At 43.0% G+C, this 72089-nt stretch overlaps 1 protein-coding gene across 1 annotated transcript; it reads left to right on the plus strand.

Moving 5' to 3' along the window:
- Positions 1–13923: 13923 nt before the first annotated feature.
- On the plus strand, positions 13924–43553 carry GRPR (gastrin releasing peptide receptor; the record flags this gene model as incomplete). The annotated part of the gene is made up of 3 exons (XM_079728298.1): positions 13924–14336; positions 41393–41744; positions 43164–43553. The coding sequence occupies 3 exons, from the start codon at positions 13924–13926 to the stop codon at positions 43551–43553; spliced, it is 1155 nt and encodes a 384-aa protein (XP_079584424.1).
- Positions 43554–72089: the final 28536 nt, after the last annotated feature.

Here is a 72089-nt window from a genome sequence, read left to right on the forward strand (position 1 = left end):
CTCTCTGTGGTTTTCTTCCACTAGTTTTTCAGCTCCCTAATTATCCCTAATTTCTACTTCCTTGTGTTTCAGCATTTCCCCTCTTTCCTACTTATCTGTTTCACCTCCCAGGAGAACTATGAGGCATGACTGTCTCTCTGCTGCTACCCTTTGTCCCCTGAGAGGTGTGTGGTCTAGTGGTTAAGCACCCGGTTACCGGAACACCCTTATTAACTGTGTAAATTTAGGCCAGTTGGTTCCCCTCCCTATACCTCATTTCCTCATCTGTAAAAGGGATGCTAATAGTCCTATATATAGGGTGGCTGTAAGGACTCCATGAGGGAACACGTATAAAACATCTGGAATCAATGTTAGTTCTTTCTATTATTTTATCCTTTGTCCTCTCCCCTTCCCATAGATCCTGTACTATTCATTATCTGGCAATTTACAAGAAAAGGATGAGAAAACTTGCTAAGAGAAATAGAAAGGTAAATGCTGGTAGTAGATTTCAAGCAGGGGGAAAATGGAGCGTTTAGTTGCCACTGAAGTATAAGAAGCCCCTTTGGGGGCCTTCTAACTTTTCTAGATTTGACCATACTTTCCTTCACACTCTAACCGCTCAAGGTTCAACCTGGTTTATAGCACTTGCCTTTTCTGGTATTTCTTTTCTGTTTTATTTTGTCTTTTTGGTGGTTCCCCCCGCCCTTCATCCATTCTACTTACCAGGTGTTCCACATCTATCACTGCATAACAAATTACCATAAAGCAGTGGATTAAAACCAAAAACATTTATTAACTCACAGTCTCTGTTGGTGAGAAATTCGAGAGTGCTTTGACTGGATGGTTCTGGCCTAGAGTATCTCTTGAGATTGTGGTCAAGATGTTGGCTGGGGCTGCAGTCATCTGAAGGCTTGACTGGGGCTGGAGGATCCATTTCCAAGATGACTTACTCACAGAGCTGTGGACAGGAGGCCTCAGTTCCTCAGCCTGTGGATCTGTCCTTAGGGTCACTTGAGTGTCCTCACAATATGGGGGCTGACTTCCTTCAGAGCAAGTAATCTAAGAGACAGTGCATGGAGGGAGCTGCAATGTCCTTTGTCATCTAATCTTGGAAGTTACACACTATCACTGATGCTTCATTCTGTTTGTTGGAAGCCAGTCACTGAGTGCAGCTCATATCCAAGGGGAGGAAAATTTATCTCCACCTCTTGAAGGAAAGAGTACCAAGAACTGGTGGAATATGTTAAAACCGCCATACGAGGTGTTCTGTCAGCCTTGGGTCTGACTGAGAGTCTGGTCTTCCACTCCAGGCCTTCTCTGGGCATTGACCTGCCCTTCTGCAGCTTTGTGTGGCACAAAATGAAACTTGACTCTTTCTTTCAGGAGACTCCCTGCATCTCTCCTGAGTTTCCAAGCACCATGAAAAGTCACAGAATGTTAAGAAAAAAGAAGGGAACTTGAAGTGATCCCAGCATTACAGGATCTGGATACAGTCATCCATCTCTTTTGTTCCTGCTGCAGCACTAAAATTTGACATCTCTGATTCTTCTCAAGCAAGGGTTGCTGCAATCTTTTCAGCAGCTTCTCCATGGTGCTGCCACAAATGTTATTGCAATCATGTTTGGTACCCACTGATTTTCAGCACATGACCTTTTCCTCAAAGCCTAACTTCACTTGATTCTTGGTGATTTCTCTGTACAGTTAAACTATTGTCATTCATCATCCTGGTTCCCAGCCAGTCCTCTTAATTATTTACCTCTCTGCCTCCAGACTTCAGCTGTCATTTCCGTTGACTTCCTTCCTTTCCCTTGTTCATATAGTGAACTCGATATGCCTGAAACCAGATTCAGCATTTCCCTCCAGAGTGGCTTCCCTCTTGTTCTTGCTGTTTATACTGAGTCACAAGCCTAAAAAAATTTCACCATCTTGGGCTTCTCCATTGCCTGTATTCCCTACATTTGTAATGGGATTCTGGCCTCTGTCTTGTGGCAAAAACAGCTTGCCTGCCATGCAGTCCAGGACAACTCCCAGCCATTGTCAGGGGGATATCAAAAACCCCAAATGAGGGATTCTTCACTCAGCTTCCAGTTGGTCCAGTTGCTGGTTTCATTCTGAGCTTGAGATTCCAGTTTCCTATCTGTTCCCAGTTCCTGCCCTGGTTTCTTAACCTTTTCTGCCAGAGCTCCCTAACGCCTAGAGCAGTACTTTTCAAACTTTAACGTGCACATGAATCCCTGGGGAGCTTGTTAAAATGCAAATTATGATTAAGGAGATCTGGGGTGGTGCCTGAGTTTCTGCATTTCTCACAAGCTCTGCGGTGATACCCAAGCTGCTGGCTCAAGGACCACACTTTGGGTATCAAGGGCCCATAGCAACAATCTCCTATTGTGCTTCCTTGTTCACCCTCTCCCTCCACAGAGGGCAGGCACAAGGACTGTAATGTTGCCGTGATCTCTGGGTCACACACTGCCTGCATCATTGGTCCCCAGCATAGCAGAGGGCTGGAATCCCTTCAGGACCTCATGAAAAATAGTGATTCTTGGGTTCCATCCCTGGAGATCTCATTCAATAGGTCTGAGGTATGGCCTCAGAATCTGTATGTTTAAGAAGCACTCCAGGCAATCTTGAGTTTTTTTGAAGAACCAGTGTTTTATAGACTGAAGTCCAACCAGAAACCTTAAATGTAGAGTCTTTCCCAGCAGATCCAATCTCCTTTTTCTCATTTATTACTCCCCTCTACAGCTTTGTTCCAGACTATCTCACAGACAGACCCAAAGCATCCCCTTCTCTTTACTCTGGTTCCACCTACAAATTCTACCCACTTATAATTAATTTATCTTTTCTGTGTATGTTCATTGTCAGTCTACCAAGAATGCCAGCTGCTGGAAGACACAGTGCCATGCACGTAGCTGGTGGGCAGAGACTTTGTCTTTACTCTCTTTGGTCCTGTTGAGTCTACCCATCCTCCCAAATTCTACCAAATGACTGTGCACTGCCCCCATATTAAAAAAAAAATCCAATTTTCTAGAAGAATGGATAATGTGACTCTCTTGACTGAAATAGATGTGACGCTCCTGCCCCAACACATAAGAAAGGATGCTGAGTCACACTCCAATTCTATTCAGAAACTGGAGTCCCTGAGGACGGGGACTTTGTATTATGTTTGTTCTATGTCATTTTCGTAAGTCAAAGGCATCTCATGCTCACCATTAAATAAAAAGCTAAGCAAATGTCTAAGTATGTTTGGTGATCTGCTGGAAGGAGACGCATAGTGGTAGGGATGGAAAGAGTCATTATAGCTAATTAGTTGAAATGACATCAAAATTCTCTAATTAGCTTTTAAAACATCCTTGCTCCCAGAAAATATTAGGTGTTGAACCTCAATATATCCTCACTCCTAAAATGCCATCAGAACAGTCTATAGTGTTGTGGGACACCTAACACCAGCAACAGCCATGAGGAATCACTGCTAATTCTCAGCATCAGTGTAACTTACAAGGGAAGAAACACTAACAGCCCAGTTGGATTTAAGAGGTGTGGTTGACTCAGCACACGGGGGTGTCTAAAGAAATCAAGGGAAACAACAAAACAACATCTGGGAGTCCTCTTTGTGAACCAAAAACATGCCCTTCAGACCAAACTTCTTAACAAGAATACAAGATCCATCACAATTTCACCCAAACCTGCCTCAGGCTTCATTTCACACTGCTCTTTCCCTGCCCCCCCCCCCCTTCCAATCTGGCTGCCCTTTCCGGGCTTGAAGCTGTCCCCTGCTCAATGCCATGCTCTTTCCTTTAAGCCTCCATCCTAGGTGCATACTATTTTCTCTGTTCAAAGGGTTCTGCCAAATAGCCTTTAAGGTCAAATGTCGGGACTTCCCTGGTGGTCCAGTGGTGAAGAGTCCACCTTGCAATTCAGGGAACATGAGTTCGATCCCTGGTCAGGGATCTCAGATCCCACATGCCGCAGGGCAACTGGGCCCGTGTGCTGCGGCTGCTGAGTTCGCGCGCCTCAACTAGAGCCCGCGTGCCACAGACTACAGAGCCCACGCGCTCTGGAGCCTGCACGCCACAACTAGAGAGAAGCTCGCGTGCCTCAGCGAAGATCCCGCGTGCAGCAACTAAGACCTGATGCAGCGAAAAATAAATAAAATAAATAAATAAATCTTTTTTAAAAAAAGATCAAATGTCACCTTCTCTGGAGAAAAGGGAGGGGATGGGGTCTAAATGCTGCAACTTTTTTTTTTTTTTTTTTTTTAAAGAAGCCAGAGTTTATTTCTATTTAAACAATACTCAAGGAACTTTCAGAAGGTTACAAGGCCCAAAGATGCCCGGGTTTCATATAATAATATAGCCAGGTTCTGGCTTTTGCTACCTCTGTTTCGAAATGCTCAGGACTACCCTGGGCAGTTCAATGCCTCACTAATTCTTCTACTCCAAGAGTGGTAAATTTCTCTGAGTTTTGGCATAATTCCTACAAGGCTGTCCCTCTGGTAATGACAACAAAAACAATGCCAGAAGCAATGATTGTCATTGAGAGGAAGAAAGGTAAATGATCAGAGAAGAAAGCCACCACAGCAATTTCAAGAAGCAGAATTATGAATACGGTATAGAACGAACAGAAGCATTTGCAGAATCTTCTTGAAAACCCTTCTTGGCATTATTCTTTGAAACCAGGTCCTCTGACTCTACGCTTGAGTAGTTGGGATCATGATGGGTCTTATAATAACATGTATCTTCGTGTTATTTTTCTCAGGCTCTTACACAGTGCCTGGAAACTGGCAGGTGTTTGATAAATGTCTTTCAAGTAAATGGAGGACTGGCTGCTATGATAGAACTTTTAGCCTATTGATCTGAGGTCAGTCGCTCTTCTGACTTTACTGGGCTTTTCCAAAACAAAATCACAAAAATAGTCTCTTTCAATCACAACAATAATAATAGGTTTAATAATAGCAGCTGATTATTACTTGAGCACTTACTATGTGCCAAATACTATGAAGTCTTAACACGGGTAATTTCATTTAACTTCACGAATTATCCCCACTTTACAGATGAGGATGAGGCTTAAGACACCAAGTAACTTGCCAAGGTAATGAATGAGGGAGCCAGGACTTAAGCACGGAGTCCATGTACAGCATTATTAAGCTCTACTGCCAGTAACTCATCAACACCACTAGGCTTGTGGTTACTGACTCATTACTGGTGCTACTCATCACCACTGAGAAGCTCTTCCCCCTCTGGGCATGTAACATTAAACTCTACTGCTGGCTGAGAGGAGCACAAGCCCTTGGGTTTGTGGAAGAAGCATGGCAGCCGCCTCAGTGTTGTAAGCTGCCACTGGAAATTTCCATGGCAACACACTTGGTGGGCCCTGGCATGGTGATGAGTGCAAGCTTCTTTATTCCTTATGAATCCTGAAAAACCAAACTTTCAGTGGCAGCGCCCGCTAGTAACTGGCTTCCTGCAATGTATCTGGAAGAGCTTGAAGAGCTTCACGTAACCCTTGTAATGTATTTATACATTTTTGCTAAAGGTCTAAGCTTAAATCTAATAGTACCTCCTCAGTAAAGCCTTTCCTGGCACCTGCCAACTCTAAGTTACTCTTTCCACTCCCCAATTCCTCGATATTCTATCTGTGACTCCTTTACAGTTCATTTCCCACTCAGAGCTTACGAGGAAATTTGCTATAAAATGCAGCAAACATTAATTAAAAATTGCAAATAGGGCTTCCCTGGTGGCGCAGTGGTTGAGAGTCTGCCTGCCGATGCAGGGGACACGGGTTCGTGCCCCGGTCCAGGAAGATCCCACATGCTGCGGAGCGGCTGGGCCCGTGAGCCATGGCTGCTGAGCCTGCGCGCCCGGAGCCTGTGCTCCATCCGCAGCGGGAGAGGCCACATCAGTGAGAGGCCCACATACCAAAAAAAAAAAAAAAAAAAAAAAAAAAATTGCAAATAGCTGCACCAGAATGCCAATTCATGTACCTTTTATTTTTTTTTTATTTTTTTATTTTTTTATTTTTATTTTTTTTATTTTTTGCTTTATCACAAATTTAATCAGTTATATGTATACATATGTTCCCATATCCCCTCCCTTTTGCGTCTCCCTCCCACCCTCCCTATCCCACCCCTCCAGGCGGTCACAAAGCACCGAGCTGATCTCCCTGTGCTATGCGGCTGCTTCCCACTAGCTATCTACCTTACGTTTGGTAGTGTATATATGTCCATGCCGCTCTTTCACTTTGTCACAGCTTACCCTTCCCCCTCCCCATATCCTCAAGTCCATTCTCTAGTAGGTCTGTGTCTTTATTCCTGTCTTACCCCTATGTTCTTCATGACCTTTTTTTTTCTTAAATTCCATATATATGTGTCAGCATACAGTATTTGTCTTTCTCTTTCTGACTTACTTCACTCTGTATGACAGACTCTAGGTCCATCCACCTCATTACAAATAGTTCAATTTCATTTCTTTTTATGGCTGAGTAATATTCCATTGTATGTATGTGCCACATCTTCTTTACCCATTCATCCGATGATGGACACTTAGGTTGTTTCCATCTCCGGGCTATTGTAAATAGGGCTGCTATGAACATTTTGGTACATGTCGCTTTTTGAATTATGGTTTTCTCAGGGTATATGCCCAGTAGTGGGATTGCAGGGTCATATGGTAGTTCTATTTGTAGTTTTTTAAGGAACCTCCATACCGTTCTCCATAGTGGCTGTACCAATTCACATTCCCACCAGCAGTGCAAGAGTGTTCCCTTTTTTCCACACCCTCTCCAGCATTTATTGTTTCTAGATTTTTTGATGATGGCCATTCTGACTGGTGTGAGATGATATCTCATTGTAGTTTTGATTTGCATTTCTCTAATTAGTAAAGATGTTGAGCATCCTTTCATGTGTTTGTTGGCAGTCTGTATATCTTCTGTGGAGAAATGTCTATTTAGGTCTTCTGCCCATTTTTGGATTGGGTTGTTTGTTTTTTTGTTATTGAGCTGCATGAGCTGCTTATAAATTTTGGAGATTAATCCTTTGTCAGTTGCTTCATTTGCAAATATTTTCTCCCATTCTGAGGGTTGTCTTTTGGTCTTGTTTATGGTTTCCTTTGCTGTGCAAAAGCTTTTAAGTTTCATTAGGTCCCATGTGTTTATTTTTGTCTTTATTTCCATTTCTCTAGGAGGTGGGTCAAAAAGGATCTTGCTGTGATTTATGTCATAGAGTGTTCTGCCTATGTTGTCCTCTAAGAGTTTGATAGTGTCTGGCCTTACATTTAGGTCTTTAATCCATTTTGAGCTTATTTTTGTGTATGGTGTTAGGGAGTGATCGAATCTCATACTTTTACAAGTCCCTGTCCAGTTTTCCCAACACCACTTATTGAAGAGACTGTCCTTTCTCCACTGTACATTCCTGCCTCCTTTATCAAAGATAAGGTGACCATATGTCCGTGGGTTTATCTCTGGGCTTTCTATCCTGTTCCATTGATCTATCTTTCTGTTTCTGTGCCAGTACCATACTGTCTTGATTACTGCAGCTTTGTAGTATAGTCTGAAGTCAGGGAGCCTGATTCCTCCAGCTCCATTTTTCGTTCTCAAGATTGCTTTGGCTATTCGTGGTCTTTTGTGTTTCCATACAAATTGTGAAATTTTTTGTTCTAGTTCTGTGAAAAATGCCAGTGGTATTTTGATAGGGATTGCATTGAATCTGTAGATTGCTTTGGGTAGTAGAGTCATTTTCACAATGTTGATTCTTCCAATCCAAGAACATGGTACATCTCTCCATCTATTTGTATCATCTTTAATTTCTTTCATCAGTGTCTTATAATTTTCTGCATACAGGTCTTTTGTCTCCTTAGGTAGGTTTATTCCTAGATATTTTATTCTTTTTGTTGCAGTGGTAAATGGGAGTGTTTCCTTGATTTCACTTTCAGATTTTTCATCATTAGTATATAGGAATGCCAGAGATTTCTGTGCATTAATTTTGTATCCTGCAACTTTACCAAATTCATTGATTAGCTCTAGTAGTTTTCTGGTAGCATCTTTAGGATTCTCTATGTATAGTATCATGTCATCTGCAAACAGTGACAGCTTTACTTCTTCTTTTCCAATTTGGATTCCTTTTATTTGCTTTTCTTCTCTGATTGCTGTGGCTAAAACTTCCAAAACTATGTTGAATAAGAGTGGTGAGAGTGGGCAACCTTGTCTTGTTCCTGATCTTAGTGGAAATGGTTTCAGTTTTTCACCATTGAGGACGATGCTGGCTGTGGGTTTGTCATATATGGCCTTTATTATGTTGAGGAAAGTTCCCTCTATGCCTACTTTCTGCAGGGTTTTTATCATGAATGGGTGTTGAATTTTGTCGAAAGCTTTCTCTGCATCTATTGAGATGATCATATGGTTTTTCTCCTTCAATTTGTTAATATGGTGTATCACGTTGATTGATTTGCGTATATTGAAGAATCCTTGCATTCCTGGGATAAACCCCACTTGATCATGGTGTATGATCCTTTTAATGTGCTGTTGGATTCTGTTTGCTAGTATTTTGTTGAGGATTTTTGCATCTATGTTCATCAGTGATATTGGCCTGTAGTTTTCTTTCTTTGTGACATCCTTGTCTGGTTTTGGTATCAAGGTGATGGTGGCCTCGTAGAATGAGTTTGGGAGTGTTCCTCCCTCTGCTATATTTTGGAAGAGTTTGAGAAGGATAGGCGTTAGCTCTTCTCTAAATGCTTGATAGAATTCGCCTGTGAAGCCATCTGGTCCTGGGCTTTTGTTTGTTGGAAGATTTTTTATCACAGTTTCAATTTCAGTGCTTGTGATTGGTCTGTTCATATGTTCTATTTCTTCCTGATTCAGTCTTGGCAGGTTGTGCATTTCTAAGAATTTGTCCATTTCTTCCAGGTTGTCCATTTTATTGGCATAGAGTTGCTTGTAATAATCTCTCATGATCTTTTGTATTTCTGCAGTGTCAGTTGTTACTTCTCCTTTTTCATTTCTAATTCTATTGATTTGAGTCTTCTCCCTTTTTTTCTTGATGAGTCTGGCTAATGGTTTATCAATTTTGTTTATCTTCTCAAAGAACCAGCTTTTAGTTTTATTGATCTTTGCTATTGTTTCCTTCATTTCTTTTTCATTTATTTCTGATCTGATTTTTATGATTTCTTTCCTTCTGCTAACTTTGGGATGTTTTTGTTCTTCTTTCTCTAATTGCTTTAGGTGCAAGGTTAGGTTGTTTAGTCGAGATATTTCCTGTTTCTTAAGGTGGGATTGTATTGCTATAAACTTCCCTCTTAGAACTGCTTTTGCTGCATCCCATAGGTTTTGGGTCGTCGTGTCTCCATTGTCATTTGTTTCTAGGTATTTTTTTATTTCCTCTTTGATTTCTTCAGTGATCACTTCGTTATTAAGTAATGTATTGTTTAGCCTCCATGTGTTTGTATTTTTTATAGCTCTTTTCCTGTAATTGATATCTAGTCTCATAGCATTGTGGTCGGAAAAGATACTTGATACAATTTCAATTTTCTTAAATTTACCAAGGCTTGATTTGTGACCCAAGATATGATCTATCCTGGAGAATGTTCCATGAGCACTTGAGAAAAATGTGTATTCTGTTGTTTTTGGATGGAATGTCCTATAAATATCAATTAAGTCCATCTTGTTTAATGTATCATTTAAAGCTTGTGTTTCCTTATTTATTTTCATTTTGGATGATCTGTCCATTGGTGAAAGTGGGGTGTTAAAGTCCCCTACTATGATTGTGTTACTGTCGATTTCTCCTTTTATGGCTGTTAGTGTTTGCCTTATGTATTGAGGTGCTCCTATGTTGGGTGCATAAATATTTACAATTGTTATATCTTCTTCTTGGATCGATCCCTTGATCATTATGTAGTGTCCTTCTTTGTCTCTTCTAGTAGTCTTTATTTTAAAGTCTATTTTGTCTGATATGAGAATTGCTACTCCAGCTTTCTTTTGGTTTCCATTTGCATGGAATATCTTTTTCCATCCCCTTACTTTCAGTCTGTATGTGTCTCTAGGTCTGAAGTGGGTCTCTTGTAGACAGCATATATATGGGTCTTGTTTTTGTATCCATTCAGCCAATCTGTGTCTTTTGGTGGGAGCGTTTAGTCCATTTACATTTAAGGTAATTATCGATATGTATGTTCCTATTCCCATTTTCTTAATTGTTTTGGGTTCGTTATTGTAGGTCTTTTCCTTCTGTTGTGTTTCTTGCCTAGAGAAGTTCCTTTAGCATTTGTTGTAAAGCTGGTTTGGTGGTGCTGAACTCTCTCAGCTTTTGCTTGTCTGTAAACGTTTTAATTTCTCCATCAAATCTGAATGAGATCCTTGCTGGGTAGAGTAATCTTGGTTGCAGGTTTCTCTCCTTCATCACTTTAATTATGTCCTGCCACTCCCTTCTGGCTTGTAGAGTTTCTGCTGAGAGATCAGCTGTTATCCTGATGGGGATTCCCTTGTGTGTTATTTGTTGTTTTTGCCTTGCTGCTTTTAATATGATTTCTTTGTGTTTAATTTTTGACAGTTTGATTAATATGTGTCTTGGCGTATTTCTCCTTGGATTTATTCTGTATGGGACTCTCTGTGCTTCTTGGACTTGATTAACTATTTCCTTTCCCATATTAGGGAAGTTTTCAACTATAATCTCTTCAAATATTTTCTCAGTCCCTTTCTTTTTCTCTTCTTCTTCTGGAACCCCTATAATTCGAATGTTGGTGCGTTTAATGTTGTCCCAGAGGTCTCTGATATTGTCCTCTGTTCTTTTCATTCTTTTCTCTTTATTTTGCTCTGCATTAGTTATTTCCACTATTTTATCTTCCACCTCACTTATCCGTTCTTCTGCCTCAGTTATTCTGCTATTGATCCCATCTAGAGTATTTTTCATTTCATTTATTGTGTTTTTAATCGATGCTTGATTCATCTTTAGTTCTACTAGGTCCTTGTTAACTGTTTCTTGCATTTTGTCTATTCTATTTCCAAGATTTTGGATCATCTTTACTATCATTATTCTGAATTCTTTTTCAGATAGACTGCCTATTACCTCTTCATTTGTTAGGTCTGGTGGGTTTTTATCTTGCTCCTTCTCCTGCTGTGTGTTTTTCTGTCTTCTCATTTTGCTTATGTTACTGTGTTTGGGGTCTCCTTTTTGCCGGCTGCAGGTTCGTAGTTCCTGTTGTTTTTGGTGTCTGTCCCCAGTGGCTAAGGTTGGTTTAGTGGGTTGTGTAGGTTTCCTGGTCGAGGGGACTAGTGCCTGTGTTCTGGTGGATGAGGCTGGATCTTGTCTTTCTGGTGGGCAGGTCCACGTCTGGTGGTGTGTTTTGGGGTGTCTGCAGACTTTTTATGATTTTAGGCCACCTCTCTGCTAATGGGTGGCGTTGTGTTCCTGTCTTGCTAGTTGTTTGGCATAGGGTGTCCAGCACTGTAGCTTGCTGGTCGTTGAGTGAAGCTGGGTGCTGGTGTTGAGATGGAGATCTCTGGAAGATTTTCGCCGTTTGATATTATGTGGAGCTGGGAGGTCTCTTGTGGACCAGTGTCCTGAAGTTGGCTCTCCCACCTCAGAGGCACAGTACTGACTCCTGGCTCCTCAATTTGGGATGATTTGTTGTCTATTCATGTATTCCACAGATGCAGGGTACATCAAGTTGATTGTGGAGCTTTAATCCGCTGCTTCTGAGGCTGCTGGGAGAGGTTTCCCTTTCTCTTCTTTGTTCTCACAGCTCCCGGGTCTCAGCTTTGGATTTGGCCCCGCCTCTGCGTGTAGGTCGCCGGAGGGCGTCTGTTCTTCGCTCAGACAGGAAAGGGTTAAAGGAGCAGCCTCTTCGGGAACTCTGGCTCACTCAGGCCGGGCGGGAGGGAGGGGCACGGAGTGCGGGGCGAGCCTGCAGCGGCAGAGGTCGGCGTGACGTTGCACCAGCCCGAGGCGCGCCGTGCGTTCTCCCAGGGAAGCCGCCCCTGGATCCCGGGACCCCGGCAGTGGCGGGCTGCTCAGGCTCCCGGAAGGGCGGTGTGGACAGTGACCTGCGCTCGCACACGGGCTTCTTGGCGGCGGCAGCAGCAGCCCCAGCGTCCCACGCCCGTCACTGGGCTCCGCGCTTTCAGTCGCGACTCGCGCCCGTCTGTGGAGCCCCTTTAAGCAGCGCTCTTAATCCCCTCTCCTCGCGCAGCAGGAAACCAAGAGGGAAGAACAAGTCTCTTGCCTCTTCGGCAGCTCCAGAGTTTTCCCGGACTCCCTCCCGGCTAGCTGTGGCACATTAGCCCCCTTCAGGCTGAGTTCTCGCCGCCAGCCCCAGTCCTCTCCCTGCGCTCTGACCGAAGCCCGAGCCTCAGCTTCCAGCGCCGCCCGCCCCGGCGGGCGAGCAGACAAGCCTCTCGGGCTGGTGAGTGCCGCTCGGCACCGATCCTCTGTGCGGGAATCTCTCCGCTTTGCCCTACCCAGGTATGTGGGGAGTTTCTTGCCTTTTGGGAGGTCTGGGGTCTTCTGCCAGCGTTCAGTAGGTGTTCTGTAGGAGTTGTTCCACGTGTAGCTGTATTTCTGGTGTATCCGTGAGGAGGGAGGTGATCTCCGCGTCTTACTCTTCCGCCATCTTACCCGGAAGTCCATGTACCTTTTAGATCCAATGAGAAAATTCTTCTGGAAAAGACTACTTATCTGTGAGAGTTAGAACACAGCTGGCTTCTTTTTTTTTTTTTTTTTTTTTTTTTTTTTTTGCGGTATGCGGGCCTCTCACTGTTGTGGCCTCTCCCATTGCGGAGCACAGGTTCTGGACGCGCAGGCTCAGCGGCCATGGCTCACGGGCCCAGCCGCTCCGCGGCATGTGGGATCCTCCCGGACCAGGGCACGAACCCGTGTTCCCTGCATCGGCAGGCGGACTCTCAACCACTGCGCCACCAGGGAAGCCCATGGCTTCTGATTATGTTTCTCTCTGGTAAAGGGAAAAAGAATGGCCTGGCAGATCTACAGGACAGAGCGTGTGTGCGTTCTGCTTTCTGCTCTTCCCAGATGTCAGGTGCTGAAGGTTTAAGGCAGGAGTCCTGTGCCTAGTTGCCCTCAGTAGCAGTCCCTGTTCAAACAGGCAGTGGGAAGGCTGAGTGGGGCCGCTCACATGTGTCCGTCTTGCTCATCTGTGTGCAGTTTAATTCAGGGACAGACCTCATTTTATAGCAACTTTAGCATGTCATCCTAATGTATTGGAAAAGATGAGAAAATGGGATGTGAGTCTGGATTTGGAGCCTAGTATCAGAAAGATTTCCAGTGCTTTGCAGAGTGCTGCATCTGAAAAAGAGAAGCCCAAATTATCTGCTAGGACCCGCAGATTGCTGGGCGAGTCTCATCTGGGCAGAGCAGGTGGCCGGGCAGTGACTGAAGTGTCCAGCAGGGGGCTGGCATTCTCTGCCTATAAGTAGCCCTGTTCCTCTTCAGAGCCTCAGCTCAGCAGAGCTGCCGTTTGCTGGTGAAGCCGGTGACGTGCAAAGCATTCCTGCCTATAGCATTTCAGGCTTTCTCGGTACAGTTTTTTTCTACCCTGTTTAAACCTTCAGGTTCTAAATATCAGGAAAGATGGGAAATGCCGTGTGAAAATAGCAGGCCAAAAGTTCTTAGTAAACTGCAGCCAGGGAGACTCAGGCTAGAATGGAGGTAGAAGGAGCTGGTACAGAGTGGGTTTGATTCTAAGCCCTTTGGGAGCTGAGTTTTTGTGGGTGTTTTGTTGTTAACTTACTGAATTTAGAGATGTATTACATTGGTCACGTAAAGACCAGAGCAGCACCAGCATCAGAATAGTGACAATTTTGAATGCCATAGTCTCTATGTACTCAGAGTATTTTTATTAAAGAAGATAAAGAGCCCAGCATAGATTTTATCATCATCTTCACCAAACTACAAAGTCAAAAGTTAAGCAACAGCATCTAAGGGCACTTTTTAGGTGGGAAAGAACCTAGAGGATGGCTCTGAATGACTGTTTGCTTCTAAACTTGGAAGTGGACCATTTCGTACACTGCAACATCTCTAATCACAGTGTGGATCGCCCCATGAACGACGACTGGTTCCACCCGGGGGTCCTGTATGTCATCCCTGCAGTTTATGGGGTCATCATTCTGATAGGCCTCGTTGGCAACATCACCCTGATCAAGATCTTCTGTACCGTGAAGTCCATGCGAAATGTACCGAACCTCTTCATCTCCAGCCTGGCTTTGGGAGACCTGCTTCTCCTGGTAACCTGTGCACCCGTAGATGCCAGCAGGTACCTGGCCGACAGATGGCTGTTTGGCAGGATTGGCTGCAAACTGATCCCTTTTATCCAGCTTACCTCAGTAGGGGTGTCTGTCTTCACACTCACAGCTCTCTCAGCAGACAGGTAAGTCCTGGAGGACAGCGACCTTCTCTCTGAGGGTGGTAGATGCCTCGGTAAATGAGCTACCACATCGGGACAAACAGGGCTGTTTGTGCGCAGGGAAGTTTCACTCAAACTCCATTCCCTTCCAGGCATGTTTCTGTTCTAGGGACTACTTCTTGAGTTTGACATTTTGGTTTCAGAAAGAAAAGTCAGTGGATGGGGGGGGTGGGGGAGTGGGGGGGTGGGGGGGAGTGGGGGGGTGGCTGAGAAAAAAGATCTCTGAGTATAAAATTGAGGTGCATTTTCTGGAGACAGCTGATTTAGCCTTGCCTCTTCCTAACTTCTCACTCCCTGCAAAATTAATTGACTGGTGAGAAAAAAAAAAATTCACACCTAATAGAGTTTAAACCCCAGGTAAATGTTTCTTGGAAGCAATTCAAAGTCTTCAGAGAACAGAAAAGTCCCACTGCATTTCTTCTTCAAATATTCTTTCAGAAATAACCAAGAAGAGAAAATAAGCAGCATTTCCTTGAAATCCATTCTCTTCAGACAGTTTAACTTTTCTCACAGCTGATGTTGTATTTGGTTCTCTGGAACTGAACAGTTTGTGTGCTGGTTTTTCTAAGTATCTCTTAGGTGAAATCAAGCATTATTTGGATTTTTTCTTTCCTTGAGAAAGCTCCATTCAAGGTTGATTTCAAATTTTAGTATCTTTATTGATGTACTTCCATATACAATACTTTTAGGGTTTTTGTTTTTTGGGTGGGGGGAGGGAGTCCAGTACAGTGTTTTATTCTGGGAAATATACATATTTGTGAACTGCATTTCTTGTGTGAACATATTGCTTAAAAATTCACATTTATTCATTCTTAAACATTCATATTAATTCTTTGAGCATTTATCAGGTGTCTATCACGTAAAAAACACTTGCTTGAAATAACCAGTCAGGAGATACCTGCAGATTGTTCACATAAATTGCTGAGCATGTCTTATGTACTTCTGGGCAATAGAACTGGACACAGTAAGGAATAGGCTTCAGACACATTGTCGACCATATGGTCAAATTAAGAAAAACTGGTGCAAGGAACCAGAGACTATCAATTTTTATTTTAAAATCAACTGTACGTTATGGAGTTAAAGATACAAAGGGATTTGAGAGTGTACTGAGGAAGGCATAGAAGCAGCTCTTGAAAATTTATACTCTGAAGAAAATGTCCCACATTTTAATACATACGGTGCTGGATTCTCACTTTGTAGAGGAACAAACAGTCCCCAGGTGATCTGGGTTTGTGGAGTAACGGACAAATAAAGATAGTGTTATCAGTATTTGTAGACATGTGTTTATGCTTAGCTGCCTGAGTACACTGCTCAGCACACACAACTTTTTCAGACTGAAAAATAATAGCCCAGGAACGAGGTTTGCACATGGCGCCCACTAGGCAGGGTTTCTCGGCTCCTGCCACTCACCCCCAGCTCGCTCTAACCCTGAACATATGCCCACCAAGGCCTGATGACCACAGGCAGTCTCACTGTTGAGCCAGGGCAGGCAAACTGTGGAGCTGGCAGCAAGTTTGTGGCTGGTTACCAGTGGCCAAGGGCACCTCAGGATGACAGTCATTTTCTTGATGGGATAATGAGATTTTGGTTTCCGGGTTGGTGAGTGCAGTGGTACAGATGGCGTTTCCTGTCTTCCTGGGATGGGGTGGGGAGTGGGGGAGGAGGGAGTGAGGGAGAGGAAAGTGAGGGAGTGCAATGGAAAGATACAGCTGCAGGGAACTCTTCTCCGGGGTTTCAAAGCAGACCAAATTCCCCATCAGCAGAAAGGTTCTCTCAAAAGCCAGGCTGCACCATTTGGCCGCTCTGGTGTGTTCTCAGTAAGTTTATAGCTACCGCACGTCTTTCCCAAGTTCAGAAATTACTGTAAGCTTCCATATAACTAACTTTTTGTGTTTTGTTAAGGCTTAAAAAAGCTGACCAATTACCTGAATCACAAGTAGTGCCTCTAACCAATTTCAACAAGAATAGGTATTGAGCTAGTTAAAATATATAAGACTGTACTTATCTATGTGTCTCATCTTTAAAAGCTATTGGAGTTCTATAACAACCTCATGAGGTTGGCAGGGCAAATACACACACATGCACACCACACACACACAATATCTGTATTTTTTCTTTTCAACAAGGTATAATTATATACAGTAAACTGAACAAGTGTACAGCTCAATATATTTTCACATATTCTGTATAACAACATAACCACCACCCAGATAGAGATATAGAACAGTTCCAGCACCCCAGGATTTTCCTTTATGTCCTTTTCCAGTTAATACCCAACCCCATAGAGAGGCAATCACTATTCTGAGTTGAATTACCATGTATTATTTTTGCCAGTTCTTTAATCTCTTATACATGGAATCATACTTCTTATGCTTATCCTTATGTCTGGGAGAGTCATCCACGTTGGTGCACATAGCAATGGTTTATTCTTTTTCATTGTTGTGTAGTGTTCCACTGTATGAATATACCTCAGTTTATTTATCCATTTTAATACTGATGGACATTGGATTTTTTCCAGTTTGGGGCTGATCATAACCTGCTCTGGGTATTCTTATTCATGCCTGTTGGGGGAACAAAAGTTTTTCTCTTGGGTATATGCCTGGGAGAGGAATTGCTGGATCATAGGGGCAGGTATTTAGTAAATATTGTCAAAGAGTTTTCCAAAGTGGTAGTCTGTATCTGATGGATTGGTCAAAGGGTGAACCAGAAGACCCTCAAAACTGGATGATCATCGCAATCATTGGGGAGCTTAAAAATATGCAAATTCTTAGCCCCCATACTAAATCTATTGACTCAGGATGGATGGTAGTCATCCATCCCTGCCCCCTATAGATTGACCAACAATGCAAGTACTCATCCCAGCCTCCCTTCTGCAGCTTTCTCTCCCCCAGGTGAACTTGAGTCTTTGCTAATATGAAAAGAATAACATTTTTCTAGAAAAGTTTATACTGGGGCACTAAAGGGAGACTTCAAGGCAGTCCCAGAAACCAGAATTCTGTGTTTCACGAAACTGACCAATTGCAGATTTGCATTCAAACCCCTTCACTATTGGTCCCAGCCTCCCCCTCACCCCATGCTATCTTCCCCTCCTTACACACATTGAGATCCTCATACACGGTTGTTACACCAACAAGTTCGTGGCTCTGCTTCCTTGCTTATGCTGAGTCACATCCACTCTCCAGAATCCTTTCTCCTTTCCTAAATAGAAGACTCTTCTCACCAACCCATGTGATGTATGGAAGTGGAATGGATATCAACAGCCCTGCATTTTAGGCTTCTTTTTTTTCTGCCATTACTACCCATACAATGGAGTCAGACCAAGTCTCTTACCTCTCTGACCTTAGTTGAATCATCTGTAAAATAATAGACTCAAGCTAGATTATTTCTAAGGTCCTTCCAAATTTTAAACTCATGATTTTTATCTGTCATCTTGCCCATCACTCAGATTCTGGCTCAAACCTCCTCCTTAAAGCCCTAAGTTGGACCATTCTAGTCCAGATTTTCTGGCCCTCTTCTAAACATGAGGCTTATTATCTGATACATGAATTATCTCGTGACATCTTTCATCTTGCTGTTTTGAAGTATTTCATTCATTTCTCTTTTTTTAGTCTCTCATATATTCATTGCTTTGACTTTTCAAGTAGATTATTAAGAATGTAGAAGGCAGAGATTTCTTATATATTATATCTTACAGTGCCTCACATGGTTTCTTGTACCTAATGGGTGATCAAAAAATATTGATTAGGGCTTCCGTGAGGGTGCAGTGGTTAAGAATCTGCCTGCTAATGCAGGGGACATGGGTTCGAGCCCTGGTCCAGGAAGATCCCACATGCCGTGGAGCAACTAAGCCTGTGCACCACAACTACTGAGCCTGCACTCTAGAGCCTGCTCACCATAACTAGAGAGAGCCCACGCGCAGCAACGAGGACCCAAAGCAGCCAAAACTAAATAAATAAAATAAATAAATTTATTTTAAAAAAATATTTATATTGATTAGGGGCTTCCCTGGTGGCGCAGTGGTTAAGAATCCTCCTGCCAATGCGGGGGACACGGGTTCGATCCCTGGTCTGGGAAGATCCCACATGCTGTGGAGCAACTAAGCCCATGCGCCACAACTACTGAGCCGCGTGCCACAGCTACTGAAGCCCACGCTCTAGAGCCCGTGCTCCACGACAAGAGAAGCCACCGCAATGAGAAGCCCACACACCACAACGAAGAGTAGCCCCCGCTCGCCGCAACTGGAGAAAGCCTGTGTGTAGCAATGAAGACCCAACGCAGCCAAAAATAAAATTTTAAAAAATTTAAAAATAAAGTTAAAAAAATATATTGATTAATTAAAAGTATGGTTAATCATCTGAAAGCATACTCTTAAAAAATATATCACACAGGGGTTTCCCTGGTGGCGCAGTGGTTGGGAGTCCGCCTGCCGATGCAGGGGACATGGGTTCATGCCCTGGTCCGGGAAGATCCCACATGCCACGGAGCAGCTGGGCCTGTGAGCCATGGCTGCTGAGCCTGCGCATCCGGAGCCTGTGCTCCGCAAGGGGAGAGGCCACAACAGTGAGAGGCCTGTGTACCGCAAAAAAAAAAAAAAAAAAAAAATATATATATATATATATATATATATATCACACAGTCACCTGCTTCTTCTCTATTCCTCTCTATTAAGCTCTCATTATTTGGGCAAATGAGAGAAAATCTGTTCTTTGTGAGTCAGTAAGTAGATTTGGGGGATGAGATGGGTTGATGGATGGATAGATGGAAACAGGTGGATGGATAGGAGGATAGATGGTTGGATGAGTGGATGGGCAGATGGATGGAGAGATAGTGAATGTTTGGGATGGATGTATTTATTTTTTACATACTGGTCTTTGCTACTAGATGCCCATCTCTATACTAGGTGCCTCAGTATTATATAAGTGGAATTTAAGACCTAACAGGAAAAGGGTAAAGGGAGTTTGCGTTTTCTTTTCCAGTATAAAAGCAAAGAATAAAGCTGGATTTAATGTTAATAGCATTTATATTACATGCCCAAGTTATATTGTGTCTGCTTCAGTATTATTACTCAGCTTTATTTCTGCTAGAATGGGGCTGACAGAATAAATCCTATAGCCAGATGTGCTCCACTGTAAAGTGATCCTTCTTTGGTTCCATAGAAAAGACTTTTCCTAAGTTTTCCCCTCCCTTGTGATTTGGAATGTGTAAAGAAATAGGAAAGTATTACATTAATGCAACCTTCTTGAAGTACAGATTCTTTGAGTTCACTGCAAGGAATTTATGAGATAATGTAGTTTTCAGCCTTTCCTGACATCTAGAGCTGCATGGTCCAACATGGGAGCCACTAACCACATGTGGTTATTTAAATTTAGATTTAATTTATTATTATTATTATTATTTTGTCTGTGCCACACGGCTTGTGGGATCTCAGTTCCCTGACCAGGGATTGAACCTGGGCCACAGCAGTGAAAGCCCGGAATCCTAACCACTAGGCCACCAGGAAACTCCCAAGATTTAATTTAAATACAACTAAAAATTCAGTTCCTTAGTCAAACCAGCCACATATCAAGTGCTCAGTGCCACATGTGATTCTACTGGACAGCACAGACACAAAACATTTCCATAATTGCAGAAAGTTCTGTTGGACAATGCAGAAGAGAGTTTGTTCTGTGCCTTGGGGTCCAAATCTCTTTCCCAGGATCCATGTTAGCTGCTTTCTTTCATTGAGGGTATCAGGAATTCCTCAGGCAAATATCGAATGCCTCCCAGCTGCATGGGCTCTTCCTGTCTGTAAAATATCTTCTATTGGAAGATGCTCAAAGATGAAGAGAGAAGAATACAGGCAACCCAATACAATCACCAGTCACAGGCTTGGGGAATTTAGGCATCCCATTGATGAGGTTTTGAGACTTTCTGAAGAATACCTATGGGGTTCACTTTCCAGTCTGTGCTATGAACTTCGGTGTGATCCTTCCATTCTCTTTTGCCTGGCCCTCTTCCATCTGCCAGTCTATCTTTTTACCTTCTTATCTCAAAATTCACCAGAGCAAACACTGCTCTAGCTAAACTCTTATCGCCTCCCATACATGCTCCCTGACTCCTCCCCTCTTTTACTTCACTTCCCCCTCCCTGATGACTGGGCTGTTCCCTCCATCTATCCAAATGCTACCAGTCTTTCAAGGCACAGTTCAAGCCCTTCTCTTCCATGAAGATTCCCCTACACTTTGGCTTTCATTGATATTTTCCCCTTTCCTAAGATGCTTTTGCCTGTACTGTTCTTTAAATATCAAATTTATCCTACCTTGTATTACTAGGTCCTTTTTATAGATGTGTTTTCTACTTCCTTCATTATATGAGACGCTTCATGGGGTCTGTGCCTGCTACAACGCCCAGGCCCACCTTATATCTAGTAAGAGGACAATAACTACAGCTTGGTTGATGTTTAAGCAGTGACAAAATGATAAAGTGTAGGTGCTACAAGTAGAAGTCATCCTCAAGTTCATACCCTTATAAATGGTGTTCTGAGACTCAATTTCCAACATTGGGGGAAGGGGTTCCCCACACATCCAACAAGCAATTCTCAGAACACCAGCTAGGTGTCTGAGAATTCAACTCAATTCTGACACTATCAACCCAGAGATAGCGTCGGATTTCACAGGTTGAGGGCTCAGTCCTACGAGACTGCACCACCCGCCACTCCCACTTCAGATGCCAGTCACAAACCTGTGCTTCTGACCATCTGGCTAAAAATCAGGGGTCCCCATGACCCCCTGTCCTCAGGTTCCATTAATTTGCTAGAGTGACTCACAGAACTCAGGAGAGCATGTTGCTTATTAAATCACTGGTTTATTGTAAAAGGGTACAATACTTTTATCCTCAGGAACAGCCAGGTGGAAGAGATGCATAGAGCAAGATATGAGGAAAGGGAGCTTCCCGGCCCTCTCCAGGTGCCACTCTCCCTGCATCTCCATGTGTTCACCAACCCAGAAGCTCTCCGAACCTTGTCCTTTTGGGTTTTTATGGAGGCTTCCTTACGAAGTCATGATTGATTAAACCATTGGCCACTGACAACTGATTCAACCTCCAGCCACATCCCCCTCCCCAGAGGTCTGGGGCTGGGACTGAAAGTTCCAGCCCTCTAATCACGAGTTGAATCACTTGGTGACCAGCCCCCATCCTTAACTGCTTTCCCAAAGTCATTAACATAACAAAAGACACCTTTATCACTCTCTACACACTTAGGAAATTCCAAGGGTTTTAAGAGTGTGAGCCAGGGACTGGAAGAAGACCAAATGTATATGAGAAATATGTATTTGGTCATCTGAATGACCAAACATATATTTCTTATAAATCACAATATCTCACCTTGTTTGACACAGAGACCAAAAGAGGTGATGGAATTTGGCCTCGTCACAACAAATTCATAGTAGAGTCACACTAGAACCCTGCTTTCCTCATTCCAAGTCCCAATTCCTTCAGGGAAACTGAAAACTTTTCTTCAGAAACCATCAAAACAAAGTCTGATTCCATTTCCCTTCTCTGGGCAGTGGGAGCTACTGATCCTGAACTCTACTGTTCTGTGGGAAGATACCCTGAGCGATTCCAAGTTAGCCCTCTTCTGATGGGATCACCCCAGTGATTCCAAAGCTCCTCTACTGTTCTAGAGCTCAGCTTCACCGATCCCAAGGAGACTGGCCATTTCTCACAAGGGAGGACAATTTAATCTCTCATAAAGCAACTTTCCCAGGAAGTCTCTCTGTTGAAGGAGTTTACATGAATCACCAGTCCATAACTTCTCTAGGGTATGATTTTTCTGAAGCATATGCTGCCTCTCCAGAAGGAAACTCAACTCCTGTCTCCCCATGGGGAGGGATCTGTCACAGCTGCTGGCAGGCTCTGGGAGTACTGAGAGGGCAGGTGCAATGGAAGGGGGAGTTCCCAACAAGACTCTTTGAGTTGGAGTGCTATGGAGATAAGGGCAGCAAAGAAGTCTGACCTTGTCTCTCACGCATTATCTTTTAAAGTGGTAGACTTTTATGTGATTAATTATCATTTTTGACAACTTAAAATGCATGGAGGCGAGACAGGTCACATGCTTAATCATGAAACATAGAGCATAGACTGAAAGGGCTCCCTGGTGAGGTTTTTTTGAACCGTGCTTGTCAATACCATCCTTTGAAAATAGACTAAATTTGCATTTTTGCACTTGTAAATCCTCCTAGTGTGTGGGGTTTGCATAAATTCTCTCAATTAAAACACATATTTTGCAGAATAAAAGAAAAAATTTTTCTTCATTCCTTTTTCTACTTCCCTGTAATAGATCAAGGGATCTTTTTTATTACAGTCATCTTTGAAATTCTGGTTATTAAGTATTGGATTAGTATCTGATATTTGCTGCTACATGAAATGATTTGATTTGCCTAGGAACCCCTAAGAGGCTGCAGGTTCATTTTACACATTAAATGTCACCTTCTGTAGGAGGTCTTCATTGGCCACTCAGACTAAAGGAATGACCAATGCTATTCTATCATCCAGTTTCTTCTTTCAGGTTGATTGAGGTGTAACTCACACAGTAAACTTTTAGTCGTGCATTTCTATGAATTTCGACAATCCATTACACACTAAGTTGTTCTTACAGAAAATAAAGCTCCTAGAAAAAGTAAAAGAAAAAAAAAGAAAGAAAGAAAGAAAGAAAAAAGAAAGAAAATAAATCTCCTGGCAGCCACTGATCTTTTCCAAAATATATGAATGACATCATACAGTGTGTAGTTGTTTGAGTCTGGCTTCTTTCAACTCATGTTGTTGCATGTATCAGTAGTCCATTCCTTTCTATTGCTGAGTCCATTGCATGGCTAGGCTACGGATTGTTCATCTGTTCTTCAGTTAATGGGTATTAGGGTTGTTTTCAGTTTTGGATGAAGATGAATCAAGCTGTCATAAACATTCACATACAGTTTTTGTATGGATGTATGTCTCCATTTCTCTTGGGTAAATATCATCCACTATAATCGTTTTGAGAATTATTTTGTTCATTTGTTTGTTTACTTGCTTACTCTCTGTCTCCTACCACTAGAATATAAGCTCAAAAAAAAAAAAAAAAAGAGAGAGAGAAGCTATGGCATTCATTAGCGTGTTCACTGACACTAGGACAGTCCCTAACCTGTAGTAGGTGCTTGATAAGTGTTTGTTGAATACATGAATGATGGATACATGAAGGAAGGAATAAAAGAATGAATGAATTCTGGTAGGTTCTACTATCTGTGTTGCTGCAAATGGCAAAATCTCACTTTTTTATGGCTGAGTAGTATTCCATTGTGTGTGTGTGTGTGTGTGTGTGTGTGTGTGTGTGTGTGTGTATATATACCACATCTTCTTTACCCATCCGTTGATGGACACTTGGGTTGCCTTTGTATCTTAGCAATTATAAATAATGCTGCTGTGAAAATTGGGGTGCATGTTTCTTTTCGAATTAGTTTTTTGGGTTTTTTTGGATATATACCCAGGAGTGGAATTAATAGGTCATATGGTAGTTCTATTTTTAGTTTTTTGAGAAACCTCCATACTGTTCTCCACAGTGGCTGCACCAATTTACATTCCCACCAACAGTGCAGGAGGGTTCCCTTTCCTCCATACCCTCTCCAGCATTTGTTATTTGTGTTCTTTTTGATGACAGTCCTTCTGACAGATGTGAGGTGATATCTCATTATGGTTTTGACTTGCATTTCCCTAATGCTTAAGGATGTTGAGCATCTTTTCATGTGCCTGTTGGGTGATATGTTTTTTTTTGTTTGTTTGTTTGTTTGTTTGTTTTTTGCTGTACGTGGGCCTCTCACTGTTGTGGCGTCTCCTGTTGCAGAGCACAGGCTCCGGACGCGCAGGCTCAGCGGCCATGGCTTACGGGCCCAGCCGCTCCGCGGCATGTGGGATCTTCCCAGACCGGGGCACGAACGCACGTCCCCTGCATCGGCAGGCGGACTCTCAACCACTGCGCCACCAGGGAAGCCCGATATGTTTTTTCTATAGAGAAATTGGAAAGATACCTCAGTCTTCTAGCATGGTTGATTCAAATTGACTTATTATTAATGAGAGGTTAGAAGAGTTTCTTTCAGCTTCATAACTCATTATTGGTAATGTCATATAAGTGTTTAAGATTATTATCAAATGTTTAGGATCATCTGAGAAAGACACTATCAAGTTTCTTTCCTATACGGGCTGTAAAATTTCACAGCATTTCAAGTTTTCTTGTGCCTTGAGTAATCTTAAATACTCATTTAATTGATGACACCTATTAACCAATTAGCCATGGATATCTTTGCATTATGGATTTTAAGTTACCTTCGTCAATGTTGGTATTTTGTGGGTATGCATGACATGAGTAACTTCACACAAATGTATTTGCTATTTGTAACTTGGCTACAGGTTTCTGCCCTATAAACACAGACACTCTGATAACCTCAATTTTGCTGATATATTTGGGTTTTTTTTTAAATTAATTAATTAATTAATTTTTTTTTTTTTGCTTCATTGGGTCTTCGTTGCTGCGCATGGGCTTTCTCCAGTTGCAGCGAGAGGGGGCTACTCTTCATTGCGGTGCACGGGCTTCTCACTGTGGTGGCTTCTCTTGTTGCGGAGCATGGGCTCTAGGTGCGTGGGCTTCAGTAGTTGTGGCACACGGGCTCAGTAGTTGTGGCTGGCAGGCTCTAGAGTGCAGGCTCAGTAGTTGTGGTGCATGGACTTAGTTGCTCCATGGCATGTGGGATCTTCCCGGACCAGGGATGGAACCCATGTCTCCTGCATTGGCAGGCAGATACTTAACCACTGTGCCACCAGGGAAGTCGCTATATTTGGGTTTAAATCTACCATTTTATTATTTGGTTTTTGTTGGTCTCACCTGTTTCATAATCCTTTTTCCCTCCCTTCTTGCCTTCTTTTAAATTAATTAAACATTTAAATTATTCTATCCTCCCCCCACCTCCCGGCATGAATTTGTTAATTATACAAACTCAATATTCTTTTAGGGGCTACTCTTGTGTTTACAACATGTATCCTTGACTTATTAAAATTTACTATAAATTAGAACTTTCCTACTTCCCAGACAAGGGTAATAGGACACTTTAACTTCATTCTAATTTCCTCCTGCCTTTTTTTTTGGTTATTGTTATTCTATATTTCAACTCTATCCATATTTTAAACCCCACAAGACATTATGTTAATTGCTTTTACATACTTACATTTACTCACATATTTACCTTTAGATTTATTCCTGTATTCACCTTTTCTTGCTCTCCACTCCTTCCTGCATCTCTGTGACATCATCTGAGATTATTTCACTTCTGCCCAAAGAACGTCCTTAAGTATTTCACTTAGTGTAAGTCTAATGGGGATACATTTTATGGTTTCATTTGTCTGAAAATGTCTTTATTTAATGTCATTTGGAGAGGATATTGTCACTGGGCATAGAATTCTAGGCTGGCTGTTTTTGTCTTCCCTACTTTGAAGTTGCTATTCATTGTCCTCTGACTTCTGCTATGACGTCAGATGTCAGTTTCATTGTAACTCCTTTAAAATTATTGATTTTTTTCTCTTTGACTCATTTTAAGATGTTTCTCTTTATCTTTGGTTTTCAACAGCATTACTATGTTGCACTTATGCGTGGTTTTCTTTGTATTTTTCCTGCTTGAGATTCATAGCCTTTTTTTTTAAACCTGTGGCTTGATGATTTTAGCCACATTTGGAAAGTTCTCAACCATAACAACTTCAAAGATTGTTTCTGCCCCATTCTCTTTTTGCTCTCCTTTATGCTGTCTACATGTAAATAGAATAACTGCAGGTTAACTTAAAGCTTTTCAAGTTTTTTTCCACTTTTGGTCATTTTTGCTTTTATTGATGCAGGCGATTTCATACTTCAGTCAGGCCTCTGTGACTGGGAACTATTTTAAACACAATTTTATTTCACCATTTTGCCCATACATTTCTATTACCTTTTCTGTGTTTTCCATCCTTTTTTCTCACTGTACTTCAGTCTGACCATTTTCAGCTCAAAAATTCGCTCCAGCTGTGTCTAGTCTGCTTCTGAAGCTTCCATTTAATTCTTAATTTCAGTTACTGTATATTGCAATTCTAGAATTTCCATTTGATTCCGTCTTGTCACCTAATTTCTTGAATTCGTCCCAATATATTGTAAAATCCCTCTTTGGTAACTCTAACTTGTGGGACCTCTATAAGTCTGTTTCTATTATATATTTCTTCTCTTGTTTTTCGACCATTTTGTTTTCTCTCCCAGTATACGAGGCAATTTTTGTTTGACTACTTGATTTTGTATATGAAGAAGTGTAGATAATTTGGGGCTCTGGATAGTATTATCTTCCAGAAAAGATTAGCTTTTGCTTCTTGTGGGCAGGTAGGAGGTGGCGGTGTATCTGACCTTGTCAGGGATTGAATAGATTGGAGGCTGGGCTTGGTCTTTGTGAGAACTGGTCTATTTCTGGTTCAGTGCTACTACTAGGATGTACCTCTTTGGGCATCTCAACTGTAAGCCTGGAGTGTTTACCCTGGCTTCTCTCCTTGGTGGGCCCTGATCTCCATTTATTATTCCCCTTCATCCTGAAGCTGCTAGAAGCTCTTCTCAGCTCTCAGTTTCTGTTGGTGCTGCTTGAAATTTGGTAAATGCCTTAAGGGGAAAATGATGCTGAATAACAGCTTCATCTCTTTGCACTTCCTTTCTCTCCAGGATTTTGGCCCCTCAAATCCTTACTGCCTTGGTATTTCTCTGATGTTTTCAAAGGGATTTTCTAGCTTTTCATTTCTGGAGAGTTGTTCAGCAACAAGCTAGGTTGCCATTATCAGAAGTGGAAAATCCTGTACCACCTCTCTTAAAGACCTGATCTGCTGACCACCAAGCTATCCACATCCCAGTTCCTCTAAAGAGGAGTCCAGAACTACCTAGTCAGACCTTTGAGATCAGCATTCAGAGCCTCAAATTAAATCAGCAATTTAGATGCAGAGAAATGAGCTCTGGCTAACCTCAAAGTGAGTAAGTCAGGAATCTCAGTTGAGGCCTGCGGCAGTGGACACTGCCAAGTATTATAGGTACATCAAAGCCTCTGGGATCTTTCAACTAGGCCAGGTCTCTTAGCCCCAATAAGCAGGAGCTAGAGCTGACATTTAGTTATGCAGTGATTGATAAAAGCTGAAATTTCGTGGGAAGGACAGTGCCAAAATGTTGCTAAGATACACTTCTTTAAACTTCAGTTCTTTATTACTTTTTCTTTTTTTGTATTGTACCCAGACTAATTGGCCAGTGGTGATAGCTAAAGGTTACATAGGAAAGAAATAGGGGGAAAATGTGAAATGCGGCACATAAAGAAATTTATTTCCAGTGTGAGAAGAATTTACTGTGACAATAGATAATAGGTCCATGTGACTCACTTATTTCTATGCTGTCTATATATAAATAGAATAACTACAGGTCAACTTTAAGCTTTTCAAGGTTTCTTTTTTCTCTTTGGTGGTGCTTGTTTTTATTGTCAGGCAATTTCATACCAGGGTCAGGCCTCTGTTATGAGAAATACTTTAAACTAATTTTAAAACAATATAAAATTATGTAAAAACAAAATTACAGTAGTTTCTCCATGAGAACATATGGGAAATGCTTATTTATTTTAACATAAATGGTGGACAAAACAGATTGTTAAGAATTTCATTGTTATCTTTTCCCTCTCCACTTTAAATGATTGGAAACATCACAGAAGAGCAGAAAAATCAGAATTTGGTATCTTTTCTTTCCTAGATTGTCAACAGAGGTGAAATTGAAGGTTAAAATGATGGCTTCAGGAATACATATATATACTACAAGATGCAGATAAATGTGGTCAATATTTAATTTTAAGCATTCTTCACTTATGCTTTAAAAAGCCTGCAAATCCGAAGTGCTGTAGACAAATATAAGTGACTTGGGGATCCAGAGACGGAGGTTCTAGTTTGGGTTTTCAGCTAACCGGCTGTGGGAACTCTGTGGGCACCAGTTTCCTCTTCTTTAAGTTAAGGAAATGGGACTTGAGGATGCCTAAGTTTTTTGTGTGTTTTTTTTAAATTAATTAATTAATTTTTGCTGTGTTGGGTTTTTGTTTCTGTGTGAGGGCTTCCCCTAGTTGTGGCAAGCGGGGACCACTCTTAATCGCGGTGCGCGGGCCTCTCACTATCACGGCCTCTGTTGTTGCGGAGCACAAGCTCCAGACGCGCAGGCTCAGTAGTTGTGGCTCACGGGCCTAGTTGCTCCGTGGCATGTGGGATCTTCCCAGACCAGGACTCGAACCCGTGTCCCCTGCATTGGCAGGAAGATTCTCAACCACGAGGATGCTTAAGTTTTATATTCCATAGTTATATATAAAGCAGGTTTATAATCAAACATATTCTCATATGTCTGTACCATGATGACAGTAGGGCATATACAGACCTAGCATCATCTGTTCTGAGTGTTCCACGAAGGAGAATATACATGTGTGAGTATCATTCTCTTGTTCTTTAAGAGCTTTACCTGGATGTATCTCAGTCCCTCGACCAGATTTTAAATCCTTAGTGGCCAGGGACTTTTATATCCATAGTGCCAAGGAGAGCCTGAGATACTAAATTAGTATTTAAATGTGCTGACAAATTGACTAAGCATCCTGAGCCATGAGTGTTTAATACTGGAAGACCAGTGCCAGAGGTTAGCGGCCTGTAGTCTTCACTATCACAAATTAATAAGCCTAACGGGTGGTTCAGTGTGAAATGGAAGACGGGCTTTCCTCTGTCTAAAGAAGGAACCAACAGCTCCAGTGTGGACAGGCAGAGAGCAACAGAAACGTGAGCCCTGGTCACACATTCAGTGCACATAGGCCAGGGACCGGGGAACTTTTTCCGTAAAGGGCCGTATAGTGGATATTTTTGGCTTTGTGGGCCATGAGGTCCCTGTTGCAACCACTCAACTCTGCCGTTATAGCGCAAAAGCAGCCATAGACATGATGTCAGCAAATCGTCATGGCTGAATTTCAGTAAAGCTTTATTTATGGACACTGAAATGGGAATTTCATGTAATTTTCACATGTTGTGAAGTATTCTTCTTCTTTTGATTTTTTTCCCCCAACCATAAAAAATGTCAAAACCACTCAGCTTGTGGGCCATATGAAAACAGGCAGAAGGCCAGGTTTGGCCAGCTGGCCTTAGGTTGGTGTCCTTGATATACAGGCGTGTACACACTTGCTGAGGTGGTCATTTAGCAGAGAGAGTTTCCTATTTAGATGGAGTGGGACCTAAGGGGATCCATGACCCCTGTCCACTTAGCCAGGACAGACTTCCTAGGGAAGATCATAAAGACAGATCATACAGCTGTGTGATGTTTTACGGTACGAGGCACCATCATATCAGGCACATTAGCTTTTGGATCATCAAAAAATTGAGAGTCAAGCCAACGTTTTTAAGCCACGTGTCTTTTCCAGCATGCCTGGGTCCTCTGTGACACTAACAGTTGTTTAAATAAAGAAAATGAGAGCTTTAAACCCAGGCTTAGCTGGGTTCCAGCTCCCATAGGAGGGAGCATCTTTTCATTATGTACTCATGTAAGCAAGTCACCTTAAAATTTTTAAAAAGGGAAATTGTGCTCAGGGAGAATCATTTCCTCAGTACCCCCAGGGATTCTTCGGGGCTTGAAATGGTTAGAGAAATAGGATGTGTTTGGGTCACAGGAGATCTCTTGGGAAAAGCCTAATAAGATGGTGTCCAGACTGATCTGGGGTAAGTGGACTTGAGAGGAGGATTTGGCTAGGAGCATGGCAGCGGAGGAGTGGGTTATTCTGAGCATTGTGAACCCATTTCCTTACCTGCAAGAAAGACAGTACAGGCCAGACAAATTGGGTGCACAGTTCTAGGTTTTTAGTTTTAATTATATATTTGTTCAATAAGCAAAATAGGCATAAACTGAACAAGACATAGACTCAACCCTTAAGAAACTCATAGTCCTGTGACCCAGGGTGCATGAGCCTTTTTAATTTCCAGGATGGAATAAGAGAAAATGTCACTGAGTGTCCAGGGCTTATGCTTCTCTTGACCTCTTCTGTACCTAGAACAGGACCGTGCAAAAGTAGGTGCTGAAGATATGCTTTTGATGATTAGAAGTGCTAGTTTTTGAGGAGTGGGGATGCTTCGCTTCATTTAGACGGGACGTGTTGCGCTGGAGCTAATCCTAGGAGGGATCTGTGAAGGCAGGGGCGTTGTCCTCTAGTGACCACCAGGCTCCTCAGAGCTAAATGGACATGGTGCCCAGAGAGGCCAGCTGGTATCTGCAGAGTGCCGCCTGCTGGCTAGAGGAGTCATGGGCATCTTGAGGCAGAAATCCTTAGGCTATAGACCCTAAAAAAGATATCAAATTGTATGCTCTGGATTCTGTCCAAAAGACAAAGGAAAGTTGGAAAGAAATATATCAAAACATTACATGTAAGACTTATGGATGATTTTCTTCTTTTTTTTTTTTTTTAAGAATTCTCTGTCTAAATTCCTACAATGAGCTGTTAACACTTTTATATTAAATTTTTTAATTGAAAAAAGTTGTTCAAGTGAACTAACTGCCTCTAGACCACCTTCCTTGACATTGTCTTTGCTGAATCAAAGCAAACTTTTCCAATTGGTTCTTAAGATACCCCCAAAATTTCATGGTGACAGACTTACAAACTCTTTTTCCCTCCCTCCCTCCCTCTTCCTTCCTTCCTTCCTTCCTTCTGTTATGTTTTGGAGGTTCACATTTAATAGAGCACTATTCATAGTAAGGATAAATTCAAAAGCATTGAATTTTGTTGAAGAGATGTCTGAGTTTGAGCTCTGACTCTTCTAATTGTCAACTGTGTGACTTTGGGCAAATTTTAAGCCTCAGTTTTCTGATCTGTAAAAAGGGATAAGGGTATTTACTTTTCATATTTCACAGGACTGTTGTAATTTTTGTAATGGTGAAATGAAATAATGTGTTGACTTCTTTATGAAATGTTAGAATTCCCAGTCAAAAAAGTGAGTGTACCATTAGCATGGTTGTTGTTTCTGTTCATAAGGGAGCTAAGAGGGTGTGGTTGAAATCTCACCTGATTGATGTTCTAGTGGACAGTCACTTGAAAAGTGTTGGGAGCTGTACCAGGCACACAATAAGTGCTAATAAGTTTTGGTTAAATAAAAATTAAAAAAGAAAAAGAAACTGAGACAGCCTGCTTATACAGAAATAGCTAATTATGGAAGTGGGAGTAGAACACGGGGCTCCCAGTCTCCCTCCAGTCCCTCTCTCTCCCTGTCTTGGGCTCCTTCACCACTAGCGTTTACCTCCCTGATGCTGGCAGGATCAGTCTTCTGGGCCAGGAGACCTAATAAGCTACAAAGTTGGTTCACCATATCTCCACATATAAAACCTCTCACAAAAGGTTATTTAAATATAGTGCTCTTAAATTTGTATAATTAGCCACAATGACTCATATGCCATGATAGTATTTTTGAGCTTTAATGATTCTTATTTTGAAATTTTAAAAAAAGATCATGTATTTTACTGAGATAATTTAGAAACTTAGAAATTCTATTTTTATCTCCAGTAATTTGAAGTATATTTAAAAACTGAAATTGTCTCATTTTCTGTATATGTTTGATAACTTGACTGGACCAGGGGAAGAACTGACATACTGGATGCGGTTGGTGGACCCCAGAGGTCACTTGCAGACCTGGGCTTCCTGTGTTTCTCTGACAGAGGGTGATCCTGGCCAAGGGAAAGTGTGGGGCAGGACGGAGTGCCCTGAATTAATACTGCAGGACAGTTCTCGACCAAAGAGGGACGGGAGCCGGTGGGTAGACACCCCAGCCTCCTCGGCCCTTGGTGGCAAGTTCTGGAATGTGCTCACCACGGTCTCTCAGGGGGTCCCCAGCTGGCCTGTGCTCCAGTTGCCCTGTGTGGTACCCTATATTGCCTTTCATCCCCTCCCTGTGCCACCTTCCCACTCCCTCCCTGTGCTTCCGGAGAGCCCCTCCCAAATAAACTACATGCACCTAAATCCTTGTCTTAGGGTCTGTTTGGGGGTGAATGACAATTTATATAGACAATTAATTACCCAGAGTCTACTATACCCTCCACACTAGAGCATGGGTGATTTTTTTTTCTGTCTTTGTGATTTTTTTCCTGATTCTCTGTGTATCTTCTGTGCCACGCAGTAGAGTAAATGCAGGCCGCGTAACTATAATTTGAGATGGGATTTATAAACGTTCTTCAAACTTTTTCGCTCATAAATTGCTGAAAAAGTCTAACAAGTTATAAATATATGTTCCTCTCTCCATAACATTTTTGAGGAATTGCCTTCAAACAACTTGTGCCAGGATGTTTGCACACCTACTGAAATTTAACTGGGTTACTGCTTTCCTTTGTTGTTTTAAACATACCTTCTGGCAACTGTAATATTTCATCCTGTTTATACCCCTTCTTTTTTTTTTTTTTTTTTTTTTTTTTTTTTATATACCCCTTCTGATGGGCTCCTTACAGGATTATCACCGAGCTTTGGAATTAGATCATCCTGCTGAAACCCATTTTGGGCCCAAGGGTCAATAGTTGCTCAACTCTTTCTGCCAAAGCACCATCAGATGTCCAACAGTTGCTTATGTTTGTCTTCCCATTTTATACCTCAGCTTCTATATCCCTCAGAGCCCTACACTTCTGAAACCTTCCCCATGTCAGTGGCTCTTTCTCTAGCCTCCTTCCAGCCTTTGGTTTTTAGTCCTTCCCTGATGCCTTTTTACCTCTGCTCCGGTGTCTCACTGAGATGGCCTCTTTAAGCCCTGAGAGTTCGGAATATATGAAAGAGTCCAGACCTCACTCTCGGCCTCAGGCCACAGAGAACTTCAGCGTGTATATATGGGGGTGAAAATGCAGGAGATTGGGTATAACAGACTCAAGGAGGAAGAATAAAAATTTTGTGTCTGTCTAGAAAGACACTGCTTTCCCCATGGCTACAGCAGGCAGGGAAGAGACGCTCTGATCCTTTCTATGGTTTTCTTCCTTAGTTCCAACACCAGTAAATGGGAGCAGAATTTGCCCCAAAATGTGCCTCATTGGCATAAGGATAATTTTCGACTTTTTTTTTTTTTTTAAGAAAATAGCACAGGGACTTCCCTGGTGGCGCAGTGGTTGACAATCCATCTGCCAATGCAGGGGACACGGGTTTGAGCCCTGGTCCGGGAAGATCCCACATGCCGCGGAGCAACTAAGCCCATGAGCCACAACTACTGAGCCCACATGCCACAGCTACTGAAGCCCACGTGCCTAGAGCCCGTGCTGTGCTACAAGAGAAGCCACTGCAATGAGAAGCCCACGCACCGCAACGAAGAGTAGCCCCCGCTCGCCGCAACTAGAGAAAGCCCGCACACAGCAATGAAGACCCAACGCAGCCATAAATAAATAAATAAATAAATAAATAAATAAATAAATAAATATTTAAAAAGAAAATAGCACATATAGGAGAAGGTCTAAAAACTGAGTAGAAGTTACCCTGTTATAGGAGACATTTACATTTATAAGGGAAATCTCCATTTGTAAGGGTGTCTCCCTTTTGGTACCAGGAAAAAGAGGATGACTCTAAATCTCTAGAAACTTATCAATGTAGAAGGCATGGACTGAAATCTGTAGAATGAGCTTATACTTTACTGTTCTTTGCCTGGTAACCTCCTAGGACTGGCTCCCCCACCCACTTCTTTTGTCTTTAGCTGAAGATGGTATTTAAGGTGATGGCTCGGGCCTTTTCAGGGAGTTACTCAGTTTTCCTGGGTCTCTCCCATGTTGTCAAGGAGGTATACATGTTATTAAACTTCTGTTTGTTTTTCTGCTGTTAAGCTGCCTTTTATTGTATGGGGTCTTAGTCAAGAACCTAGAAGGGTAGAGGGAAAATGATTTTTCTTCCCCTACACTAGAAAGCCCAGGTTGCCTGGTCAACCACAGGACCATCATTATAGGAAGCAGTAGGGCCTGGTGGTAGAGGCTTAGGTGAGAGCCTGCATGGGCTCAAATCTTGTTTCCAATGCTTAGCACTGATGGCCGTGGAAAACTTACTTCGCATCATTTCCCTCATCTGTAAAAGAACAACAATACTAGTACCTGCCACGTAGAACTGTTGTGAGGATAAAAAGCAACATTTTAAACAAAATTCATAGCTTAGTTACCTGATCCATAGGAAGTCTCCAATAAGTGTTAGCTATTATTATTGTTGTTGTTTTTAACAGAATCAATCTAATTGAAACCCAGGTACAGAATGGTCTTGTTCCTCCGCAATCTGGTGCAAGAAAGAAATCCCCACATGATAGTTACAGAGTAAGCCTTTGAAGAAAGTAAATATTTAGAAGTCTAACTGCCTGCATCCATTGCACCCCAAATGTCTCTTCCATCTGCTGGATGGAGGAATAAACAAAAATACCTTTATTGGGAAACAGAGCCTTCCTTACATAATCAGAGGTAGAACTCTACATACAGGAAAGTGATCTCATTGACTTGAATCCATACTAAAGAGCAAATGACTGATACACACTCCCTTCCTCAAAGCAGGGAGACAGTGGGCTCCTACAGGGGGAGAACACAATGGAGGGGAAATTTTGATTCACAAAGGTGTAACTTCAGGATTTTACTCAGAGGTGGTCCTGCGTGGATCCACGATCTGTATCTGAATCTCTCTGAAGAAAATAAGAAAAATTATGAGTACACTTTGTAACATGGATCTTGATTCTCTGACTTGGTCTGAGTTTTAAGCTCCCCTCTTCCGGAGACAAGAAGGTCTTCACTGCAGACCCTTAGAAAGCCCCCTGAAACCTTAGCTAAATTTTCTGGAAAGTGTGTTCTGGGACAATGGACCCCAAAGTGGAGTTCACTTCTACTTATTTTGATTTTTATTTAAAAATAAGGATGAATTAAAAGTTAATACTGTGTAGTATCCAAATTGAGGCTCACCCTCAATTGAGGTCACTGAGTCCACGTCAGAGGATCCCTTGTCATGTGCAGCTCAGGCAGCAGGAGTGGGGTTCCCCCCATGTACAAGTCTCAACAATGACCTTACTCTTCCCTGCACTTTCAGCTAATGGAGAGGCATTACAGACTGACATCTGCTTGTGCATGATCTAGTTTTAATTAACCTCCCTAAATGAACATTAGCTTAAAAATATTCCTGCCAAAACAGAGCAAAACAAAACCCCACAGATTGTAGATGATACTAAAATTGCAACTCCAAGAGAACAATATGAACATAACAGAGAAGACGAATTCCCTCATTCCTGGTAGAGGCGCTAATCAGATATGACACATTCAATCCCATTGAAATTATAATTATAATAAAGTTTTTCCCATGACAACAGCATTTACTGTTAATAAAATATATACCACATTATTTTAAGATTATTATTTTACTACTTGCTCATCTTTTAAAAATTCTATATTTTAGAGTAAGTTTTCTCCCCAACCTGTTTATGACCTCTTGTATAATACCCACCCACATTCCACAATGAACATTTCCTAGATTTTGTTCTTGCTCTCTTTGTAGCCTTTATATATGTAAAATATATAATAATTATATACCTCTCTAGTATATATATTTGTTTGTTTGTTTTGTTTTATTTTGCTGAACTCTGGAAAGTAAGGTACAAACATCCTGACCTTTCACTTCTAAGTATGTTTGTGTATTTCCTAAGAACAAGGACACTCTTCTACATAACCCCAATGCTGTTATCATACCCAATGAAATTAACAATAATTCCTTAATACCAAGTAATATGTAATCCCTGATCAAATTTCCTCCATTGTCCCCAAAATGTCTTTTATAGCTTTTCTTGCCCCCTAAATCCAGGACCAAATCAAGGCATATGCATTGCATTTGGCTATTATATCTCTTTTTTTCTGGTTTTATTATGATATAATTGACACATAACATTGTATAAGTTTAAGGCGTATAACATAATAATTTGACATATGACATATTGTGAAAAAGATTGCTTGTTATATCTCTTTAATCTCCTTTAAGGTAGAATAGTAGCTCCCCTACATTCTTCTAAAACAATGATGTTGACTGTTTTGATGAATCCAAGCCAGTTATCTTGTAGAATGTGCCAGAAGTGGATTTGTCTAATTGTTTCTTCATAGTAGATTCAGGTTAAAAATTGGAGACAAGAACACTGCATAGGCAATGTTATGTCCTTCCCATTGCATTGCATAGGAGGCACAGGATCGCAGATTGTCCTGCTATCAGTGATGCTAAGTTTGATCAGGACCACATTATGAATTTCCTGGGCCCTTTGCACTTTTACCTTCATGGGATCCTTTCTCCATAAAGCATATAAAAAATTATATTTTATAGTTGTATTGGCACAAAGATAAATATAATCCAAGGTGGATTATGTTCATTTTTTTTCCTGATTTTAAAAGAAATTAAAACATTTTCCCGAGCCTCTAAAGGTATCATGGGCCCCAGACCCGTGCCTGCCTAATGGAGAAGTTCGCCCTGGGTTTGACCACTTGATTAGACGGGTGACCTCTGTACCTCCCCAACATAAAGGTGCATTTTCCTTTTGTAATTAAATAGTAATCTGTGGGGAAACTCTTTGAGACTATGTGTATATCTTGTTCCCCGAAAACCTCTCCCTCAGTGGTTTTACTATTTTTGCTTGAATCAGTTATTACATTGAAGGTTGCAGGAATTATGTCCTGTTCAGGGATGAGAATACTGAGGTGCAAGGAGTCTGTGATTTGTCCAAGATCATAAAGCTAGTGGGTAGAATCACCATTAGGAACTAGGTCTCTCTGCTCCCAAATTCACATTAGAGCCCCAAGGAAACTAGAGTATATTAAGAAGAGTGAAAAAGAGCATTGGAGTTATTTCGCCCAGAGAGAAGAACAGAAAAGGATGACTGTAATCTGTTACATAACTAAAGATAACAGTTGATGGGTACCAAGGACCAGCAAACTCTCCATTTGCAGCGTAATAGCTCAAAGAAGATAAGACTCCATTGCTCTGGACTATAGTCATTTTACAAACCGGCTAATAATCGCCTCACATTTCTTCAGAAAAGTTCTTGGCGTTATTCTCAGGAGAAAATAAAGCCAATGTTTAATAGTCTTGTCAAATCTTATTAGGTATTAGGATTCTAATTTAAATGCCAACAATGTGTCAGTTACCCTAGAGAACATTTAGTTCATTTCGTTTTCTCTTCACCTCAGTCCTCTCCAGGTAGCGTGCATTAGGATTGTAATGGAGGTTTTAAAATATTGTTGTTCAACAATTCCCACAGACTTCGGTAGGTAATTATGAACAAATAGGGGCTGAAATGCTGAATCCTTAAAACTAAACAAACTGCCCGTGTTTGAATAAAAGACATACCTTTCTGTGGGCAAAGGTTTCCAACCCTGGGTGTGGAAGCCAGCTACTTCTACTTGCCAAGAATCCCTTTGACACGTTAATCTTGCACAGAGAATGTTTTTGACCTTTCCGGTGTTTGCATAAGAAAAATGAAGCACAGATGTTTTCAGAAGTGGGAAGCAATTGTCTTTGGCCCCATATTGTCAGAGGAGTGAATTGGTCATTCTGTGGAAGAATGACTCTTACTAGGTGTGCGAAAGTGAATCTGCTGTCGCTTGTTTATGAGAAGTTGAAAATAAAAGACACATCTGCAAGTCACATATTATTAATCTTAATTGATTAGCAAGTATTTGCTGAGCCTCTACTTTGAAATAAGTGGTAAGCGGAACAGGGGACCTGGAGCATTTTCAGTGATACAGAAAGAAGAGAAGAGAAGATATAAGCTTCTGACCTCAGGAACTTATGAGAACGTCAGGTAGAAAAGACATGCCCGGGCTTCCCTGGTGGCGCAGTGGTTGGGGGTCCGCCTGCCGATGCAGGGGACATAGGTTCGATCCCTGGTCCAGGAAGATCCCGCATGCCGTGGAGCGGCTGGGCCCGTGAGCCATGGCCGCTGAGCCTGTGCGTCCGGAGCCTGTGCTCCGCAATGGAAGAGGCCACAACGGTGAGAGGTCCGCGTACCACAAAAAAAAAAGAAAAAAAGAAAAGACATGCCCATGGAAAGCTAGCAAGCAATTCAAAGTAGTGCAGAGTAAGTGTAACACGAGAAGAGTAAAATTAGACAGGTTGGGAGAAGGAACGGGAATTATCGAGGCCTAGATTGATCAGCAAAAGCTTCAAGATGATACTTATAAGCTGGAATTTGGAAGGACAGGCTTCAGATGAATGGAGACTCTGGAATCAGGCATGACAAAAGGGCGGAGGCAAGAAAGTGATGGCGAACTTAAGAATAGGACATAGACTAGTCTCTCTTTTGAGTACAATTGAAAGTTGATGGCTCTTTCTTACAAAGGACCGCAAGTGGGGGATAATCTATGCGAAATGATCCTGGAAATAAAATCTGATGATAGCTTTAAATGACCACCATGTCTAATTGTTCTAAATAAGGCTCTTTTGTTGACAAAGAATGGTTGCCACTTAAACTAACTCAAGTGAAAAGGGAACGGGAGAATTGTAAGATTATAACAGAACACCTCTTGGACATTCAAAAGTAGCTTGTGGGCCAGGAACCAAGGACCCTCTGTATGACTTAGAGCCACATCATCTCAGCTTCTTCTGCTTTTCTATCTGCCTCATTCTCTTTGTCTCACTCTACCTACTTTGCTTATTCATCTTGCACTGATCCCTCCCTCGATATCATAATATTTTATTTCTGTCATCTATGATTGACTAACTACATCCTCTCAATTTTTCAGTTTAAATGCTTAAGAGAAAGAGAGACTCTTTGGTAGTTGGCCAGGCAGTTTATTGGCTGGTTTCGATTATTGAGTATCCATCCTAGTCCAACCAGTCATCACTCTTAACGAGAACCGCCCAGTGGGGTCTCCCTTCATTGGGAGCTCCAGGCAGAGCAGCCCAAACCAGATGATATAGACTGCTATGTTCCAAGCTCTGTAGAACCATTAGACTTCCAGGGAACAGTTGGTATGTTCCGTACACATCTGGGAAATGGCTGGTCTATTTTTCTCTCTCTAGGAAGGATTTGCCCAAAGCTTTCTTCTGAAAGAGCTGTACTATCCTGAAAAGAGCTGGTCCCAAATTGAATATTGACTTCACCACCTCTGAAACCATCTGAGCTTCAATTTGTTGCCTGTAGAGTGGGGATAATAGCACCTACCTGTTGGAGTTGTCTGGAACATAAATGAGATCATGTCGATGCTATTCTCTGCTTGGCACAAGGCAAGAGCTTAGTAAATGGGATTTCTGTAATTTCTTTGATATTTTATGAATATTCCATAATAGAAAACTGTTGGCAATGCATTTTTACTTATTTTTTAATTGTACAAATGATATATGAATATATCTGAATATTTTAAAGCAAACCCTAGATATTATATTATTTCACTGATAAATATTTTAGGGTGTGTTTTTGTTTTTTTGGGGGTTTTTTTGTCTGCGTTGGGTCTTCATTGCAGTGCGTGGGCTTCTCATTGCGGTGGCTTCTCTTGTTGCAGAGCACAGGCTCTAGAGCACAGGCTCAATAGTTGTGGCACATGGGCTAAGTTGCTCCACAGCATGTGGGATCTTCCCAGACCAGAGCTCAAACCCGTGTCCCCTGCGTTGGCAGGCAGATTCTTAACCACTGCGCCACCAGGGAAGTCCTAGGGTGTGTTTTTAATAAATAAAGTTTTTTAAAAAGCACAGAACAATACCACTATTATACCTAATACATTAAAGATAATTCCTTGATATCACCAGTACTAAATCTATATTTGATTTTCTTCAATAGTCTCAAAAATATCTTTTTATGGTTGTTTGGTTTGGATGAAAATCCAAAAGGAGTCTACATATTACACTGATATCAGTCAGTCTATAAACCATTTTCTCTGCTCTTTTATGCCATATATTTGTTGAAAAAATGTGGTCATTATTCCTGTAGAATTTTCCAGTTCAGGATTTGACTCACTGCATCACCAGCCAGTGACCAAGCCAGGTGGTGATACAAGGGCTTGGCCATTTCCACCAAGACAGGACCCCTTCATTGGGCAATCTTTGCTCCTGAGCTTCCCATTGGGCTGGTGTAGGGCAACCAGCTGTCATGGTCACTGGGACTGAGAAGTTTCCCAGGGCATAGGACTTTCAGTGCTAAAACTGGGAAATGCCCAGGCAAACTAGGATGGTTGGTCACCTTGGCTGGTGTAGACCTTGTCAGATCTGCATCAGGGTCTGATAGCTCCCTCTGCCCAGTCCTGCCTCCTTCCCTTTCCCCACAGGTGTTCATCAACAATAAACTCTGTATCCTCCTGACTTCATCTCAATGTCTCATTCCCAGAGCACTCAACCCACGACAGGGGCACGTGTAGCACAGAAACCAGGAAGGACCTAAATACTGCAAGAGAAGATGAGGCTGAAAGAGAGTAGGAGGGTGGGGGGTGGGGGGGATTCATTTGATAATTACAGGGATGCTTCTGTGTATGACTTTTTCAGCGGACTATTTGTTCTGCAACCATTGAAAAAGAAAAGAGGCGTATGTAAATACTCAGTGACTAAAGGTTTCCTAAACTGCATTTGAATACTCAAAATGAAGGCTTTGCCAAAAAAAAAAAAAAAAAGCCAACCTTCTTGTTCCAGCGTCCTTTGTTAAACATGCTTTGTTATTCATTTCTGTGATTTAAGAAGAAAAATAAATGGAGCTTCAGCTTTTCTGAGAAGTATTCTTAAAATCAAGAAAGAATGTGGGCAGAATATTACTGCAGGGTGAAGGGAGCAGCATCCTTCAGGGCCAGGACTAGGATGAAGTGAGCCAGGTACTTGGGGTGCAACATTTAAGGAGGCGCTCACTGTGAGTTCAGGGTCGGCACTTGCTTGAACCTGACAGTCAACGCCTCCTTAAGTATTGCACCTCAGGGGCCTCACTGGCCTCACCCTAGTCCCGGCCTAGGCACCCATAATAGTATTAGATAACTTCCCTCTTCCCTGTCCCAGGTACAAAGCCATCGTCCGGCCAATGGATATCCAGGCCTCTCATGCCCTGATGAAGATCTGCCTCAAAGCCGCACTGATCTGGATCATCTCCATGTTTCTGGCCATCCCAGAGGCTGTATTTTCTGACCTACATCCCTTCCACGAGGAAAGCACCAACCAGACCTTCATTAGCTGTGCCCCGTACCCACACTCTAATGAGCTGCACCCCAAAATCCACTCCATGGCTTCCTTCCTGGTCTTCTACATCATCCCGCTGTCGATCATCTCTGTTTACTACTACTTTATTGCCAAAAATCTGATCCAGAGTGCTTGCAATCTACCCGTGGAAGGGAATATACACATCAAGAAGCAGGTGGGTACTTAGAAGTGATGCATTTCCTCCTTGGGGATTTGATTCCTTGCGTTTCTTTAGGACTCCACTGACAAGTTCAGTATTTGGGTGGTCATGTTGCCTGATTCTGCAGTAGAAGAGGTGAGTGATCTGTGGCCAGATGGTAAACAGGAACTCCTAGCTTCAGAAGACTAGGCATGCAGGTGTTCTTTAAGAATCTTGTTCTCTTATTAAAGAGACCTAGGCTAGCAAGGTGTTGAGAACCTGAAAGCTTTGGAGTATGGGTTTCTTTTTGAGAAAAATCTGTTGTTGTTTTTTAAAAAATAAAATGTTGAGGCTCATAGGGATGTGACTTCTTTAAGCTCCAATCACATTGTTTGGGTAGGAAGACAGTTACCACATGTGATAAAGCAGAAAGGGCAGGAAAACGAGGCTGGTTGAAGAAAAAGCAGTAGTTTGATTAAGATGGGTTCACATTGATTTGAGTGCAAATCCAGGCTTCCTGACTTACTTACCCTCTCTGAGAGTCAGTTTTTTATCCATGATGAGGGTAATAACCTACATATTGTAAGGCTGTTGGAGGATTACAAGAGAGACACATGTACCCCCAGATGGCCCAGAGCGCAGGATGCCCTCCTTATGCGTTAGGCTCCCTTCCCCAATCCCCCGTCACCCCCATAATTTCATCCTGTGGTATAAATGGTAGAAACCAGGGGCTCTGGCTTTGTCGTCTTCATCAGTTTTTGTCTTCTAGTCCAAAAGTAGATCATGTGGTATTTATGATGGAAAAGCAGAAAGACTCTCCCTCCATTTAAAACGTGTAGCTGACTCAGTTGGAGGCTTCACCCTCTAAAATTCTTTTTTCCCCCTCATCAATTATGGGGGGAAAATGGCAGTTCTCAGTGAAACTGTCTCCCTGCTTGAAAGACCTCTCAATGGTAAACATCCATTGTACTCCAGATTCTTTATAGAGAACAATGTTTCCCCTTGCTGTAGCAGAGGGAGTTGGGAAAAAAAGGGGATGCTCAGCCCGCTTTTGTCTGAGACCCTTCCTGTGTTATATAGGCCAGAAAAAACTTGAGAGTAAAAAACATAATAATAGGCAGTTATCTTGGTTTGGCGAATGAGGAAGAACAAAGCTGGCTGCTTTTTTAAGCATCAGAGGGAAGAAGAAATTATTAACTGTGGAGCCAAGAAAGACATGAAGTCATATGACTGATAACTGCACCAATGCCCTCCTGAGGACAAAGAGGGCACTTCCTAGAATTTCACTGTGCAGTCCACTCAAGCATGTAATCAACTTTGTTTAAAGAGCTCAGAGGCACAGTGGAACTATTGAACTTGTTTTCTGTGGCCTTGTGAGCCCGTCCATTTCCCTAATTCATTTTCCCCATCTTTTGCTCTGCCCACATCTTTGTCTCTGTGTCACTCTCTCCTCAGATCGAATCCCGGAAGCGCCTGGCCAAGACAGTGCTGGTGTTTGTGGGCCTCTTTGCCTTCTGCTGGCTCCCCAACCACATCATCTACCTGTACCGCTCCTACCACTACTCCGAGGTGGACACCTCCGTGCTCCACTTCGTCACCAGCATCTGTGCCCGCCTCCTGGCCTTCACCAACTCCTGCGTGAACCCCTTTGCCCTCTACCTGCTGAGCAAGAGTTTCAGGAAACAGTTCAACACCCAGCTCCTCTGTTGCCGGCCCAGCCTGATGACCCGGTCTCAGAGCACCGGCAGGAGCACTACCTGCATGACCTCCTTCAAGAGCACCACACCCTCCGCGGCCACCTTCAGCCTCCTCAACGGAAACATCTGTCACGAGGGGTACGTCTAGACTGACCCTTGACCCTGCCCCCTAGGGACTCCTGGTTTTGCCTTATGGCTGGTAAGGAGCCCTCGCCTCTGTTGTTGTCTCTGTACTGTCCGAGGACCCTTTGGCAGGCTCATGAGCGATGTGGGCGGGTTGGGGGGAGGCCCAAATGGGTCACCATTATGTTTGAAAGGCCCATCAAGGCCTGTGTTTTCCATTTCAACTTGTGAATGCTGCTTCTGACGCAGAGCAAACTTTCCCTTTTTTAGAAAAGGGAACAAATAGGAAATCATTATTTTAAGCATTAAACCCTGACATACAGATGTGCTCAACTAAGTCATAGAAACTATATGAACAACCAGATTTATATAGCAGAGAAATTGTACACTGAATGTGCACTTTGTGAAAGACTTCACCTTGTCATTTCTTTAAGCAGAAGTCAGTGCTTTAAGAATACGATTTGAGTCATTTTTCAGGAATACTTATAATCACAAACCAAGGAACTTTTTTTTACACTTGTAATATGAAAAGTCAACCCTAGGCGAGTCCCATGTATAAGGGACAGTCCCCAAACTGATAACACCGGAAGCCAATTTAAAACAAATCCCTGTGTGTCGACTGTTTTTAAAAGACATTGCTGAGGACATAGGAGAAACACTCACCACATCATTTTAAGGCAAAAACACAACCAAACACACTGACACGTATATTGAGGTCCAGGTGTGGCTGGGGAGTGATAGCTCACACTCTGGATTCTAACTCAATGCAGGTCCTTTTTGCTGTTACCCAATTGCAATCATCCATGGTGCAGTTCCACCATATCAGAGAAATCCTTCACGGGGAAAATTGATCATACCATCCATTCATCAAACATTTATAAAAGTGCATAAAGTATAGTATTTATTTTAGGCATATGGGTTTTCAGACAAATGTATTTACTTCTATTTGGCTGTCCTTGTCTGCTACACTGAAGAAGTAGTTTCACATGAGAAGAAAGGGATCATATTTGAGTGGAAATAGAAACATGTTTACATTTAATGTCTGCTTTACCTAAAGTCTGTGGCAGGAAATGAATTCAATGTCAGTAATATGTGTTTCTGTCTCAGTATGTGTAAGAAAGTTGCGGGGGGAGGTCTCAGCTTTAAGAACTGATTGAAAGACAGCTACAGATACATTAAGTTTCTACTTATGAAGAGTATTTATGAATCAGCCCATGTGCAGAAAAATACTGGACTTAAATCTTTTTTGTTTTCTAAGTGAGTAAAAGGATTTGACTGTCTTTCTTTAGATACCCTGAATCAAGTTTTTCTTGACTCAAGGACAGGCCAATTCTGACAGATTGCAAATGTGTTACCCCACTTTCAGATAAATCCAAATTCTGCAAATGTGCCCTCATGTGTAGCCCTCACACACTAAGACAGTTTTAGTTCCGGTTTTCTCTATCCAGGTGAGATAGAACAGTCAGCTCTCTTTTCCACATGAGATTTTTATAAGATTTTTGTGTCTTGATACAAGGAAGTGCTCACTGTCTGCAGAGCTTTAGCAGTTGGGACCAAGACTGTTGTAAAGATCTGTATTTATAATTGTATTAGCTGGAGTGAACCTCTGCACTTCTGTTTGCTACATGCACGTACATACTGTACACACCTGCTTTCCTGGTGCTCCATAATTACATGGGACAGTTTGAAAAGAAGACAGGTAGTATAGCTGAAAGAACCAAGATTTTTAGCTTGACATCCCAACTCTGTCATATATGTGTGTATATATATATATATGTATGTATATGTATATATATATGGCTATCATTTTTTTAAATCTCTAGAATGAGAGGACAGTCCCTTCTGTTGCTGAGATCCTCTGAGCCCCATCATTGTTTCGATTTCTGACTCTTAAGCATTTATGTAGCCACCTGTTCACAGTTGTCCCATTTCTACCACCTTGGCAGCAACTCCTCTTGAGAATCCTTCAACCACCATTCTACACTCATGTTCCCAATAGTGGAATGGAAGGAGACAGACAATTCCATCGCTTCGAATAATTTGTATGAATGATATCCCGTTAGCTTATTATGTTTTGTAATTAGAGCTGAAAGAGATAGAAGAAAACACCTTGCTCAATCTCCTCCTTGTACAAAGAGTACTTTTCCTATTCACACTTCTTCAACCTCCACGCACCTGTTATCTTGAACAATTTTACCCTTGGCTTTCTTCAAAACTCTTGAGTATAAGTGACTCCATACCTAGTTAGTTGCTAAAGTGCATAGCATTCTGGGTTACTAGCATGACTTGTTCAAGCATCTCTGATCTCCCTGCTTCCGAAGACATTTTGGGAGTAGGACTTGTCTTAATGCCTCCTTCAGTTAACATCATGGCATAGACTGTGTCTGGCCTCCTTTCTAGCTTCTGGATAAACAGGAGATCGATGTCTGGGTCTAGCTGTGTGTCCTTAGGCAAATCTTATCACCTCTTTGAGACTCCTCAGTGAAAAGGTTGGAGGAGGCCTTTGCCAGCCAGTGACCTAGAGGACTGATCAAATTATTTTGTGAATCAATTGATGGATTGACTCCAACTTTCTCACTGGGATGAACTCAGCCGGGCCCTTCTCCAGGGAAGTCAAATTTTTATTTCACCTCCGGAACCTAAAATCACGGTGAGGGAGACCCAAGGCCCCACGTGGTATCAACTCTCTGTTAGGGCTGAGTGTGGCAGCAGCTGGAGCTAAGACATTTCACTCCTGGCCTCCAAAGATAATCACGTTTAGAGCTAATGTCTTTGGTGAGGAAAAAAAAAAAACAATTTTGGCTGTGGAAAACCATCTGTGTTTATTCAGTTTATTCAGACACTACCTTTCAATCTATCTTAAATTGAGCCTCCCTGAGGCAGGCAGCTCAACAGTGACAGATTAAGCAATAAACAAAGCAGTCTTCCCACCAACGCTGCACGGCTGCTGCTCAGAGGGATTTTCCACAGCAAGAAGATCCTGGCCCCGTCCTGTTGTTGACGTGATGATTCCCCATAAGTGCAGATGGCTGAACCCTGTTCTTCTGGCTGCCCTCACTCCCCCACTGAACCTGGCCTTCCGCCTCATTAATAAGCCCTGGATTTCCCTGCTTTGCCCCACAAACAATTTGGGTTCATCTTGAAGGATGGAGAACCCTTAGATAAATAAACAGTTTAGAGGCTACTTCACACAGACCAAGTTCAGCTTGTTATGAAAATATATGTTAAATAGAAATAAATAAACTTGTCCACAAGACATGGGCACACTTAAGTTATAAAGTCTTCGTTTGTGCCCAAGTAGCCGTTGGTTACTGGTTTCGGAGTCTACTCATGTGCCAAGTAGCTTCTGGTAATAGTGATTAGCTTTGTTTGGGGACTACAAGTTGAATGACACCCTCAATCTGTGGACTGCAAGGTGGCTAAGTCACTTTTCCCAGGAGCCAGATAGAAACGATGGCCCCGGGAACGCGACTGTATGAGAGTGGAATAATTGTACACGCGGTGTCGTGATGAGATGGGGAGGTGCAAACTTTCTGGCCATTCGTGCCCTTCACACCCACACCAGGAAGGAGCTCCCATTAAAGAGTAGCTTAGAATTAACCCTGGGTTGCTGAGAGGAAGGGAGCACATTTGAAACATTTGTCTAATATTTGGCTGAATTTTCATAAAATGGATTAACAGCTGTAAACAAAGGAATTAGTCACTCTCCTGGGACCAGGCTTTGTGTGAGCTAGTCAATGAAACCGAGCCCTAACAAGCTCTACTTCATTCTGTATCTGGGTGGTCACTTCTCTCAGCCCCAACCTCGACAACTCCGCCCCCCGCCCCCGACACACATACACGCCCAACACAAACACAACAACTAATATCAAGCAACCTCTTACCATGATACTTGGCCTTCAAAGACACCCTTTTTTAGGAGCAATCAACAAACCGCACACTGAGAACAAGTTTTTCTCACGTGAAAGTTCACATTAGAAATGCATTCGGTGGAATTTATCTAAATTTTTAAAAAGTTGAAGAGCCCCTCGGTTAAAATATTACATATTCACAATTAATTCAAAATATACTTTGCATTGACCTAGTGTTCATGGTCTACATTGCCTCATCTAATCCAAGCCTTCGCTGCTGACCAGAGAGCTGCTTTACATCCTTTACTGTGGAAATTTGTAAATGACATTGACTAGTGACCATTCACTATTAGATTAAAAGGCCCAGGGACCGGGCTTCCCTGGTGGCGCAATGGTTGAGAGTCCGCCTGCCGATGCAGGGGACGCTGGTTCGTGCCCCGGTCCGGGAAGGTCCCACATGCCGCAGAGCGGCTGGGCCCGTGAGCCATGGCCGCTGGGCCTGCGCATCCGGAGCCTGTGCTCCGCAACGGGAGAGGCCACAACAGTGAGAGGCCCGCGTACCGCAAAACAAAAAAACAAAAAGGCCCAGGGAACTATGAGGCTGAAGCATGAAAGTGTGGGTATGGGACCAGATTGACGTTTAAAAAGATGATTTCATATGATTCAACGTAACCTGATCTCATTCATTCTCATAGCCCATTCTGTGCTATTGAAGAACAGTGCTGATCATCGCCATCCCAGTTTACAGGATAGTCTGTTGCCCCCCCAGGTGACTCTGTTTAACTTGGCACGAGGGAGTGAATGGAGTTGTCGTTGGTTGCCTCAGGGGAGGCATACTATTGGGAATGGCATTCCTCGTCGGAATGGAGTCCTGTGGCTCTAGAAGTGCTGGAAGGAAGAGGCTCAACTTCCCCAAGCCCCGAGGACGTGCCACATGCAGTGCTGAGCACATTGCTGTTCATCCTAACCAGCACCTTGAAGAGCATTCAGAAGACGAAGCCAAGGCTCAGGGAGATCGCTCCACGATGCCAAGGCCACATGGCACAGCTGAATGACAGAGCATTAACCTGGGCCTGCATCTCTCTTACATCCTCGTCCAGTCCACTGCTCAGCGTTGCTTCCCAAATCCAGCCCACGTGAGAAACTCAGTCCATGGAACATAATAGACCGTCCTGTTCCCTACTCTAGATTTTGTCCAAAGGCCTGAACTCGTGATAAAGTCAAAGAATATGCACAAAGGGCATCGAAGATGTTTCTAAGCATATAAGTTAAGGACTCACTGCAGGCAGAGGCTGAAATGCAGCACAAAGTAGGTGGGCGAAGAGGTCCCTTAGTTCAGTTACCCCCAGAGACACAATTCAGTTGCAATCGAAGGCCCTGGGAAGAATTTCCCACCTGGTTATGTGAGTAACTGAGGAGAAAAAACCCTTGGTGAAGTGCCATGTTCAGAGAGAGGACCCCAGTGAGAGGAATCAGTCCAGGCATCCTTCTTCAAGTCAGGATTTCAAGTTGGCGAAAAGGTGTCAGGAAGAGGTGGAACCACCCACTTCCCCCTCAAAAGAGTAAGATATGACAGTGGATGGTTTCCTGGAGTCTGGAGACGCAGGCTACATGAATAGCCTTGAATAGAAAATGATCTCCTGGACTAAGGGGCCAAGTCATGGGCTCAGGTATGGACCTAGATATCTGAGTGCCCAGCCCTAAGTGCCCTGTTAGAATCCCAGACACCACTGTCTCTCTGCTCTCTGTGAGCTCACGTTCTAGAAAATAAGATTATTTTCCTTTTTTTACCCAAATTTAAATTTCATTCCCAGAGCTATATAATGCCATGGAAGGACTCACGTAATTTTATGGTCTTTTAAAAGGATCATTTTAATGGATAGTAAAACCTCACACACTGAACACCTCATTAATTCCCAGACAAGCTTGAAAATTTTGGTATAATCCAGGAGTTCAGTGTTCAAAGTACATTATATAATTTGGGCCTGTTGTGAATCTAAATTTTTCATCACTTTGCTTCAATTTTAGCTACTGATATTGATATATCAATATTGACCATGTACAACATTAAGAAAGTTAAACTGATTTTCTTTAAAAATGTTTTTTCCTTTAATTTGGGCTTAACTGATTCAAACATGACCTTTTTGCATCTGAGTCAGCAGGGTTTTGGGTAATAAAATTTGTTGAAATGGTCAATTTAGTGAGTTGTAAAAATACCTGGCACAAGCTTCTTTAATGTCATTTTCCATTTTGTTTTAAATATTATACTCATATTTTGTAAATTATAATTGTACTTGTTACTATTAACTGTAAATATTTATGACATTAAAAATGTGCTCTGTATTAAATAACTCGGAACAAGTTCCAGGTGTGGTACTTAGTGTAAATAATGTCATGGCTTGGCTTTGCCTAGACTCCTTAGAGTAATGAATTATTTATAAGAAATTCACAATAATAATGTGAATGATTCAGTTCCTTTTAAATGAGCAAACTTAACTGTGTGACCATGTAAAATTTTGTCTATGAATCGTGCTCATTCATTGTACTCTTATTTTTCAAGAAATGTTCCCAGTGCTATCACTGTACCTGGTCTGTATGACATTAAGTCAAATCCAGTGTAGTAAGCTGAATATTCAAGTCACAGAAGATAAGAAATGTGTTTTATTTCTTAATATAACAAAGCATAATTTATGAAATGGACAGATGCATGTATGCAATGTTCAATAAAAATATAGCTGTTGCATGAATGTAGTCTGTGGCTATATGCCCCATAGTTCCTTGGTTCCAGAACCATCTATCAACACACCAGAAGCACCCAGGCTACTTGTTGCAAAAGGCAGATTCCCCAATTCGATCCCTATTGACTCTGGAACATCTGAGGGCGTGGCCTAAAAATCTGCATTTTAAAGCACCCTAGGGGATTCCTTAGAACGTGAGAGTTTTGTTTCATTAAACTTTTAAAATACGTATTTAACTTTTGAATAAGTAAGCCATTCTCATGATTCAAAATTGAAAACACAGAAAGGTATTCAGTGAAAAGACACTAGGCTACTGCAGTTCCCTGTCCTCACAGTTCTCAGCATCCATCACCACCTTCCTCCAAAAGGTGGCCATTGTTATTCCTTACATGTGTATACCCCTGGACATTATTTATGCATATGCAGATAAATACAAATGTGTGTTTTCCTGTATCCCACCACTGTTTTACATTTTACAGAAATGGTAGCATATTATATGCATTGTTTTGCCTCTTGCTTCACTACACACTGTATCTTGGCAATCTTTCCATATCATTATATAAAGCTCTTCCTCATTCTTTCTTTCCTTTTTTTAAAAAAAATATTTATTTATTTATTTGGTTGTACCGGGTCTTAGTTGCGGCACGCGGGCTCCTTAATTGTGGCGTGCAAACTCTTAGTTGTGGCACGCATGTGGGATCTAGTTCCCTGACCAGAGATCAAACCCAGGCCCCCTGCGTTGGGAGCGCAGAGTCCTAACCACTGCGCCACCAGGGAAGTCCCCTCATTCTTTCGTACACCTACAGAGTATCTCCTAATTTATTTATCCTGTCTGCCATTGATGAACATTTAGGTTGTTTCCAATATTTTGCTATTACGAACATTGTTGCAGTGAATCACGTATATAATTTCATGCATGAGCAAGTGTTGGAAAAAAAAATGCTAAATGTGGAACTGTGGAACCAAAGACCATGTATCTTAATAATTTTGACAGTTATTCCAAATTTTTCTCTTTAGGGCTTGAATACCAAAGTTTGAGAGCCTCTGCTTTCTGGGATAATCCTAATCATCAGAGAGCAGGAAAGCCGCAAAGGAACGACACAACAGCTGGCCGCAAATGGGGGCTGTCCATGCTCCCTGCGCCCTAGGTGAGAAGGGGTAACCAGGCATGCCCATCAGATGCGGTCAGCCAATTCCTGGAGGGGCACACTGCCAGCCAGGCCCAGGGGCTCCAGCGTGTGGAGGTGTGTATAACCACCACCATGGGGTCATCTTGGGAGAAGTCTCTCTATTCTCAGGTATATCACCACCTCCCCTGCCACGCACCCCACCCCCATGAAGTATAGCACGTACACCCCCTGGTTAAATTGTAAATGTTCTCTGAAAGTGTCAACGCTTTAAATAGCTAAAAGTGATGATTCATATTTGTGCCTGAAGTAGACTCTGTATCTCTAGTTTTCCTGGATTACATGGGAAGACGGCAAGACAAATCTTTGAGGCACCCAGGGCATAAAAACCCAAATTGACATTTAAGACTGATCCATGTTAATTGCTCAGAGCTCCACCCAAAGCACAGGTGATTTTTTCCTATTAGAAACTCTGAAGCATGCTGCCTTCTATGTCAGAAAAGAAAGCTTTATTAATGCACAGATTGTAGTTTGAGAATTTAATATTCTCTTAGAGTCATGGATTATTGGAGTTGGAAGACACCCCAGAGAATGCCCAGACCCACCCCCACATCTCACAAATGAGGAAGTTAAAGGAAAGTGTCGTGATTTGTGTTTCCACACGTCATCAGGCTTTGGGAAAATGAAAACTAATTGGCTTGGAGATGACATGGATGAGGAGAGGTCATCAGGCCCTTCTGCTAGAGGGAAGGTGAATCACGCAGGACTATCCTATAACACACCAGGCAGAGAACCTTCCTGTTCACTGGGGTCAATATTGAGAAACAAGAGAAATGGGATAATATGTTGTCAAGAAAATGACACAAAAGCAGGAGTCCTGCCCCTTAAATATGGACTGAACTGTGTTCCGTATTACAGAAATGAATTTACAAAAGCACAGCCCCCTTCCCAGAGCTGAGATCAAGGAGGTCAAGCATTTTGCTTCCTATCACTTGTCAACTTTGACACCTACCCAGTATGTTTCCCAGTGTGTCCCTCCCACCTCAGTGCCTCTCAGAGGGACTAGACTAGCTCTGACTCACTAGTGTGCTGTTTGCCAGAACAGTCTATGTTGGTGTCTCCACTCTTGAGGAGTTTTCCAGGATATTGCAGAAGTGTGGTCAGTGGACCAGCAGTGTCACCATCACCTGGTAGCTAGTTGAAAATGCAGACTCTTGTGCCCGGCCTCACACCTATTGCATCAGAATTCTAAGAGATGCCCAAGTGAATCCCCCCAGATGCCCAAGTGAATCCCATGCATATTCAATTTGTGGTCACTGGCAGAGGACATCATTTACTGTGAAGAAATCCACATTGGGCTTGATATTTTTTTCTGTGCCATCTGGTAATGTCTACACATTTCCCCAAAGCACCTGGGTTGAGAGCCTTGGAATCCCTTTCCTTATGTGGCCTGAGTTAAATTCAACACCTTAGTCATTTGGACCTAAACTCTGTCCATACAGAGTGGCAAGGTCCCCCAGCGTCCCATCCCTGCTCTCTAAGACCTGGGAGTATATGAGTTGAGGACATCAGCCTTGCAGGACTGCTCGCCCTTATCGACCTAGAGTCATCTTAGAACTCACCACACAATTGATTGTTTTTCCTTTCTGGGTGGTACACAAATGAGGTCAACCAACAGTGGCTGTTGTCTGTTGTACTCAAGTCATGCCTTGCTCAGAAAGACTAATTTTACCTGATAGCAACTAATGGGACATGTCATGCTTCCCACGTTCCCATGAGAAACCTTTGTAAAACAACAACAACAACAAAAAGTTGTATCTGCTTGTTGCTTAATGTTTCTTTTAAAGAACTGAGAGCTATCTGCCCATTAAACCCACCTCAAAGAAGGTACTGCTTTCCTGAATAGATGTTGCTTTTCCAATTTTACCTAGGTCAAAAGAGGTTGTTCGAAGTCCAGTGTACCTGCCTTTTCAGAAGTGGAATCCTGACTGCAGGCAAAAGCTTCTTTGCTGTTCCTTTAAAGCAGGGGGTGCAGTTGTGCTTGCACAAATGAAAAAGAAAAACATCTCACAAGCCAAGGGCTAAAACCAGTTGGGTCCTACCTGAATGCCGTGACAAGGGTGAAGGGGCATCACCCCCTTACTGGTCTCTAGGTCTCTTGAAGTTTCTTGAAGTTTCTGCCTTGTTGCACATTTTAAGAGAACACAGAAAAAGGGTCACTCCAAGTTGTGCAGGCGCCTAATAATGAAAGCCAGTCCTCCTTTGATGCCAACTGGTTATTTATATTCAAGACCAAATCCACTGTCTCTCAAGATCCTTCACCTCTTTTTGTGTCCCCTTTGCCTTCTAAGGGCCATCAAAACTCCCCCAATCACTTAAGTTCAAAACCTCACCATCGTCTCTGGCTCCATCCATTCAGCACCACCCACATCCAACTAGCCCCCAACGCCTGCAAATGACCATCAAAATGTCTCGGGTAGCAGCCGTTTCCCAAAGGCTATGTTCTTCCAGTTCAAAAATACTTCTTCTTCTCCAGGGCCCCACATTTCTCCATGATCCACAAGCTAAAGGAGTAAGTCCCCAGAGCAGGGGTCTGTGAGGCTGGATAGTGGAGGCCATTCTGATGGGTTGGCACCCATGTCACGCCCAACTTGGTATAATTTTGACCCTCACCCCTGAATCTGCCCAGCCACATGTCACTGCCCTAGATAAGATATGCTCCTTGCTTTGCTTAAACCCTTGCAAATAGTCCCTAACTGGCTCTTATTTTCTCTCTATTCTTCACATTTCTTCTAGATTATGCTTCCTTCTGTATACCTCTAATCATGTTGCTCTCATGCCCACATTCTGCTACTGTCCCTTTTCCTGGGACAAAATCCAATGTTTCTGGCCTGGATGTCAACTCCCTATGCCCCAAGCTTATCTCCCACGCGCTACCCTTCCCCCTGCACCTAGAGAGTTCTTCCATGCACACCTTGCTCCTGAGTGGTCCCTGACACCTCTTTAGCCCAGTGCTTCTCAACCTGGGCCACGCTTAGAATCATCTGGGAAGCTTTAACAAATCCTGATGCCCAGGCCTTGCCCCAGAACAACTGAGTCAGAATCTCTGGGTTGGGGGGAGAACCAGGCATCCCTATTCCAAGCTCCCCAAGTGAAGTGAGCAGGCAAGGTTGAGGACCACCTCACCTGGAATGCCCTCTTGGATCTCAGCTGGCCCGAATCCACCCCATCCCTCAAAGCTCAGCTCTGGTGTTCTCCCTCCGAGAACCCCTCCTGCTCTGCTGTGCTCACCCAGCACTTCCGCTATGGGTCCCAGCTTTTATCATATCCTGCCCTGAATTATATTTACTTGTGTGAATGCTGGTCTCTCCTGGTAGATCAGGGACTGACAGTCATTTTCTATAAAGGGCCAGAGAGTAAATATTTTAGGCACTGTGGGACATATAGTCTCTGTCAACACTACTCAGCTGTGCCCTTGTAGCATAAAAGTAGCCACAGATAATACGTAATGGATGAATGTGGCTGTTTTAAGTAATCTGTATTTGCAAAAACAGGTGGTGGGCTAGATTTGGCCTGAGAGCTGTCATTGCTGACCCCTGCGTGAGACTAACATAGTACTTTAGGGGCAGGAATCTTTTCTCCTCCCTCCCTCCCTCCCTCCCTTCCTTCCCTCCTCCTCCTCCTCAAAAAAATCCAAAAAACCCCTTTGTGGAGCTCTATGCGGTCAGTGTCTCACAACCACAGCCTCGAGCATGAGCAGGCAAAGTGAAGTAGGAAGAGTCAGGGTTCATCAATTCTGCCTTTTAGGCAAATATTAATATTTACCTACCTTCTTCCCTATAGAACTGTCAAACAAATGATTCCATCTGCAGTGCACAGAATCACTCACCGACGGTGAGAGTGCATTTCCTACGCCAGGACTAATTTCCAGCAGTACGTGGACTCCCTTCTACCGTGCTGTAGGCTGGAGAGCATCTTGAGAAGGTTAGTAAGGTGCAGGCATCTGAATAGAAGTCAGTGTCTGTAAGAGGCAGCTGTCCAGTTTACAAACCCAGACTGGAGGACAGCACTCTGATTAGCAGCACCAACTGACATTGACCTAATCCACCCTTATTTAAAAACTATGGGGCTTCCCTGGTGGCACAGTGGTTGAGAGTCCGCCTGCCGATGCAGGGGACACGGGTTCGTGCCCCGGTCCGGGAAGATCCCACGTGCCGCGGAGCGGCTGGGCCCGTGAGCCATGGCCGCTGAGCCTGCGCGTCCGGAGCCTGTGCTCCGCAATGGGAGAGGCCACAGCAGTGAGAGGCCCACGTACCACACACACAAAAAAACCCAAAAAACAAAAAACTATGCCTGCTCCAGACATGAGTGAAAGGAACCAGGGCTCCCTGGCCTGTAACCACAGACAGGTGAGGCTTCTGAGATCTCCTTAATGTGGGTGGTCAAATTTGTTATAAGGTGTCTTAATCCATTCGGGCTACTGTAACAAAAATACCATTGACTGCGTAGCTTATAAACAACAGAAATTCATTTCTTACAGCTCTGGAGTCTGGGAAGTCCAAGATCAAAGTGCTGGGGATTTGGTGTCTGGTAAGAGCCCACTTCCTGGTTCAGAGATGGGGCCTTCTAGCTGTGTCCTCACACAGTGGAAGGGGTAAGAGAGCTTCCTCAGGCTGCTTTCTATAAGGGCACTAATCCTGGTCACGAGGACTCTACTCTCATGACCTAGTCCTGTCCCAAAGGCCATGCTTCGTAATGTCATCACCTTGGAGGCTAGCATTTCAACATACGAATTTGGGTGGCGGCGGGGTGTGAGGACAAAGACATAGGGGTTCATTTCCATCAGGAGATATGCTGGTGAAAGAGGTGCAAAGACAAAAGTAAACTTTCTCATGCACACTCCCAGAGAGTGGCTTATTTAAAATAAAACCACTCTCACACTATCCCAGTCATCCGAGCCTTTTATCTCTTAATTCCCCTTTCTTCTCTCTACTTCAAAATGTATCTCAGGCAGTAAGAAGAAAGACTGTGTACAGACTACTGGACTGGAATACACAGACGGAGCAATAAGAATACCAAAGTAAATGAAAAATATGAATAAAGAAAAAAGATAATATTTAGCGACCACATGATCATCTATATATGCAATGTCAGATCACCTTGAAAGGACAGAGGCTCATAACATCTTGAGGCGATACCCCTTCACTGTAGAAAGTTCATACATTCGAACTGAAGTTCCATAAGAGGCTAAGTGTGGCTGGTGAAGAGGGGGGATGGGTCAGCTTGCTGTTTCTCCCACAGCGTGCCACCTGACCTGGGCCTCTTGCCTTGAGGGCCAGCTGCCTCATCGCTCATCACTCCAGGACAAGGAACCATTTTCTGTCAGGTTTACAGAAAGGGAAACTCCTTAAAAGTTTGCAGGGATGTGCCATTTCCCAGGAAGCCTTTAATCAAGGAGACAGGAGCCAAAATGAGGACCCCCATGTAGGAGGACTGGAGAGACCAACCCCGCAGAACACAGACAACCCACACAGCCCAGCCTACGGCTGCTCCGAGACCTACAGGGCCCAGGCAGGCCCGAGAGGCTGAGCATCCCCTCACTTGCCCTTAGGCCTCGCAGGACCAGGAGTGCCTCCGTCTAAGGAGGGCGACCTCAGGTCAGCAGAGGGCGGGGTGTGAGCCTCTGACAGACATGCAGGTGAGGACCCGGAATGAGGAATGAGGGAAGGACTCAGAACAGTGGGGTCCCATAGAGCCCTGCCCTGGCTGTCGCCCATGGAGGTCTGGAACAGCCGTGGCTGGATTTGGGTCACCCTGACTGCCAACTGAGAGGTTCCAGAAAGGTGAGGATCTTGATCCAAAGGGAGCAGCCCCAGGTCAGCTGAGGGTGGCATCCCAAGAGCGGGCCTGACACCACAGCGCTCGGGGGCAAGGTGAGGATGGTGAATGAGGAGTGAGGGAGCCACCCCCAGGACATAGGAGGCCGAGCGAGTCTCTCCCCTCCCGCCTCAGCTGGCCACCGGGGATAGCCCGGGGAAGAATCATCAGGTTGAGGCGCCTCCTCATTTTTTTTTTTTTTTTACATCTTTATTGGAGTATAATTGCTTTATAATGGTGTGTTAGTTTCTGCTTTATAACAAAGTGAATCAGTTATACATATACATATGTTCCCATATCCCCTCCCTCTTGCATCTCCCTCCCACCCTCCCTATCCCACCCCTCCAGGCAGTCACAAAGCACCAAGCTGATCTCCCTGTGCTATGCGGCTGCTTCCCACTAGCTATCTACCTTACGTTTGGTAGTGTATATACGTCCATGCCACTCTCTCACTTTGTCACAGCTTACCCTTCCCCCTCCCCATATCCTCAAGTCCATTCTCAAGTAGGTCTGTGTCTTTATTCCTGTTTTACCCCTAGGTTCTTCATGACATTTTTTTTCTTAAATTCTATATATATGTGTTAGTATACGGTATTTGTCTTTCTCTTTCTGACTTACTTCACTCTGTATGACAGACTCTAGGTCTATCCACCTCATTACAGATAGATCAGTTTCGTTGCTTTTTATGGCTGAGTGATATTCCATTGTATATAGGTGCCACATCTTCTTTATCCATTCATCCGATGATGGACACTTAGGTTGTTTCCATCTCCGGGCTGTCGTGAATAGAGCTGCAGTGAACATTTTGGTACATGACTCTTTTTGAATTCTGGTTTCCTCAGGGTATACGCCTAGTAGTGGGATCGCTGGGTCATATGGTAGTTCTATTTTTAGTTTTTTAAGGAACCTCCTTACTCTTCTCCCTAGTGGCTGTATCCATCTACACTCCCACCGACAGTGCAAGAGTGTTCTCTCTGCTCCACACCGTGTCCAGCAGTTGTTCTTTGCTGATTTTCCGATGATGCCCTTTCTCAATGGTGTGAGGTGATAGCTCAGTGTAGTTTTGGTGTGCATCTCTCTAATAGTTAGTGAAGCAGAGCCGGTTTTTACGTGCTTGTTGGCCAGCTCTGTGTCTTCTTTGGAGCATTGTCTGTTTAGGGCTTCTGCCCATTTTTAGAGCGCGTTGTTGGATTTTTTAATACCGAGCAGCATGGACTGTTTATATATTTTGGAGATTGATCCCGAGTCCGCTGCTTCGTATGCAAATACTTTTCCCATTCTGAGGGTTGTGTTTTCCTCTTGTTCTTAGTTTCCTGTGCTTAGCAAAAGCTTTTAAGTTTCCTTAGGTCCCAATTGTACATTTTTGTTTTTATTTCCATGACTCTAGGAGGAGGATTACAAAAGATCTTGTTGTGATTTATGTCAAAGCCTGTTCTTCCTGTGTTCTCCTCTAAGAGTTTCACAGTGTACAGTCCTGAGTTTAGGTCTCTGTTCCATTTTCAGATTATTTTTGTGTACGGTGTATGGGAGTGTTCTTACTTCATTGTTTTACATGTCTTTGTCCAGTTTCCCCAGAACCACTTACTGAAGAGACTCTCCTTTCTGCACTGTGTATCCTTGCCTCCTTTGTCATAGATTAGTTGACCATAGGTGCGTGGCATTATCTGAGGGCTTTCTATCCGGTTGCATTGATCTGTATTTCTGTTTTTGTGCCAGGCCCATCCTGTCTTGATTACTGTAGCTTTGTAGTACAGTGTGAAGTCGTGGAGTCTGATTCCTCCAGCTCCGTTTTTTTCCATCAAACTGCTTTGGCTATTGGGGGATTTTTGTGTCTCCATACAGATTTTCAGATTTTTTCGTTCTAGCTCTATTTAAAAAAAAAAAAAAATGCCATTGGTAATTTGAGAGGGATTGCATTGAATATGTAGACTGCTTTGGGTAGTATAGTCATTTTCATAAGATTGATTCTTCCAATCCAAGAACATGGTATGTCTCTCCATCTGTGTGTATCTTCAGTTTCATTCATCAGTGTCTTATAGTTTTCTGCATACAGCTCTTTTGTCTCCCTAGGTAGGTTTATTCCTAGGTATTTTATTCCTTTTCCTGCAGGGGTAAATGGGAGTCCTTCCTAATTTCTCTTTCTGTTTTTCCTTCATTAATGTATAGGAATGCAAGGGATTTCTGTGCATTAATTTTGTGTCCTGCCACGTCACCAAATCCATGGACTAGCTCTACTAGTTTTATGGTGGCCTCTTTAGGATTCTCTAAGTATAGTATCATGTCATATGCAAAGAGGGACAGTGTTACTTCTTCTTTTCCAATTTGTCTTCCTTTTATTTCTTGTGCTGCTCTGATTGCCGTGGCCAGAACTTCCAAAACTATGTTGGATAGTAGTGATGAGAGTGGTCATCCTTGTCTTGTTGCTGATCTGAGAGGACATGCTTTCAGTTCTTCACCAGTGAGAATGTTTGCTGTGGGTTTGTCGTATACGTCCCTGATTAAATTGAGTGAGTTCCCCTCTAAGCCCACATTCTGGAGGGTTTTTTTTTTCCTTCATCATAAATGTGTGCTGCCATTTGTCCCAAGTTTTTCTGCATCGATTGGCATGATCATATGGTTTTTCCTCTTCAGTTTGTTCATAGGGGGTATCACGTTGATCTGCGTATTTTGAAGATTCCATGCATGCCTGCGATAAAGCCCACTTGATCATGAGGTATGATACTTTTAATATGGTGTTGGATTCTGTTGGCTACTATTTTGTTGAGCCGCTTTGCATCTAAGCTCATCAGTGATATCGGGGTGTAACTTCTTTTCTACTCTCTTTGTCTGGTTTTCGTAACAGGGTGATGGTGGCCTCATAGAAAGAGTTTCGGAGTGTTCCTTCCACGCCAGTACTTTGGAAGAGTTTGAGAAAGGTGGGTGTTATTTCTCTTCTACGTGTTGGATAGCATTAACCTGTGAAGCCATCTGGTACTGGACTTTTATTTGTTGGACGATTTGTAATCAGACTTTCAAGTTCATTACTCGCACTGGGTCTGTTCATAGTTTCTGTTTTTTCCCGCTTCAGTCTTGGAAGGTTGTACCTCTCTAAGAATTTGTCCATTTCTTCCAGATTGTCCATTTTATGAGCATAGAGTGCTTGTAGTCGTCTCTTAGGATGTTTTGTATTCCTGTGTTGTCCGGTGTAACTTCTTTTCCATCTCTAATTGTATTGATTTCAGTCCTCTCCCTCTTTATCTTGATGAGTCTGGCTAAAGGTTTACCAATATTGTTCATCTTCTCAAAGAACCAGCTTTTAGTTTTTTTGGTCTTTGATATTGTTTTCTTTGTTGCTGTTCTGGTAATTTCTTTCATTTTTCTCTAACTTTTTATTGACAGTCCCAACTACCTTCAGAGTTTGTTGTCTATTTAGTAAATGATCAGTTGAAATGAACATATCTTCCTTTTATCGTATGGGTTTTTGAGTTTTTGACGTTCACTTCATTTTTTTATACAGCAGGTTCTTATTAGTTATCCATCTTACACATATTACTGTATGTATGTCAATCCCAATCTCCGAATTCATCACACGAGCACCAGCACCCCGTCCACTTTCCCCCCTCGGTGGCCATACGTTGGTTCTCCACATCTGTGTATCAGTTCTATCCTGCACACCGGTTCATCTGTACCATTTTTCTAGGTTGCATGTATGTGCGTTTATATACGACACCTGATTTTCTCTTTCTGACTGGCTTCACTCTGTATGACAGTGCCTAGTTCTATCCACGCCTGTACAAATGAACCAACTCCGTTCCCTTTCCTGGCTGAGTAATATTCCATCGTATATAGGTACCACATCTTCTTTATCCATTCGTCTGTGGATGGGCCTTTAGGTTGTTTCCATGACCTGGCTATTGTAAACAGGGCTGCAATGAACACTGGGGTGCATGTGTCTTTTTTCTTTTTTTATTATTAGTTTCTGCTTTAGAACAAAGTGAATCAGTCATACATATACATCTGTTCCCATATCCCTTCCCTCTTGCGTCTCCCTCCCTCCCACCCTCCCTATCCCACCCCTCCAGGTGGTCACAGAGCACCGAGCTGATCTCCCTGTGCTATGCGGCTGCTTCCCACTATCTATCTACCTTACGTTTGGTAGTGTATATATGTCCATGCCTCTCTCTCTCGCTTTGTCACAGCTTACCCTTCCCCCTCCCCATATCCTCAAGTCCATTCTCTAGTAGGTCTGTGTCTTTATTCCTGTCTTACCACTAGGTTTTTCATGACATTTTTTTCCCCTTAAATTCCATATATATGTGTTAGCATACGGTATTTGTCTTTCTCTTTCTGACTTACTTCACTCTGTGACGCCTCCTCATTTTTGCCTGGAGGGTCACAGGGAGAGGAGGGCTTTGGTTTAGTGGGTGTGGCTCCAGTTCTACAGCGGTTCAACAAGAATAAAGGTTAGGGGTCTGAGCGATGTGAGGGGATGCCCCCCCAACGGGCAGAGAGGTTCACACAGAGCCCCAGTTGTTCTTATCCCTGGACCGCCCACGGCAGAGTGCTCAGCTCAGGAGCCCTTCATTTTTGCCTGGAGAGTCACAGGGATTGGAGGGCCTTCGGATAACGGGAGGCCCCAGTTTTGCAGAGGAAGGAGCTTTAGCCCCAATTGGTACCCCAGTTAGGGCCCTGAGTACTAAAGGGCTTCTCCCCAAAACAGGGGGCCTGTCAGAGTCCCATCCCTGTTCTTGGTCTTAGGAGACCTGAGGCAGGGGTAACCAGATGTGCCACGCCCAATGTCCTAAGGACTTATTGAAGTGAGGACCTTGGTTGGAGGCTGATGAACCCAGATCTGCAGAGGGAGGAGTCCCGATACATGTCAGTGGGGCCCCAACAGACCTGCCCCAGCTGTCGGCCCTCAGAGGCCCTGCACAGCCTTGAATGGATGTGGTTCACCCTTTCTCCTTGGGGAATCCAAAAGGTGGGGGACCGTGGTCTGCTGGACACAGACTCAGGAAAGTGGAGGGTAGATAAAATATCTTAGTAATCTTTGGCCTTTAGGCTCTGCAAGGATCGAGAACCCTTAATCACAACACTTGCAGGGAAAAACAGGAGCGTGACAAAATCAGGAGTGCCTTTTCTTTTCTGGGTTAAGATTAATAAACAAAGTCAGAAATTTCAAGACATCAGTGCATTGAGATTATCCAGAGGGATTTGATATCACTCCTTTTTTTTTTTTAACTCTGAAATCTATAGTGCATATAGAAAAGCATATAAAATATGCATGTAGCGTTTAAAGAATAATTACGTGAACACCTTTGTGCCCCCTTGTAGATTAAGAAATAAAACATTGCTAATACCTCAGCAACCCCCAGTGGTCCTTTCCCAATGGCATATCCCTTCCTACCTGGTATGGATTGAATGATTGTGCCCCCCAAAATTCGTATGTTGAAGCCCGAATGTCATGGTATTTGGAGGTGGAGCCTTTGGGGAAGTAACTAGGTCTTGAGGGTAGAGTCCTCATGATGGGATTAGTAGCCTTAAAAGAAGAGGAAGAGAGCTAGCCCTCTCTCCACCTTGTGAGGACATGACAAGAAGACAGCCATCAACAAGCCAGAAAGAGAGTCCTAGCAAAGAACCAACTCTGCTTGCACCTTGATCTTGGACCTCGCAGCCTCCAGAATTGTGAAAGATAGATGTTTGTTGTTTAAGCGCCCCAGTCTACGGTAATTTGTTATAGCAGCCGGAGCTAAGACACTACCCCAGAGGTAACCACTATTTTGAATCTTGTGTTACTTGTTTTCTTACTTTTCTTTTTCCCAACTTTGAATGTGTTCCTGAACAATTTAATCCTTTGTCCAGTTTTACCTGCTTTTGAACTTTGAGTGGAACTACATTGTAGGTAATCATCTGTGACTCACTTTCTTTCCTCTCTATTATGTTTGTGATATTCACCTGTGTTGAAGCATGTGCTTCTAGTTTGCTCATCCTCATTGCTGTATAGCATTCTGTTTTGTGCCAGTCTCAGCCTATCAATAACCAATGTTGTGGTTGGACTCGCCCTTGTAGTTTTTATTATGATGGCAAGATGCCCTTCAGCAATAACCATCAGGAAACTGAAAAAATAAAGGTTTATTACTTACAGGACCTGGAAATTACACAGCACACCTGTGGCCACACAACGAGGTCATAGGTAGAGGGAGCGGGGGAGAGAGAGAGCAAGAGAGAGGGAGAGAGAGGGAGAGAGAACACAGGACTGGGGTTCTGCTTTAGTTGGGGTCGGGGGTGGGGTCGGGGCACTAGGGTTTTGAGGGCTCACTCTTTATTGGTGAATTTAAAACATAAGTGGGGGGATTTAAAGCACAGGAAGAGAAAACAAAAAGCAGCCCAAATGGTCAGTTATTGAAATCAAGCAAGATCTCTAAAACAAAGTAACCTGGAGGGGTGAGGATGGGGGGGGCGGGGGGGTCTGTCGGGGGGTCAGCTGGACTCTTTGTCTAGTCTTGTGGCTGGTGATGTGTTTATTCAAGATAGCCTTCTTTGAAGTGGGCTGTCAAAGCTTCAGTCAGGTCCTTGCATTACAAAAACAAAATCCAACTGTCAGGGCTTACACTACACATTGCAATGTCTAAATATACCATAATGTATTTATCCACTTTACTTTGGTTAATATTTGAGTTGTTTAATGCTGCTGTGAATATTTTTGTAGATATTCTCTGGTTCACCTGCACAAGAGTTTTTCTAAGTTTCATATTTCGTAGTGGAATACTGGGCCATAGGGCATGTATAAGTTTAACTTTACTAGGTGATGCCTAACTCTTTCCAAAGTGGTGGTACTCATTTTCACCACAGTAGGAGAGAATGTGTTGATCTATATTTTTCACCAATGTTTGGTATCTTTCCACTTATTAATTTTTGTTCATTTGATGTGTAGTGATGTCTCATTGGGGTTTTAGTTTGCATTTCTCTGTTTACTAATGAGGTTGGTGGCCTTTCCAGATGTTCATTGCCCATTTGGATATTCTCTTGTGAAACGTCTGTTTAAATTCTGTACTCATTTTTCAGGTGGGTGATTTCCTTATTGATTTTTATATGAGTTCTTTACATATTCTGGATATAATCCTCACACAGTTAATATGTTTTGTAAATACCATCTCATACTACATGACTTGTTTTTTCATAATTTTTATGGTGAGTTTTAAAGAAGTCTTTAATTTTAAGAATTTCTCTCAAATTTATCAATGCCTTCCTTAAAACTTTGTGGTTTTTATTTCTTGTTTACGAAATCCTGCCCTACTTTAAGATGATAAAATATTCTTTCATATATTCTTCTGAAGCTTTGTTATTTTGCCTTTCATATTATTTCTTTAATTCAACTGGCATGAATCTTTGGAAAAGTTGTGAGAAGTGTATTACATTTATATTTTATCCATATTCAGTGTCAATTACTGAAAAATTCATCCTCTCCCCAATGATCTGTGCCTCCAGTCATGTACTAAGTATCCACACATTAGTGTATTTGACGGCTCTGTGTTTTTTAATTGGTTTGTTTATCCCTGAGCCAACATTACATTGTTTTAATCATTATAGCTTTATAGTAAGCCTTGCTATCTGGGAGGGTAAATCCCTCCATCTTGATAGCGACAGAGTAAAGAGACAAATTAGGTAATTAAATAGTTAATCCCACAAGGGTACTGTAAGTAAAGAAAAAAGTATGGGAGACCCCTGTAAGTTAATGATCACTCAAGAAAACAGGTTTACTTAACCACAGAACCAAGCAGGCTTGCTTAGCAACAAAACCATGTGACAGAAGCACGAGACATGCCCCCAAGCAATAAAACAATGGTGGCATGAGACCCACATCCTGCCCAGTGAGCTAAGTTAATGATCCCTAGGACATGCTCTCTGTACACATAAAAAACAATAATTTATGGAAAGGTGCTCATTGTACAGAGACCTGAAATAATTTTTACAGACCTGGCTTGACCATGTAGGGACAAAAAAAACTCCCCTGCCCAACCTGGAGGAGGAGCTGATGATGCAAGCATGACGTATACTCAAGAATGAAGAAGAAAGTGGCCTTTCACACCACCCACCCCCACTTTTCCTTGGATTATAAAACTGTAGCCCCCTAAGTTCTGGGGGCATGGCACCCTCTCACCCGCCTGCCCGCTTGTAAGCCTCACAAGCGTCCTATTCTAATAAATCACTTCTTAGCTATCATTTTACCTCTCACTGAATTCTTTTGCACTGAGACATAAAGGACTGGGCTCCTTGGGGCCCCCCGAAATGACCCATATCGGTTTCGATCTCACTCTTCTTCTTCAAAAGTTTCTTTTTTCTTCTTGGCCCTTTATACTCTTCCACATAAATTTTATTTTTACTTAATTTATATTTTTGGTGAAGGAAAGTGCTGCATTTATTGTAAGGCACCAGACAATGAGTCCAGGACAGCTAATGTTCAAAAACACCTGAGCTCCCCAATGGGTTTCAGGGAGGCATTTTTAAAGGCAAGGTGAGGGAGGGGAGTCCCAGGGTATGTGATCAGCTCGTGCACAATTCTCTGATAGGTTAATGGTGAGGTAAGAGGGCGGTGTCACAGGGGTTAACATTATCAATCCCGAGGCTCCAGTAAGTCTGGGGGGTACTTGCTCATGGTCATCAAGTAGTTAACATCTTCCATTTGGTGGTGGCTTCAGCATCTGTAAAACAACTCAGGAAATGTGCATCAGGTACTGTTATCTAGGTACTTCCGAGAGGAGCCAAAGCAGAGGACTTGGGGGGAGGGGCCTGGCCCGGGAAGGCCCCATAGGTCCTGCTTGGTTACAACAGCATCACAGTGCTTGTGTTCAAGAAACCCTTATTTTACTTAATAATGGCCCGAAAGTGCAAGAGTAGTGATGCTGGCAATCCGGATTTGCCAAAGAGAAGCAATAAAGTTCTTCCTTTAAGTGGAAAGGTGAAAGCTCTTGACTTAATAAAGGAAAAAAAACCCAAACATATGCTGAGGTTGCTAAGATGTAGTAAGAACAAATATTCTATGTATGCAGTTGTGAAGAAGGAAAAAGGAAATTTGTGCTACTTTTGCCGTCACACCTCAAACTGCAAAAGATACGGCTACAGTGTGTGATAAGTGCTTAGTTAAAAGATGGAAAAGGCATTAAATTTGCACAATATTTAGAGAGAGAGACCACATTTATATAACTTTTATTACAGTATTTTGTTATAACTGTTCTATTTTATTGTTATTGCTGTTAATCTCTTACCGTGACTAATTTATAAGTTAAACTTTATCACAGGTACGTATGTACATGAAAAAATTTATACATGGAGTCTAGCTCTATCCTCAATTTCAGGCATCTACTGGAGGTCTTAGAACATATCCCCCACAGATAAGGGGGATCTACTTATTTCCTTAGGTATTTAATATTTTTTCATACTCTATAATGGAATTGCAAATTTTTCGGTGTTGGTATATGAAAATACGATTTTTGTTGATCTATCCAGACTTACCAAGCTAAAATAATTTACTAGTTCTATTGGTTTGTATGTAGATTCTTTTGACTTTTTAAAATCTAGATATTCTCATAAACTGCAAATAATAAAAGTTTTACTTTCCTTAAAAGCAAAACAAACAAAAAAACAAAAAAACGGGGCACCAGACATTAAAGCTGGGGCACCTGACGTAAAACCGGGCGAGTGACATAAAACCGGCGCCTGATGTAACCCTGGTGCCTGACGTAAAACCGGGCGCCTGATGTAAAATCGGGCGACTGCCGTAAACCCTGCGCCTGACAGAAACCCAGCACCTGAGGTAAAGCCGGGCGACTGACGTAAAGCCGGCGCCTGACGTAAAACCGGCGCCTGATGTAAAACTGGGTGACTGCCGTAAACCCGGTGCCTGCCATAAAGCCGGTCGACTGACGTAAAGCCGGCACCTGACCTAAAACCGGGTACCGGATGTAAAACCGTGACACTGACATATTACCTGGGACCTGACATAAAACTGAGGCACTTGATGTAAACCTGGGGGCACCTAACGGAAAACCTAGCACCTGACCTAAAACCGGGCACCTTGACGTAAAGCCAGCGCCTGACGTAAAACCGGGAGCCTGACGTAAAGCTGGCACTGACGTAAAACCGGGCGCCAGACGTAAAGCTGGCACGTGACATAAAGCCGCGCGATCGACGCAAAACCGACTCCTGACGTAACCACGGCGCCTGACGTGAAACCGGGCGCCTGACGTAAAAGTGAGCGACTGCCATAAACCCGGCACCGGCCGTAAAGCCAGGCAACTGACGTAAAGCCGGTGCCTGACTTGGCACCTGACCTAAAATCGGGTACCGGATGTAAAACCGTGACACCTCACGTATTACCGGGTACCTGACGTAAACCTGGGACCTGACATAAAACTGGGGCACTTGATGTAAACCCGGGGGCACCTAACGGAAAACCCAGCACCTGACATAAAACCGGGAGCCTGACGTAAAGCTGGCACTGACGTAAAACCGGGCGCCAGACGTAAAGCTGGCACGTGACGTAAAGCCGTGCGATCGACGCAAAACCGACTCCTGACGTAACCACGGCGCCTGACGTGAACCTGGAAGCCTGACGTAAAACCGGGGACCTGACGTAACCCCGGTGCCTGACGTAAAGCCAGGCGCCTGATGTAAACCTCGGAGACCGCCGTAACCCCGGCACCTGCCGTAAACCTGGGAGACTGCCGTAAAACCGGCACCGGCCGTAAAGCCAGTGACTGACGTAAAGCCGGCGCCCGACTTGGCACCTGACCTAAAACCGGGTACCGGATGTAAAACCGTGACACCTGACGTATTACCTGGGACCTGACATAAAACTGGGGCACTTGATGTAAGCCCCGGGGCACCTAACGGAAAACCCAGCACCTGACCTAAAACCGGGCTCCTTGACGTAAAGCCAGCACCTGACGTAAAACCGGGCGCCAGACGTAAAGCTGGCACGTGGCGTAAAGCCGCGCGATCGACGCAAAACCGACTCCTGACGTAACCACGGCGCCTGACGTGAAACCGGGAGCCTGACGTAACCCCGGTGCCTGACGTAAAGCCAGGCGCCTGATGTAAACCTCAGAGACCGCCGTAAACCCGGCACCTGCCGTAAACCTGGGAGACTGCCGTAAAACCGGCACCGGCCGTAAAGCCAGTGACTGACGTAAAGCCGGCGCCCGACTTGGCACCTGACCTAAAACCGGGTACCGGATGTAAAACCGTGACACCTGACGTATTACCTGGGACCTGACATAAAACTGGGGCACTTGATGTAAGCCCCGGGGCACCTAACGGAAAACCCAGCACCTGACCTAAAACCGGGCTCCTTGACGTAAAGCCAGCGCCTGACGTAAAACCGGGCGCCAGACGTAAAGCTGGCACGTGGCGTAAAGCCGCGCGATCGACGCAAAACCGACTCCTGACGTAACCCCGGCGCCTGACGTGAAACCGGGCGACTGCCGTAAACCTGGCGCCTGACGTAAAGCCGGCACCTGACGTAAAATCGGGCGCCTGACGTAAAGCCGGGTACCTGGCATAAAACTCGGCACCAGTCTAAAACTGGGGCACTTGACGTAAGTCCAGGGTACTTGACGTAAAGCAGGAGCACCTGGTTTAATAACGGGGCACCAGATGTAAAGCGGGAGGACCAGACATAAAACCGAGCACCTATGTCAAACCGTGGGCCTGACGTAATACTGGGGCACCAGAGGTAAAACTGGGCGCCTGACATAAAACCGGGTATCTGACGTGTGAAAACTCCCTCCTGGGAGATCCTGGCCCTGGAAGGAAGGCACAGAGATGCCGCCCGCCTTTCTCCTTCGGAGAGAACCCCAGCAGGCTCCCGAATGTGTCAAATCAGACGCCTGCCCCTCAGGCCGATGCTTCAGGACCAGCAAACAGAGCCTCTCCCACAACTATCCGGAGGCAGCTTCGGCACTGGGCCCTGGGCCGGTGAGTCTGAGCGCAATCCTTACAGAGCTGTTAGCTTCTCGGATGGCTGTAGTGTGGGTCTCCTGAAGTGAGCCCTGTTGGTTTTCAAAGTTAGATATTTGGGGGGCTCATGTCTCAGGTGCAGGTCTTAAAAGCTGAGGGTGCCCCATGGGGAGTTCAAAGCCTTCACAGGGAGAAGCTCGGGGTTTGAGTTCCCTCCTGACTGCGAGTTGCTGCTCAGGGGTGGCTTTTATGGCGATCTGTGTCCAGCCTCTCCTACCCCTCCCTCTCTTCTCCTTCTCTCCTTCAGCTGAGGCGTAGGCGCTGCTCAGCCAGTTTTCAGGTTTTTTTCAAGAGAAAGTTGTTCCGTATGTAGCTGTAGGTGCGGTGTGTACGTCACTGTCTTGGACTGGAATCTCCTTAATAAGATTTTCTTGAATGTTCTGTGTTCCATTGCTGTTGTTTCTTTTAACAGGAAACTGAGGCCAAAAGTGGGCCAAAAGATTGTAGTACAACACGGGGGCATTGGTATCAAGATACTGGCATCTTGATTTCCAAGCCAGCGTCCCATCCTGTTGGTGTTTTGAATCACTTTAAGCAGGATCTTCCTTCCACGTAAAGTTTAGAATCAGCTTGTCAATATCCAAGATTGTTGGAGGGTTTTTTTTTTTTTTTTGCGGTACGCGGGCTTCTCACTATTGTGGCCTTTCCTGTTGTGGAGCACAGGCTCCGGACGCGCAGGCTCAGCGGCCATGGCTCACGGGCCCAGCCGCTCCGCGGCACGTGGGATCTTCCCGGACCGGGGCACGACCCCGCGTCTCTTGCATCGGCAGGCGGACTCTCAACCACTGCGCCACCAGGGAAGCCTCATTGTTGGAGTTTTGATTGCTATGAATTTAACTATAGATCAGTTTGAGACTTCGTACCCTGATAATACTGAGTCTTCTAATCCATGAATGTGCTGTATTTCTCTAATGATTTGTCTTCTTTCATAAATTTCATTGAAGCTTTATAATTTACTCCACATTGTTTGTTAGATTTAGAGGCACATATATTTTTGATGGTATCAATATTATACATGGGAATCTCATTACCTCCCAATTTTTTTAATTGATAAAAAGAAATGTGAGAGATATATATATGTATGTATATATCATACATACAGTTAAGTAAACTTATTAAACTCTCTTAATTGATTTTCATTTATATGTGCATAGTTTAGACTTTTTTTTATAAACATAAATCACATCCCCTGTAAATAATGATATTTTGTTTCTTCCTTTCCAATTTACCTTATGTTTGTTTTTCATGCCCTACTGCACTGACCAGGACATCAGCACAATGTTTAATGGAAATGATGAGTGAACCCCTCACCTTGTATCTGAACATCAGAGGGAAGGCTTTTAGAATGTCCTTATTGACTATGACGTTTGCTATAGCTTTTTGTATTAGATTGAAAAATATAAAAATCGGTGACATTTGACCATTTTTGACTTACAAAAACAGTGATTTCATATATTTTAACATAATAGTTGCTCTCACCAGGTTAAAGTAGTTCCCTCCTATTCTGATGTTTTCTAAAGCTTTGGGATAATTTTTTATATTGATATTATGAATGGTGCTGGGTTTTTTCAAATGCTTTTTCTGCATCTACTCAGTTAACATATTTTCACGTTTTCTTGTTAATGATTGACTTCTAAGTACTAAAACAGTCTTGTGTTTCTGGATTAAATTCAACATTTCTTATTTAATATTTTGTATTTATGTTCTGGAATGAACATGTCCTGTGAATGTGAATTATGAATTCATGTGAATGAATTATGTCTTGTGACTCTACTTTATTATACTATTTGTTCAAATATTACCAGTACCTATTTGCTTTTTCTTTGCCATCTATAATCCTGATTAGATGTATATTAGTTTTCTCATGCTGTTCTCCATATCTTTTAACCTCTCTTCCACATTTTCCTTGTGTTTGTCTTTCTCTTATGCAATCTGGTTAATTTCTTCAGATAAATCTTCCAGTTTATTAGTTTTTTTTCTGCAACTGGATCTGATTTCTGTTAAGGTCCTCTTTTGAGTTGTTTATTTTTAACGTCTAGAAGTTTCATTTCAAATCTGCATGGCCATTTTTCACAATTTCTTGTCCCCTGCATGTATTTTTTAAATTATTCATTATTTATTTAAGTATAGTAACCATTAGCTTTTTCATATTCTGTGACTAATGTGTGAAATCTTTGTAAGTCTGTTACTCCTTGCTGTTATTTTTTTCTGCTATTTCTCACTCGTGGTACCATACTTTCTTGACTTTTTAATGATTTATCTCTTGCTTGTATTCCTTAAAAATTGTATTTGCTGGAATCCTTGGAGATTTGGAATAAACTTCCTAGTATAGGGAGAATTGGCTTTTGCTTTTTTTTTTATTGGAGTATAATTGCTTCACAATGTTGTGTTAGCTTTTGCTGTACAGCGAAGTGATTCAGCTTGGCTTTTACTTTCATCTGCCAGTTGTGGGCATTTATCAAGCCTGTCTTAAACCACTTGATTGGTTTCAGGTTTTGTTGAACACCCATATGTGTTACAAGAAATATGAATTTGGGCTGCCTAGGCTCTAAAGGGGCGGCTTATGATTGGATTTTCCTGAGGGCATCTCTTTCCTCTCTTCCCAGTGCAAAGATTTAGAGAGCAATTTTCACTGCAGTCCCTTGAGACAATAGCCCTTTGGGTTCCCAGTGTTATGACTGGGCCTTCTGTTAGACTCTTCCTTTTAGGCAGGCCCTTGGTTTCTTCTTCTATATCCATGCCACACAGGAGTGTGACACTGAAGGTCAAGTTCACATCAGTTTGGCCACCACTCTCAATGTCAAAGACTGCTTTGGTGCACTACTTACCTCTCCAGTTTTCCATCTGTAATCAATTTATTACCTACGTTTTCCTTTCTTTCTTGCCTGCCATCAGCTATTTTAATAATTTTATTAATCCAGTATTCTAAATTGTTTTCAGCAGGAGGGTCAATCTGAAATCTTTGCCTACT

This window comes from Hyperoodon ampullatus (genome assembly GCF_949752795.1).
Source record: "Hyperoodon ampullatus genome assembly, chromosome: X".
Lineage (NCBI taxonomy): Eukaryota > Metazoa > Chordata > Mammalia > Artiodactyla > Ziphiidae > Hyperoodon > Hyperoodon ampullatus.